This window comes from Protopterus annectens, chromosome 1.part0, assembly GCF_019279795.1.
Source record: "Protopterus annectens isolate FY-2018-M chromosome 1.part0, PAN1.0, whole genome shotgun sequence".
Taxonomy (NCBI): Eukaryota; Metazoa; Chordata; order Ceratodontiformes; family Protopteridae; genus Protopterus; species Protopterus annectens.
In genome coordinates, this window is record NC_056725.1 from 1,416,804,956 (window position 1) to 1,416,877,044 (window position 72,089).

Sequence of the window (72,089 nt, forward strand, 5' to 3'; positions counted from 1 at the left end):
CCCCTACCCAGCAGCAATGTATGGAAGATACAATAGCATTATTGAGATAATCAGCAGAACAGGGACATAAAGTAAGCAAGCATAAATTGCAACTACAGAGAATACAGGTCAATTACCTGGCATATCTGGTATCCAAGTAGGGTAGAACATCACATGACGATAGGAAGGTAGCAATATAATAAGCACCCAAGCCAACTAACAAGAAGGGAATGATGTCCTGTCTGGGCCGACTAACATTTGTCAAATCTGGATACCAAACAATGCTGTGGAATCCGCTGTATTGTTTGCCTTAACCTTTAATACACCTATGGCAGCACAACACATACTACACTGGATTACAGTAGCAGAAACAGCGCTCTGCAGACTAGAACGATTGATAGCCTCAACAGCTGTAGTAGGTCTCGTGAATAATCATAACACATGTTGTCAGACCGTAGATTGTAAGCGGAGATATATGACGTCAGTCTTGATGCAACAGCAGGGAAGTAAGCAACGCCACATAGCTGACTACTCATTGCAGTTGGACACTGTGGCATGGTCAGTGCCACATTGTGTACATGCAGTTGTTGTAGCACCCATGGCAGTACAGGCCCCGCCGTAATGTTACTAGACCACCCTCTCACTGTGAGAATGTCTCATGCAGTTGCGATCAGTCTGCTGCAAGAGAAGATAGCATTCCTGACCCGTGCTAGACATTTGTCATGTTTGACCATACCACTGAGTCAACCTCATATGGTGATTGAACGCTGTACAACATGAAACCTATCAACGCCACGTCCGACACCTGTGTATGGCACACCACACAGTTGCCTATACGAAATGGATTAAATAACTACACACAGACATGATATCACTGATATACCCTTAGATGATGCAGAGGTGACAGTTAATGTGTACGGATCATGTAGACAGAGTCCTACAGGAACGAATCAAGTAGTTTATGCAGTAGTTATTGATAATGACATTGTAGACGGCCAAACCCTGCAGCATAACGTGTCTGCTCAAGCAGCAGAATAGATAGCTTTAACACGTGCTTGTACTGTAGCGAAAACTGATGTGTGGACATATGTCCCGATAGTCAGTCTGTTGTCTGTGCAGTGCATGTTTATGAGCAGCAGTGGAAGAATAGGGAATGATAACATCCACCGTAAACCGATTAATCATGCGCATTCGATCTTGAATGCATTAGACTCCATGCAGTTACCCACTGAAGTAGGTAATTGTAAATGTGCAGGGCATAGAAAGCAACAGGATAACAGTAGGAAAGGTAAGGCATGAGCTCATGCACCTGCAAAACAAGCAGCCTCACAGTTGGAAAGTGTTTGTGTGAATGAGGAATGACAAACCTCAGACAGTTTAGATGTAGAAACTGTACAAACAATGCAAACAGCAACAACGAAAGAGAAAAGCCGACGTGGTTATGACGAGGAGCAATCCTTGAACACGGACTGCACATATCCACAGTGAGAAAGCCAATATTAATGCCTAATGTATTCAGATATGCGGCTTTGTGGAGCCATGGGTAGAGACATGTCTCAACAGGGGGATGGTACATTTGGTTAACAGAATACCCCTAACATACGGAATTACGAACCACATACAAACCTCATGAGCAGCGTGTCACGTTTGCAGTAGATATCATGCACAGGGAGTATTTAAACCGAAGGGAGTGAGTTTACCTACACCACCATAACTGCTCCGCATTATTTGTATGGAGTTCATACATCTGCATAAATGTGAAGGGAACAAATACTGTTTAGCGATTACACATATATATAATCAAAATGGGTAGAAGCATTCCCAACCATTAATCCAGATGCAGCAGCAGTGGCAAAGGTGCCAGTAAAATAAAGTATCCCTAGATCTGGCATGCTGTAAAGAAGCTACAGTGACAATAGAACACATGTAGTGAACCAGACAATCACGCTACCTGGGGATTACTTCAGATACCATGAATGTCAATTGCATGTACAACCCACACTCAGCACGATTGCTGGCGCCGTAGAATGGGATCCCGAGAAATAAGTAGAGGAGGTTGGTGGGTGACATCCAGACGAAGTTACATGAGCTGTCTACCTCTAGCATTGCTGAGCATGACAACAGTTCCAAATGTAAAGTGCTGCACCCACTTCGAAGTAGTATGTGGAATGGCATATCATGTGCCAGAGTGGAAAGCTGTCATGCCTGCAGAGCCGGAGGTCGATGACTCAGTAGTAGGTGACATGAGAGGATTGTTAACTAGTAACACTGTTCTTCAGTTAAAGTCTGTTACAGATAAGAGCAAACGAAGACGGACGATAGCTGACACCAGTATCCTGTGTGTATGTCACTGTTATCCAAAGAACATTATTGCCAAGTGGACATTGCGAATGTCTGTACCGGTACTGTTGGCAACGCCACCGCAGTAAAGTTTGCAGAGAGGTCGCCCTGGGTCCACCTCACATTTCTCAAACCGTAAAGGATATCAAGTCTGATTGACATCTTGTAGCTGATATACCAAAGAGCCTGAATCACCCGCCAAGACTGTATAACAATACAAAGCAACCCCAAAGACATTTATGTTTGCTGTCCTAATGATTATACACCTATTAACCATGTTTGTGTTTACTTTACATTTTCTGGGACCTTACCTGCATATAACTACACGGATACAAATACTGATACGTGATGAACTGGCCACAGAGTGTCTTCCACACTTCAACAGATACCTAGGCATGACGCGGTGCATATAGAGACTAGGAACACTTTAAATTGCTGTGTTTGTACTGCCATACCTACATCATATGGAGGACTTCCGATGCATGTTGTCCCCTTGGGGATAGATTGAGACTTGTGAATATCTACACTTTGATACAGGTTCTGTGAGATCACAGGACAACGTGGCAATGTACTTACCTGTTACACAAAAAGGAATTGTATGTTATCATAAACATGATACAGTTTCAGTTGGTGGGAGTATTTGTAACATAACTGTGTCTTCTTACGAATGTCATATAACAGCCAAAGATCACAGTACTACTTGTAGCACCATTCCTAATTTGTATTGAAACATCATGAGAACAATGTTGAAGGATGTGCAGAAACATCCTGAATTGTATAAACAGTCCTCTGTTAGAGACAGGAATATGTTACATGCAGAGGTAACCCGCATCAGTAGTAAAGTAGAATATTGTTATGTTGTTTGTGGGAAATAAGCATATCAATGGTTACCTGGGAATTGGTCCGGCAGTTGTTATCTGGGTTATCTGGCTCCAGTCACATGACATACTGTACAATTGCCTCTGGGTGCGAAACAAACTATAACACATATAGCTCAAGAACTGGGAACACAGTCGAGAAACCTACTAATCCAGTGGGTGAAATGGAAGCTGTTCTGACATTCCAGTCTTCTGCAAGAGATAAAGGAATATCGATTCATATGGACTTGAGTGACAGCGACACAATCTGGACTGGAACACTCCCAGCTTCTGGAGTAGTGAAAACAATCAAGGGACAGAGGAAGTTATCAAAACCTGTCGGAGGAAGGATGAATGTGACTTTCCGCCCCTGAACATGTGACTGATGAACTGGATGCAATGAGAACTGTTGTGTCACAAAATGTAATAGCGCACGACTGCACCGTGGCGCTGAGAATTGGTACGTGCGCGCTTACTGAAGAAGATCGCTGTGTCCAACTACCACATGAAGAGACCAAAAGCAACGCCCACCTACAGGTAATATAGCAGGTGTCATCCATGGCGGAACCAGGCCCAAACCCACTGACGAACCATTTCCACAAACCATTGGGTGGATGGGGTCAGTCATACTGAATATCATGATTGCCATTTGTGTTGTTCTGCTCATATTGGGAGCATGTGTCTAGTGCGGAATACTGTGCATGTAAGTATTAGTCAGGACTCTGGGACATACCTGTACCCGAGACTATGTATCAAGACCTGTAGTGGTATTTGTCAATAGAAAATGCAATCCTACTTGCAATGTACAACAAATTACTTGCCTAGTTAAACGCTCCACAGAGGAAGAGGCTAGGGAATGAAATAATGTTGTATATGTTTCTGGATAGAGTAGAAGCAATCAAAGGAGGGAGAATGTTAGCAAAATACATATTTAAACATAGATATGACGTGCAACTTTAGAAGCAAATAGTGTATAATGCATATTATTCTACCTGACAATATGGCAGTACAGCTTCTCATGCATGTAATTGCTTGTAGTGTAGCTGCAGTGTGATTGAACCCTGACCCTAGCAGTAACCAGTGCAGCAGGTGTATGTCAGTCAGCATTACTCATCTGCTCGGTTACAGAATAATACATGTATGTACAGGTATATCTGTCATCCTTCCACTGAGGAGGATAGGCTTGTGAGCTCTAACACAGAGTACAGCTGCTCAGCAGAGAGACACAGGAACCTAGTAGGACACGGAGTGAGGACTGGATATGAACAGTGTTGGAACCGTGACAGAGCAGAATTTATCCTCGTACAGTCTAAGTGAATATGTGGCTCGCAAGGTTGGGCTATCCTCATGGGAAAACATGTAATAAGCATTACCTGAGCACTGTTGTAGGAATACAATGTTCTGTACTCTAGCAATGTAAATGCCTTGTGACTGACCACATCATTAATGTGTGCAAAAGATGATAGTATACAGAATGCTCATACAGATGTAACATGTATAGAGTTGAACAAATGTCTAAACTTTTACTGCATACTCCTTTGCCTCCTGCTGCACAGTAGTAAAATGTTATTAATCCCAGCTTCCTGTGTTAATGAGTGTCATTTTGAAAATACGAATGAGTGTTACAGTTTGATTTAAAAGACTTAATTGACAGATGTTTACGCTCTAGCATGGGAATAGGTCAAGCCAAACATCACAATGTCCATGTGTACCACATACACACAGCCAGTAACACGCAGTAGTAGTGCATGAAGGCATACACGACTGTGGGAATAGTACAGGACATATGGCACGTGCCAAGTGCAGATGCATGACACAAACCCCAGGATGGGTGTCCCTGCAAAGAGGAACATGTGCCAACTACACCTCCCACAGATGTACCGCAATAAAACACATGGCAAACACACAGACACACTACTGTCCAACACATGACTGCAACGGAGCCTGGTCAAACACCAACATGAAGCATGCACAAACAGGGACTTGAGTAATGTTTGCCTTAACACCCCCATAGGCCAAAGAAGAATAGAATGGACATATGCATGTAATGCTGTGAAGGATGTGTGGTAGTCCTCAGTATCACAGTGTTAGGGACACAGATACACTGTCATCAACAGTGACGATGTGCAACGTACACAGCATACCTGCATGTAATACAGAGGACAATCATGTGCCACAGAAATATACAGTGGCGAAAGAGTATAGTGGATAGACAATTGTACATGTGACAAACTATGAATATAGGTTCACACGCCCATAGGTACAGGGTAGGCCATCGCCCCAGGCCCAGCCATAATACTACACCATAGTTAGGATGACTTTGCCAACCTTCTGTGCTTCAGATGAAATACCCATGATATTGCTGTATCTCCGCCAAGCACTGATAATGATGTAATCCCTGGCCTATACCTGCAATTCTCCATCCAATGGACAACATAGCTGCGAACAAGGCTAGGAAGGATGTCTGTCTCACATGTACTGTGATGTAGATCCACAGCATAATGAGTGTCTGGGTGATATATGTGTCACTCAAACACATCCCATTAATGACCGTGACAAGGTAAATGTCACCTGCCCTAGTGGTTCTGAGGGATGCGGATACAGTAGGTGAAGCATACACATGACATATGGGTTGACATGGCCTCGTATGTCAGGCACAGGTCAACACTAAACAGCAGGTATGTGACGGATGTGGCAGGGGTCCTACAAGTGGGGCAGCATTACACAAAATGGTGTCATCCTGCATCTGTACAACAATCAACCTATGTGGGCTTCCCAGCTGCTGTAGGTGTATGGTCAGATACAGTCTGAATGGGGCAATGTAGTAGATCATAGGTGTAACACGAATGGGTACAAGGAGACAATGACCTAGCCTGATGTAGATGTGAATCCCTGCACCAACAGGTGGGCAATGTAGAAGACCCACACAACCACGATAGCAACGTGTGTGGAATGAATGGTGACCGCCAAACACTGTCCCCTGATCCTGGTAATCACCCCTGTGCTGAGTGGACAGCCACCTATATGCTGGACAGGGTGACCTAGTAGTTCTCCACAGGTATGATGTTGCATTACGTCGCATTTAGCTGTGGGACATGTCCCTGACAGCAGATATGCATACCTGGGAGGCCCCTTCAAGGATATCTGTGTCAGATGTCTGTCCCACTATGGCACCTGTTTTGCAGTCATCTACAAACACTGTTGCCCATAGCACCCTGTGTGTGCCTGTACCGTGAAAATGTAGGTGTATGACAGGAGTGCAGACATGGAAGGGCCCCATGGGACACCACTTGTGACAGGCAGTAGGTCTGACATGCTGCCAGCAACTATGACCGTGTGGGTTGTGTCACATAGACAGTTTACAACACATTCTGTGATGTACGTGTTCACATCCCAGCCAATGGGTTTATCAACGATACCTGAGGGGGGTAATGTGATGAAGGGCTTTGCCAGGTCGAGGTAGGCTGTATGGACTGCAACACCCCATCAGTGGCCTCGGCGACTGTCTGGAAAATGTCAACCATGCTTTAAAGGCACGAACCGCCTCCTGAACAAGACAAACCGTGTGTGATGCAAAGTATGTATGTCCCCTATGCAGTCATGTACGAGCCGCAGTATGATCCCTCCCCATGTCTTTGCAGATAGGTCTCCTCAGGGTAATGGGACAGTAATAACCAGCCTCAGTGGAGGTATTGGCCTTGTGACGTGGGACTACAGTTGCCATGTGACACAACCTGGGTACCCTACCTGAGGTGAGGCTACAAAGAAATAGCTGTCCTAACTGTGGGTCCAATTCATAAATGAGATAGTGGAGTACACAGCGGGTCACCAGCTGGTCTCATGGATGCTATGTCCACTACCCTGGAGAGAGCATGTCCCACCTGTGTGTCACAGAACATTTGGTGACCACAAACCACTGGTACACACATCTCCTCATGTGTGGAGGAGGGTGTGGAGATGTCCTCACTGGACTTGTCAGCCTGTATGTTGGCAATGTGTGTATGTTGAGTAAACCCCACCTCTATGTGAACCCAGTCAGAGCATATGTGGGAGTGAGCTCCCAGGTGTCGAGCATAGCAACTGAAGGTGGTATGATTGTTAGCCAGGTCCATGTAGGTATATCTGTGGAATGTGCCCTGACAATTTCATGACAGTGTGTAACTCTACACATATGATGACCAAGGGTGTCATACCTCACAAGGTGTCTGCTCCACCTTGTAGTAGCCACCTCCTCGTGTTGTACATCCTGTGTATGGCTGGGGTACACCACACTGGATGCTTGGCATTGGTACAGTGAACCACAGTTGGGTAAGTGAATGACTGGCTCATGCAGTCCTGTAGGTACTGGTAGATGGCAAATGTGATTGATGCAGTGGCTGCCGTATTGTCGACCACTGGCTCAGGGTCCTTAAAGGAGACCACAGTAGTGTGCAGAATTGTGTAGTCTGCCTCTGAGCAAGCAATGTGTATGGTAACTGGCAACACTCACAGCAACGGATGCCAAAAGCAGAAGCCAATGTCCAAATAACATAGATCAACTTCTGCATGACAATATGTCTTATCATACATGTATTGACACGTGTCTGCTAATTACAATTGCAAATGGCCGGTAAGACTGGCCTAAAGTTCCCGTGATGTACACAGTCTGGGGTGTTGTTCCGATAATAAAGTGGCAATACCTCCCAATCGTGACCTCTGGGTATGGTATGAAAGTGGTTGTTAACCTGCAACATTGGATGTATAGCATTGGGTTCTGGTGTCGGAAGACATGGTTCCTGTAGCACAACACAGTATGGGTAGTCAAGCACACATCCGCGATTGCTGAACACACAGCATCAGTGAAACCCACTGCTCACAAGGACACAGTCCGACAAGCTCTACACTTTAAATATGCACAGTGGTGTCCATTGTCGGACCCAAAAATTGACATCACACCAGATTCACGTCTTCTTTCAATACGCATCTGAACTCATTGTCGACACAGGTACACATATGCACCGCAAGCGTGTTTAATGTTGATGATAGCTGTCCATGTAATGCAGCACAGATGCACAGAAATAACCAGGGTACTGGTCCATAGAACTGCGCCCACATCACACTCCCGCACACATGAAGGATGTGTAATGGGTACTCTCGATTGTTGCACTCAAGGCATTCTCCGTATGTAGACTCTGCTCCCGGTGTTGCTTCGCAGCCAATCCTTTGTCCCGCCTCGGGAGGGATGTGTGTGTAGCACCTGCCATACTATCCGCTAATGATGCAAACCATCCACTGGAGAATGCTAAATGCAGGTGTGAAATGTGTACAGCCCTATACTAGTGTCCAGTAGGCAATTGTCATGGATGGACAACCGTATGCCCAAGATGCCACCCACAACCGCAAACCCGGTAAATTACACAGCCGCTGTAAGGTATAAGACAGGAAATACACATAGGGACTGCAGTTGACATTCCACATACAAAGTCGGACCGCCGTGCCAACACCGGGCGCATACAGCACTCAATCTGCCAGCAACAGACTGAGGAGCACCCGCTACCATACAGCGGAACAGATGTGCGACCTGTGGAACACATACTAATGGCACACACACAACGCCACCTAGGATATGTAAACTATCGCATTCCCACCTATGAAGACAACATGGTTAAATGAATACATAGCTAATCAACATGTCCCCGTGGTGTTATATTGGAAATACAGTGACGGATATGTCCCATTGGGATGTCTGCGGTTTATATGAAGCAGTTGCTAACCAGCATCTTTGGATGTATGTCATTTGTCCACAGTACTAGATCACCTGGTTATGTAGCACCATGTGGAATGGGTAGTCTAACAGACATCCGCGATTGCTGAACACACAGTATCAGTGAAACCCACTGCTCACAAGGACACAGTCCGACAAGCTCTAAACTTTACATATGCACAGTGGTGTCCATTGTAGGACCCAAAAATTTGTCTAAAGACAGGAATGCCGCCTTCTTTCATCACCTAACTGAACTCATTGTCGACACAGGTACACATATGCACCGCAAGCGTGTTTAATGTTGCTGATAGCTGTCCATGTAATGCAGCACAGATGCACAGAAATACCCAGGGAACCGGTCCATAGAACTGCGCCCACATCACAGTCCCGCACACATGACGGATGTGTAATGGGTACTGTCAATTGTTGCAGTCAAGGGATTCTGGGTATGTAGACTCTGTGCTCGGTGTTGTTTCGCAGGCAATCCTTTCTCCCGCCTCATGGGAGGGATGTGTGCGTAGCACCTGCCTTACTCTCCGCTAATAATGCAAACCATACACCGGAGAATGCTAAATGTAGGTGTGGAATGTGTACAGCCCTATACTAGTGTCCAGTAGGCAATTGTCATGGATGGACACCGTATGGCCAGGATGGCACCCACAACTGCAAACCCGGGTAAATGACATAGCCGCGGTAAGGCATAACACAGGAAATACACATAGGGACTACAGTTGACATTCCACATACAAAGCCGGACCGCCGTGCCAACACCGGCGCATACAGCACTCAATCTGCCAGCAACAGACTGAGGAGCACCCGCCACCGTACAGCGGAACAGATGTGCGACCTGTGGAACACATACTAATGGCACACACACAACGCCAAGTAGGATATGTAAACTATGGCATTCCCACCTATGAAGACAACATGGTTAAATGAATACATAGGTAATCAACATGTTCCGTGGTGTTATATTGGAAATACAGTGACGGATATGTCCCATTGGGATGTCTGCGGTTTATATGAAGCAGTTGCTAACCAGCATCTTTGGATGTATGTCATTTGTCCACAGTACTAAATCACCTGGTTATGTAGCACCATGTGGAATGGGTAGTCAAACAGACATCCGCGATTGCTGAACACACAGTATCAGTGAAACCCACTGCTCACAAGGACACAGTCCGACAAGCTCTACACTTTACATATGCACAGTGGTGTCCATTGTAGGACCCAAAAATTTGTCTAAAGACAGGAATGCCGCCTTATTTAATCACCTAACTGAACTCATTGTCGTCACAGGTACACATATGCACCGCAAGCGTGTTTAATGTTGCTGATAGCTGTCCATGTAATGCAGCACAGATGCACAGAAATACCCAGGGTACCTTGTCCATAGAACTGCGCCCACATCACAGTCCCGCACACATGACGGATGTGTAATGGGTACTGTCAATTGTTGCAGTCAAGGGATTCTGGGTATGTAGACTCTGTGCTCGGTGTTGTTTCGCAGGCAATCCTTTCTCCCGCCTGGGAGGGATGTGTGCGTAGCACCTGCCTTACTCTCCGCTAATAATGCAAACCATACACCGGAGAATGCTAAATGTAGGTGTGGAATGTGTACAGCCCTATACTAGTGTCCAGTAGGCAATTGTCATGGATGGACACCCGTATGGCCAGGATGGCACCCACAACTGCAAACCCGGGTAAATGACATAGCCGCTGTAAGGCATAACACAGGAAATACACATAGGGACTACAGTTGACATTCCACATACAAAGCCGGACCGTCGTGCCAACACCGGGCGCATACAGCACTCAATCTGCCAGCAACAGAATGAGGAGCACCCGCCACCGCACAGCGGAACAGATGTGCGACCTGTGGAACACCTACTAATGGCACACACACAACGCCAGGTAGGATATGTAAACTATGGCATTCCCACCTATGAAGACAACATGGTTAAATGAATACATAGGTAATCAACATGTTCCGGTGGTGTTATATTGGAAATACAGTGACGGATATGTCCCATTGGGATGTCTGAGGTTTATATGAAGCAGTTGCTAACCAGCATCTTTGGATGTATGTCATTTGTTCACAGTACTAAATCACCTGGTTATGTAGCACCATGTGGAATGGGTAGTCAAACAGACATCCGCGATTGGGGAACATACACCAGCAGTGAAAAGCACTGGGCAGGTGGACACAGTCCAGCAACATCTAACTTGACATATGCACATCGGTGTCCATTGTAGGACCCAAAATTTCTATTCAGAGAATGCCCGCTAGCTTCCTGCATTACTCACGTGATCTCATTGTCGTCACCACGGCACAGGTACACATATGCACGCAAGCGTGTTCAATGTTGATGATAGCTGTCCATGAAATGCAGCACACATGCACAGAAATACCCAGGGTATCGGGTCCATTGAACTGCGTCCACATCACAGTCCCGCACACATGAAGGATGTGTAATGGGTACTGTCCACTGTTGCAGTCAAGGGAGTCTGGGTATGTAGAATCTGGCCTCAGTGTTGTTTCGCAGGCAATCCTTTGTCCCGCCCCGTGGGAGGGATGTGTGCGTAGCACATGCCTCACTCTCCGCTAATAATGCAAACCATCTACCGGAGAATGCAAAATGCAGGTGTGAAATGTGTACAGCCCTATACCAGTGTCCAGTAGGCAATTCACATGGATGGACAAGCGTATGACTAAGATGGCACCCATAACTGCAAACCCAGTGGAATTACACTGCCGTAGTAAGGCATTACACAAGTAATACACATAGGGACTACAGTTGACATTCCCCATACAACAAACACAGACAACCAGCCGATGAAGTCCAAAGCAAAGACGAGGTACTGTAGAGACCGTCAGTGACCACTCAGAGCACACCAAGAATTAAAGGCAGTCACCATAGTCTATTGAGCCCACTTCGCCTGCTTCATAAGCAGACTTATTCAGAATACATACAATGCAGTCCAACCTACTACATTTAAAAGCCTTAATTGGTCAGTAAATTAGATGTGCTAGGTACTAATTACATGCCTTAAAGGCAAGCGAGCAAACAAACCTTACTTGGGTTACAGATTCCACACAGTGAGGACATCAGACATTGCTTCAAAGGTACAGTCTTCATCGGAAAATAGAAATATATGTACATATATGAAAGATGAACCAACATAAAATGTTTTCCAAATGTCTGACTGTGTAAGATACATATATATGTCCTACGGATTGTGCCAATATATTAACAGAACTGCAGACACCTAGTAATATAAATGAACCATAATATATACACATAAACCGTATGATTATGACTAATGTAAAATAGACCAACGAAATGTAAAGATTCACAATGTGCTAATGTAAATATTCATTTAGAAGGTTACTTAAATAAATCAATTCAGACATCCATGTCTAAATACTAACACAAGGCCAGCGAGGTGCTTGCCCTCACATGTACTGGGATGTTGTTCCACAGCATAGTGAGTGTCTGGGTGATGAATCTGTCCCAACAACACGCTGGGTTAATGACAGTGTCAAGGTGTACGCCAGCTGCCCTTGTGGTTCTGAGGGATCTAACTTCTTTACGTGAAGCATAGTCATCAGATCTGGGTTCGACATAGCCTTGTATGCCAGGCACGGGTCACCTCTGGGCAAGTGGTATGCAACTGTATACAGCTGGAATTCTTTCAGTTGGTCAGTATAACACATATACCTGAGACCCTGCATCTGTTTGTCGATGAACTGTTGGTGCCTTTCCAGCTGCTGCAGGTGTTGGGTCAGATACATTCTGAACGGGCATTGTACCCAATCATAGGTCTAATGAATGATGAGTACAAGGGGACAATGACCTCCACTGATCTAGATGTGAATCCCTTCATGATGATGTGGGCAATGTGGAAGGTCTACCTAACTATGTTAGCAACATGTGTGTCTAACGAACGGTTAACAACAACCCGTGTCCCCAGATCACTGGTAACCCCTCTGTGCTCAGTGGATTGCCACCTATATGGTAGCTCAGGGTAACCTTGTTCTTCCCGAAGGGTATGACTATGCATTTCCTGGCATTTAGCTGTAGGACATGTCTCTGGTACCACTTATCCACATCTGTGAGGCACTCCTGAAGGATATCTGTGTCAGATGTGTGTCTGACTTTGGCACCGGTTTGCAGTCATCTGCAAACATTGTCACCCATAACCCCTGTGTATGCGTGTACATTGGAAACGAGATGCTGAGAAATAGTGGACCCAGGACTGAGCCCCATGGGACACCACCTGTGACTGGCTGTGAGTATGACATGGCGCCAGCAACTATGGCCATGTGTGTTCTGTGACTTAGCCAGTTTGCAAACCCATATGGCGATGTATGGATTTACATTCAAGATGACGGGTTTATCAATTATACCCGAGGGGGTATTGTGTCAAGGCCTTTGCCAGGTTGAGGTAGGCTGTATGGACTGCTTTACCCTCATCAATGGCCTTGGTGACTGATTCTACAAAGTGAAACACGGTAAAAGGCATGATCTGACTCTGACCAAGCTAAACTGGGTTGTATCCAAAGTATGCGAGTCCCCTATGTCTTTATCTATGTGTTCCATTATGATCCATCTCCATGGCTTTGCAGATAAGGCTTGTCAAACTAATGGTATGGTAATAACCAGGGTCAGTGGAGGCACCATCTATGTGGAGTGTGACTACAGTCGCCTGTGCTACTACTCGGCACGATCCTGAGGTGAGGCTAAGATTAAACAGCTGTCCTAAGTGTGGGTTTAATTCCCCATAGAGTTCCTGGAGTACACAGCTGGGACACCATCTGGACCCATGGATGCTGTGTTGACTGCCTTGGGGCTGGATGTGGGTAATGCTGGACATACCCACGGCAGACGTGGCGCTGCTCCCGAGTCCGATGCCCAAGGGACCACACACATAGCCGGCCTTAGGCATAGGCCAAGTAGGTAGCCGCCTAGGGCGTTGCTCTACCGGGCACCTTTCCAGACTCTATTTGGTGTAGGTAGACCAGGAGGGGGTAGCGGTGATGTATCGGTGGCAACTTCTGCCTAGGGCACCACTTAACCTAAGGCCACTCTTCCCGTGGGTAATACAGCAGTACCCACACCCAGACGCGGGTCATTGCTAGGGTCATTGCTAGTATGGCATATCATCTATGTCAAGAAACCATATATCCCCAGACATAATGGCACAGCATAATGCCTGTTCGCCGCCCAAAGGCAGACATACGCCACCCGCGGCGGTGCGGACGCATTCGCGCGAGATGTCCGCTAACAATGTCGACATTGTCTCGCTTTGTGAAACAAACTCCACATAGACATTCAATACTAAACAGCGACGGAGAACCCGATGTCCTCGTGGCTGAGCTGTTCAACCTGTTCCGCCATGTTAAATGTGTGTAGCACAGCGAACCGCCCAAACCAAGCAACGGACATGTCTGTGGCTCAGTGAAAGTCGCCACGCAATGGTAAACCCTTGTAATATTGCGACACAGGCCATACATACGGAGGGTTAGTAATGGAAATTGGTCCGTTCGACCAGACCGTGTGCAATTAGTATAACAAGATCTACAACGGGTACACCCGACAACCAGCGCACACGGTTCCGAATAATTGGGGGTGGGCCCTGACATGGTACCATGGACACGGACAAAACGTGCCCATGTGACTCATCTAACATTCAGACAGGGTCAGGGCAGTCCCGCACAGTGGGCGGACAAGACCAAACCCAAAGCACCACAGCAACACCCTGACAATCAAGGCCTGTATGCGTATGGGATATAAGCACCTGTCATCTGAACAGCCCTGCGGTGACGACATATGCATCCTGGGCCATGAGCGAGGGGAATTAGGAATGTTCAACATGCAGTACCGCACCTTTCCCAGCAGGAGAATGGATGCCTGTGACGCATGCGTGTGCGGGGATATGTAAATGTACATAGGTACCATGGGTATGCATATTAATGACAACGAACAGCTAACGGTACTGGTCACAGTAACCGCAAACGTGAATGCAGTCACGCTTGAATTACGACTATAGAACATATAGATGTGCACGCAGTACGTACGCGCCCATGCTGCAAAGACTGTTACATATATAAAGCTGTAAGTGCTTTCTGCACACGTCCGCCAACCGGATCAGACATATGTTACCGGAATAGTCGCAACTAACGCAAAACACCTAATCAGAGAGACACTGTAAACATATATAAACGGACTACGGATATGCATGTGCGCCCGCGCCAGAACCCACAATCCGGACATGCGAAAGTGTGCGCGTGTGTGATCCAGTGGAACCAGGGAAGGTTAAGGATGTCTCCTCCACACATTTACATTCATAATTGTAAAATATATGCTTAAATAGTACTTATTGATTCCATGCTTTGTTATCGTAATGCTACTATTATACACATTGATATACAATATCCTGATCAACACACTACATTCTAAGGTGCACTCACAACAATTATCAACTATGTGTCAGGATACTGATTGTATTTACCAATATTGTATATATATTAACACATTGTTGCCGTATTATTGTTTCCATGAAGTAAGGCATGCAACACTGATATGTATATGTCACGCTATAATCAAGACTTGGAGCACTGTCCACCTAACTATGAGCAGGTTTATTGATTATTTCGCTTTAAACCGACTCTGAAGGAAGTGTATAAGGGACGGCTATGTCATGCATTCCGCATCTCGACGATGCCCCATGTTAGTAGGTGAAAGAGCTCAGTATCCTTTCACTGTGGAGTCTATCGATTTGACAGTGTCTGTTTTGCCGATATATGTTCCATAATGTCGCTTATGAAGATGGGCAGGACGCAAGGTTTGCTGTATTTCCGCGATACTGGCACGTGGATATAGATAGGCCATGTAATACAAACGATGGGTAGTCAAGCAGACATCCACGATTGGGGAACATACAGCGGCAGTCAATACCACTGGCCAGATGGTGACAGTCCAACACGCTCTACACTTTACAAATGCACATCGGTGTCCATTGTAGGACTCCAAAATTACGGCGCTTGTCTGCTATCCATCGATCGCCAATCAGAGTACTAACCGTGACTACGGCACAGCTAGACATATGCACCACCAGCGTGTTTAAGGTTGATGATACCTGTCCATGACATGCAGGACATATGAACAGAGGTCCCCAGACTGCCGTGGTCCATACATGTGCGCCCATATCCCAGTTCCGCACACATGAAGGATGTGTCATGCGCATCGCGGGGGTTGCAGCCATGGTATCCTGGGTATGCAAAATGGGGCTCGTGTTGTTTGGCAGATAATCCGCTGTCCCGCCTGGGAGGGCTGCGGGTACAGGACGTGCCTTAGTCCTCACTAAGGATGCAAAGCATCCACTGGGTAATGCTAAAGGCAGGTGTGAAATGTGTTCAGCCCTACATCAGTGTCCAGTAGGCATTTCCCAAGGATGGACAAACGCACGGACAAGATGGCACCCATAATAGCAAACCTGGTGGAATCACACAGCCGTAGTAAGGCATAACGCAGGACATACAGATGGAAACAACAGTAGATACACCCGTAGACATCCATCCTGCCGCGTAATCCCAGCGCATACAGCAGCCAAGGTGCTATCAAGTATGTGGGGATCACCCGCCCACTCTGCGGAACATACGCGACCTGTGGAACACATATTAATGGCACACCAACAACGTCAACTAGGAAGGTCATACTATGGTTAAAATATGGCGTTCCCACACATAAATAACATACTGTCATGAATAAATAGGTTCTACATGTACCAGCTGTGTTATAATGACAATACAGTGGCGGATAGTTCACAATGGTACCTCTGAGGATTATCTAAAGCAGTTGCCAACCTGCAGTACTACAGTAACACCATATGGGTAAATTGTGGAAGGACACGGGTTCCGTAGCACTACATAATATGGGTAGGCGGACAGACATCCGGGACTGGGGAACATACGGCGGCAGTCAAACCCACTGGCCGAATGGACACAGTCCAACATGTTCTAAACTTTACATATGCACATCGGTGTCCATTGCAGGACCCAAAAATTACTCCTTAAGTAAGTGTGGGCAGCATAGTGTGAACCGGAAGAGGTGACAGCCGTGACTACGGCACAGGTAGATATATGCACCACAAGCGTCTTCAAGGGTGATGACAGCCGCCCATGAAATGCAGGACATATGAATAGGACTCCCCAGGCTGCTGCGCCCATACACGCACGTTCACAACCCATTTCCGCACACATGAAGGGTGTGCAAGGGGTACTGTCGAGGGTTGCAGACATGGGATCGTGGGTATGCAAAATGGGTGTCGGTGTGGATTGGCAGATGATTCGCTGTCCCGCCTGCAAAGCGGACGTGGCCATGGCATATGCGCATTCGCAATACTAATACCGATCATCCACCGGAAATGGAGAATGCAGCTGTGAAATGTTGACAGCCCGATACTAGTGTCCAGTAGGCAGTTCCCATGGATGGACAAACGACGGCCAAGATGGCACCCATAGCTGCAAACCTGGGGGAATCCCACAGCTGTTGCAAGGCATAACCCAGGGAATACAGATAGGGTCTACAGTAGACACTCCCCATTCAAAGCCAGACCGCTGGGCAGATACCGCGCATACAGCACTCAATCTGCCAGCACATCTATGGGGATCACACGCCCATACAGTGGAACAGATGGGTCACCTGTGTAAACATACCAATGGCACAATCTCCACGCCTGCTGGGAATGACATACGATGGTCAAACTATGGCGCTGCTAACAATGAAAGACATCCTTCGTGAATTAATAGGATTGATGTCAATAGACCATGGCGAACACCCAATGAACAGGGAAGACTTGCTGGCACCCTATGGCCACAAACCATGTCACACATAGGTAGATGGAACAGTCAACTTAAACATTTCGTCCACGACAGGTCGTGATATGGTATCCAAAGGTACTTCATAGACATGTATGCGCTTATCACCCGCTGGGTCCCTGCGGAGACTTACACATAACATGGAAGTATCCAGGCTTTAAATGTCCACCCTTACACTTCCATTTGTCACTGTCTATGCGAAAGCAATGGAGATGTAGCCACAGCATAGAAAGCAGAGACGCATTGCTAACGAAACACACACATGTCAACATCACAGAAAGCATACTATGAACACACGACACATGATATTGTACTATGAAACACAAACAAACCAGCAACCTGCAGCAAGAATAGTCCCCGTAGTTCGACACAACACAAGTCTTCGTAACATTTAAACAGTTCATTAAAACATGCAACGCTTTTGTTTCCACAACGGTGCAGAAAACAGCTATAGTTTAAGAATGTTCACAATCAACAATGTGAGTCTTAACATGATTTTAAATATCACACTGTTGATTGTGAACACTTTAACAATTTGCTTATTCAGTTGTATTTTTGAAAGCAACGGAAACACACACACACACACGGAAGGGACGGGAGATGAACCTACGCCTATTTACATGAACTCAGTACAGTATGAAGCATTTACAGAACGCGCTACCGAGTTAACTGACGTGAGCGCTGTCAGAGGCATACTTGTAGGCTGGTGACGTCACCCGCAAGACAATAGTTGGCAATAGCCAAGGCATGTGTTGCGGAGCGTCTAAAAGCATAATCAGTCGCAGAGGCAGCTGGAAACACACACACACAGAGACACACACACACGGAAGGGACGGGGGACGAACCTACGCCTATCTACATGAACACACTACAGTATGAAGCATTTACAGAACGCTGCCACCGACTTTACTGAACAGAGCGCTGTCACACGATACTTGTAGGCTGCTGACGCCACCCGAAGCCAATAGCTGGCAATAGCCAAGGCATGTGTTGCGGAGCGCCTAAAAGCATAATCAGTCGCAGAGGCAGCTGGAAACACACACACACAGAGACACACACACACGGAAGGGACGGGGACGAACCTACGCCTATCTACATGAACACACTACAGTATGAAGCATTTACAGAACGCGCCACCCACTTTACTGAACTGAGCGCTGTCACACGATACTTGTAGGCTGCTGACGCCACCCGAAGACAATAGTTGGCAATAGCCAAGGCATGTGTTGTGGAGCGTCTAAAAGCATAATCAGTCGCAGAGGCAGCTGGAAACACACACACACAGAGACACACACACACGGAAGGGACGGGGACGAACCTACGCCTATCTACATGAACACACTACAGTATGAAGCATTTACAGAACCCGCTACCCACTTTTCTGAACAGAGCACTGTCACACGCATACTTGTAGGCTGCTGACGCCACCAAGAAGACAATAGTTGGCAATAGCCAAGGCATGTGTTGCGGAGCGTCTAAAAGCATGATCAGTCGCAGAGGCAGCTGGAAACACACACACACACACACACACACACACACACACACACACACACACACACACACACACACACACACACGGAAGGGACGGGGACGAACCTACGCCTATCTACATGAACACACTACAGTATGAAGCATTTACAGAACGCTACCGAAGTTTACTGAGCAGAGCGCTGTCAGGAGGCATACCCACGTGAGTGGTATCATTTGCAGAGGCAATGCGCCCGATCGAGTTAGGACAGAGTGCGCAGTCACGCAGTCTGTTACCATCCCAAGGTCGCCAGACAGTAACACGTTAGTGCTGCAGTCGGGAATACCAAGTAACTACTGATCAGTACATCACTGCCTACTGGGCATGCTCAGACACTTAGACTCGCACAGAGCAGACATGCATACACATGGTGCGACGGCATGGGTGGCGGAATGTGGACCGCCGTGTGTGTCCAGCCACACAACAGAAACCTGGCCATGCCACAGACGTGGCCGCTGCGTAGGGGATACAGGCATGCACCCGGGTATAACTGCAGACGGGCGGGTGTGCACTGTGCTGTGTGTCTATCTACACAGCTGCCTACTGGGCATGCTCAGACACTTAGAGTCGGCACAGAGCAGACATGCATACACATGGTGCGACGGCATGGGTGGCGGAATGTGGACCGCCCTGTGTGTCCAGCCACACAACAGCAACCCGCCATGCCACAGACGTGGCCGCTGCTGCGGGAATATCTAGGTGCAATTAACCATGTGTAGGACTGGCCTACAGTTTGTTGCATGCTACAGACAACCCTCCCAAACACAGGATACCTTCACAGATGTCCTGAGGACACTGGTGAGTGGGCATGCTCTCACAACAGCACCGTATTGGGTGACATGAACCACCCATACATAGCCTGGGAACATTACCCATGGCACAACACACCACGCCAGCGGTCCCAGGTGTTCACACACCTGGCCACTGTTAAACAGCCATGCACCATACATACTAGGGGGGGATGTCTGACAGTTCTGCCCATCACACATGGTGAGGATATGCCCCACACAGGATGTACAGCCCTCAATGGTGATGCAAGACCGTATAGTGGATCCACTGGTCATCCACATCCTGTAACCAACACCAGCATGGGGGACCTCAGTGATGACCTCTCCACAGAAAACCACACACATCATACGACCGGTGTGGTACCCTACAAGTCCTCCATGCCAGTGTTGAACACAGGCCAGACCGGCAAACGCCTAACGAATGCCTTCTCTGAGCACTCACATGCATGTCTGCAACAGGCAAACATGATGACATCAGGACCTTGTCCACCACAGGTAGGCACATGGTGTGGTGGACCGCAGCCACTGACTACCTGTACATCAACAGTTGAGCTAATACATGGCAGAGCACTGCCAGTACCAGGGGAACCATCACCCATTCATACCGGCGCCACCATACGGCCCCAGATACCATCATCCACGGCCGCCAGGGAGTGGTACTGCAGAGGGCACATGAGACAACCATAGGGCCTTCCCTAACTGTGGTAAGGACATGGTTGGGGCACACAGACTTGGCTGGAAATGGTCCAGAATGGTACAACAGTCACTGCACCCACAGACATTGTCTGCAAACCAGCGGACATGTTCCATGCATACATCCCCCCCCCCAAGAGGGAACATATCCATCCCACCAGAGTGTATCCTCCCAGACATCTCATATGGCCTGGAGTGATCCCATATCTCTATGGCGGTTGACTCGCCACCATTGGGTACCGATAGTCTCCCTGGCTGTCTCCTACCCATCCTCATTGAGGCCCTCGGCCCACACATGCGCCACTGTGTCATGTTAGCCTTACTATGGGCTATGTCCCCAATGGATGCCATATGGCATCTGTGGTCCCACTATGCCAGGGTAGTGCTCTTATGGACTGTCGGCAGCCACACCCTATACGCTTGACAAGCCTTGTCTGCAAAGCTGTGGGAGGTCCATACAGGTGGCCATGGTTACAGATAGCGTGTACAGCCAATACCGAACATACCCACAACTACATAGTCAAGGGCGGATCCTGCCTCCCGAACCTGCTCGTCCTGTCTGGAGTGGTCACCAAGGCCATTGATGGGGATACGTGGGTTTGCACACAGTACCATGACCTGGTGGGAGCGCTCAGAGCACACTACACATGGGACCCATGGAAAGGCTCGCCAGCATACATGTGGGGACATATGTCACCCGATGCTTCTCAGACAGGTTGGAGGTCACACCACACAGGGTTGGTGCTCAAGGTGCCTTGTCACACTCATATCTGGACCCAGTGGAGGCCCACAGGGCTCACTCCTGGGACCCTGCCATATGGCATCCGACCTTCCAATGTGCATGCAATCATAGGGGGATTGTAGCAGACAAGGTATGCAGATGACTACGCACCGGCCAACATACCCAACACCCCACGCTACACGGACATCCACCTAGGGCGCCATAGACATGGATGACTGGTGCCAGAGCCATGGCCTGCTACTAAATGCCAGAGAAGGTGCAGCACTACCCAGTGTGAAGGACATGTTCGTCCCAATGTCACATGTAGGTGGTACGCCATTAAAGATGGTGGACAGGTTCAGGAAATGGCTACCACACCTGTCGGCAACCTCTGTCAACACACACAATGGCAATGTGGGTGTGAAGACATTCCATTGTGGCCTCCTGGTCTGGATGGAATCGCAACCACATCAGGGTGTTCATTGTACCCCTGTACACATCACACACCAGAGCAATGACTGCGCATAATGGCACATGTGGCCTGTAGCTAACCTGACGCCTGCAGCACTCGGAAGGACCGCAAACGCTCCACAAGACGGGATGACGGTGCTAGGACATGTGTCACAAGCTGCACGGCCAAGGGGACACATCTGCTCCGTGGTGATCTGTGCCTGGCATACACGGCCATGTCTGACCTGGGTGACATGGGCACATTCCACCTCCCAGGCTCCATGCAAACACGGGCACAGAAGCGACTGTCAAACACCTCAACACAAAGATGAGTGAGACGTGCTGGGGGAACAGGGTTAACGGCCAGACACCCCTACAACACGGGAGGAGTGCCAGGCCATGTGAAGGAAAGGCCCTGACTGCCTTCGCCCAGGACTGCTAATGACGGTGGATGTGTGACGATAGTTATGCGCCAGGCAACATCTGTGTGTCACTGCTAGACCAGGGACTGGGGACTGATGGATATGGCATCCCCATCCTGAGGGGTGTTAGACGCCACACACAGTCATGCTAGGTCCACACATGTCGAGGGCACATATCCTGTTACGCTCATGTGCGCCTATGTACCTATGTAGGGTCCATGCCGGATGCGGGTAACTGTGCTATGCTGATGTTGCCAGACATGCCTGTGGGTACCCCACGACTACACGTGGGGAACTAATTACAGTGCTCCCAGTAGGCACGCAAGTACACCATCAGTATCATACGGGTTAACTGCACCGACATGGTGCTACACATGTAACCACCACACATACTGTGTACACATATCAATGAATGCTGCACCTGTCCTGCATGGTATGTCTGCTGCATGATGTCCGTGCACAACCCACATCACATACACACCTGTCACCAGCCATACACACACACCACAACATACACATCACGCACTATGCGGACACAGGTATCACATACACCTCTCACTATCGTGTCCACCCTGTGCATCAGAATATGTTAGCTTAACCATGCAGTGATGGTGTAGCTCACAGTTATGCGGCAGAGACTTCATCATATGCACAGGGTGATATGTGTGCCACAGGCATGGGCTGTACCAATGGATGACATCATGTGTGTGTGTAAGGGCCTGTGCATTGAGTGGGCATGACTATGTAGATTGCATGTGGGTGTGGTGGAGCCCTACAGTTGTGTCTGCTGTGTGTGGGTGTGTGTGTACACAGTTCAGTCATCTGTGATGCCTACACGGGGTATGCTTGGCAGCCCCTGACTGTACAGTGCAGGTGTTACGGCTCACTGTGTCCGCCGGCGGCGACGTGACCCGCGCCTGCCTGGGGTCGCACGGGCACGACCAGGTGGAGGTACGGACTGTCCACTCTCCGATGTCACATGTCCGCTGGAAACGTGCCCACGACGGGGCCGACCAGGGCCACGCCCACGTGGCCTGCTCTGTCCTGGTGTGGATGGTGTAGTAGCAGCTGCACTGCTGCTGCTACCAGCACTGTCTGGGTGGGCATGGGAGGTGGCACGCACACGCTGACCTGCAGCAGGTGGTGTTGCTGGCACACGCCCACGTGCCCTATGCCTCACCCCTACCTGGGGTTCCTGCACGGACTGCGACGCCAAGGATGGCCATGCCTCGGTCGAGGATACCAGCCATGTCACCCAATCTCCTATCCAGAACATCGGCAAGATGCTGTTGTGCATTCGCCAATGCCTGGATGTTGTCATTCAAGGTACGGATTGCGGACCTCTGCAGCCTCTGCCCTTCCTGGTTCTGCCGTTCGGCACGTGCCTGCGCCGCCATTACAGGCTGGAACATGCGGCTGGTTATACCAGCTGCTGCACCCTGTACGGCAGGTGTATGTCTAGCGGTGCTCCCTACGAGCAGCACCTGCCACATGCCTGCGTGGCACTGCACCAGTCCTTACACTGGCAACATCGTGTGTACCCACACCTTCTGCAGCCACCACACATTCCTGCTCGGGCCAAGAGACGCTGACTGACCGTCATCTATGGGCAACGGTGTTGGGGTATGTGTCGGCATCTGAACCGTGAGCGGGTTGAAAGGGACGATGTGTGATGTTCTCCGTGGCACAGTGTCTGCCTGTGACGACCCTGCCTGTGCCTCATGCACATGGTCATCACCACTAGTATCTGTGGGGACACTAGCATCAGATTGACCGCAGGAGGGGAACTCACCTACAGCACCTGTCAATACAAAGACATACCATCGGTTACAATACAGACACACACACACACACACACACACACACACACACACACACACACACACACACACACACACACACACACACACAGCATGCATGTGATAATGCAGGTGGCATGCAGCATTCACACAACACAGACCAGTGAATGCAGACCAGACATTCATAGTGGCAGTATGTACACTGCCCTGGTGGGGACAGTACAACAGGCAGGTGTCATTTAGTAGGCATGCAGTACACACATTCATGGTAGTTCGCATGCATCAGCGTGATACACCGTGTGGCCACGGGCGAGTTGAGAGTACACATGGCTGCCGACACTATGTAATGTACACCGCAAACATGTGCGGTATCATGTGGACATGTGACGATGGTGTCCCACCGCATGCACCACATCACAACGGCTGTCACGGTGCAGTGTTATGTGTACAGTCTACAGATACAATGTATGGGTAACACTGATGTCTGTGCAGGTACGCTTGCTGTGAGCTGTGTACATAGCTGTACAGTGTGGAGTGCGGGCTCTGTGCCACTGCACAGTAGCAGGACACAGCTATGTGTCTGTGCGATGCGTGACCTGGACGCATTACATTGCCATGTCTGTAAGTCAGTTCAGCTGCTCAGCAGCACATATATGGTGGACATTGGAGGCACCTGTAGTAGCTGTGGAGAGGCATTCCATGTCACTGGTGTACTACATCGGATGTCCAGGGGTCCACTACAGTGATGAACCCACTATGTGTGTACAGGGTGCAACGGTGACTACCCACTGTGGATGTGCTGTGTGGCAACATGCCTGTAGGTATCGACCATGGCCTTGTCTGTCTGAGTCATTGACAATTGTGTGTGGTAGACATCGTGCACACGGCCCTGTGGTGGCCCATGTGACATACAACCATACTAGTGTGAGGTGTCACATTCTCTACGGATATGCTGACAGTGTGGATGTCTGCTATGTTGTGCATAGGTCATGTCATGGTGTGACAATGCTGCAGCCAGACATCCACGCAGCATGGGACATGGCATGTGTAAAGTCACAACGCGTGCACCCGATGCAGGGGCATGGGTCACATTGGTAACACCTGTGCTCTGGCCAGATCACAGCTCACTATGTGGTACTGTGTGCATACTGCACTGGCATACCAATGCATACTACACATGCAGCCATTGTGTAACACCTACACCATTGTATGCATAGCTGAATGCACGTAACACACCAATAGGTTGTGTGGTGTCATACCACTCTACGCTAACGGTTGTATCTACTGTACATGGGTGGTGTGTGTGTCGGTGGTGCGAGCTGTATACCGTGACTGGGGCACACACAGGTGAGCATGTCATGCCTAGACACATGGGGAATATCAATACAGCAGAACATGCCTTTGACTAGCAACAGACTTACCTGCAACAGACCCTTGTCCTTGCGACACGCCAGACGCATTCTGTAAAGACATTACACAAAGGTATACACATTAGCCATTACTATCTCCACGGTCAGCACTGTGCATGTCACATCATGCATGTGTGTGTTAGCATGTGCTATGCACATGTCTGCTAACACAACATAGCATACTATGGTTTGCATCTTGTGTGGCCATATACCTGGCATGTATTGCTATATCATGTGTTGTACTATGACACCCACACACACGCCGCCGCTATCATACAAACATGCAACACTGACTTACCAGTCGGCTCCAGGCTCATAGTTCGGGAGACACCCACCTCCACGATGGACGCAAGTGTTTCTGCGTGTTGTTCCGCGGGTGTCCCCAGACTGGCCAGGAGCTCCTCCGTGGCTGTGAGTGGGGCTGGGTTGGTGGCCCACCACCTGTCCCACGCTGTTGCCTGGCGATTGCAGCAGCACGCTGTCTTGCATGCCGGATCAGGTCTGTGCAGTGCCTGCGGATTTGCTGATAGCTGCGGTTGTATCCGCCCAGGCTGTTCACCCTCCTGCACATCTCCTCCCACATCTCCTGCCGCTCCTGTGCCTGCTGTGGCACATGGCTGAATAGCACGGCGTGATTACTATGGAGGTATGGAATTATCACCTCCTCCTCCTGTCGGATGAAAGGTGGAAGCCAGGAACGTGGCATTATCTGGAAGACATAATGATGGTGGCAGGTCACATTCACACTGCTGTGCTGGCATACTGTTGGAAATACATTGCTATGACATGTACGACATCTGCACAGTGATCTGTGAATGGCATCGTGGCAGTGCACAGCCGATGTTTTGGCTTCACACCATTGAGCACTGGGTGTCACATCATATCTGTGTGCCACCCCATCACACTGTACACGCACCATGTAGATGTTAGCCTGCCGTGGACATGTGTACCTGGCTGCACCTATGTCCATATCAGTTGGCATAGGTCCCCATGTGACGACTGTGCTACTGTTCACCTGGACGCTGTGTATATGTCAGTACACATCACATCTGTGACCATTGTGAACGTCAGCAGCGGCACTGTACACATACACATGGACACCTGCACATGCATGTGTTGTGCCATGTACTTCCACACAGCACTGTACGGGTGTTGGACAACTTGCCACAGCTCACCTGTGTTGCACATGTGATAGACATGGAGCAATGTGTAACCATGACACATTAGCAGGAAAGGCCATGCATAGCATGTACACACACACATTGTGCAGAGCATCACACAGCACCTGTAACATGACAGGGTGCATCACCGCCACATTACTGCTGTGTATGGTTGATAGTGAGAGTGCCTTTTGTCCATTGCACCATGTAGGACTGTGATAGCTCATGCAGCCTTGCTGGTCAGGTCTGCATGATATGGCAGGGTATGCCACATACATGGCACTGGGTGTGATCCACCTGGGGTTGACGGTATTGGCAGGGTGGCTGTCCATTGCATATGTCATAGCTGTGTGAATATGGACATTCAACATGTTTATCACCATGGTGTGGACACTGTCCTCAAGCGAGGTATGCTGTACGCTGCTTGTTGAGGGTGTGTCTGGTGCATGCAGGTATCACACATCCATGCATACACTGTAGCCCTGGCAGGTGCTATGTGCTGGGATATTGATCGACACAGTGCTGTATGTGGACACACACCGCTATCCCATGCACATGGATGGCTGCCTGCACTGATGTGGGTACCACATATGTGTACATCCAGTGGCCGCTGCCACCCACATGTCTGCTGCTGCACTACACACCGCCATCCCTCCCTCTGTGAATGTGGTGTTGGGCTCAGCAGAGGTATCCATGTATGGGGACAGGGATGTTCACATAGCAGGCCCACTGATGGTATCGCCGATCTGACCATACACATATGACGCACCCTCACACATACAACCCATTCATATTGTTGTTCACAACGGTGACACAGCTATATTGCTATGCCGGAGGCATTCACAGACATACATACACAGAGGCATGCACGACCATCTGTGGCAATGCCTGGACTATTGCTGTGGTTCGCACCTAACGTGTTTGACTGCAGCTGGCGAGACCTACTGTGCACATGTCTACACGGTAGGCCTGTTCTACGGTAGGCATCTGTGATGTGCTGTGCACATCTCATATCTGCACATTTGGTTGGTGTCCATCGTCCACGGGCCAGTGGTGGGACATACAGGGATGTTGCTGAACATATATGCATGCGACCCTGTACAGCTGTGACGCTTAGCCTCTCAGATGCTCATGTGTCGTGGACGTGAACACCGTACACACACATGTGGTTGTGGGCCGTCCGCACTCCATCTCCACCTGTGGGTTGCTATCATCCCACACACTCCTTGTACTGTATGTTCAGGCTATGCACCTATGTGGGGCTTGTGTGCATGCAATACGATACTATGTGCCTTTGCACCCATCACAGACAATGTCACACAGGTACACCAGCCGTCATACACATCGCAGCTTGTTGTCAGCACGCCACATGTGGTACACACCTAACACATCTCCTGTGGGACATGGTCATTTGTATGGGCATGTCCAGTAGTCACATACCACAGCTACCCCTACATGACGGCTATGCAGGACATGTGTGTGTACAGCTACTGTGACATGTACACGAGCAATGCCCCCTACCTACATCACATGGTACTACCTGTGGAGTATGTGTGTCTGCATCCATGCTATGGCCATAGATGACAATTGTACATCAATATGTGCAACATACCTCATTGGGGTTGTCATGTGCACATGTTCCATGTGTCAATGCATTGTTTGTGTCTGTTGGGCGGTCATTGTTGTGCATGGTTTACATGGCTGACATAGCGCACTGTGTCTGATTCCAGGTACTTCATTGGGCTACCAGCATTGTACATTTCTACAGCACATTCCAGCCATCATGTAGCCAGCTTAGATGACAGTGGGAGGTGTTCCGCCATGTGCACATATGTCACACAGTACGAGGGTGACTGACACACATTGTCAGGACTGGGTTCTGACTGCTGTGGCTGTGTGTACTGGTGTTGACAACCATGACTGCACCAGATGGTGTCTTCTGGATGTGTGACATTCACAACAAACACCTACATTCACATAGCAGCACATCGCCCACGACAATGGACATTCCTGCATGAACACTGTGTACGGTATGTCTGTATGACCACTGCATATATCACTGGTGGCCACCAGCATGGCTGCCTACAACAGCAGTGTGTATCCTGTGCAAACATGGGTTACACCAGTCACAACACACCTGTGTCAGATGGCCCTGTAGTGGGTGACAGTGCAGTTCCATTCATCATGTAACAGTATACATCCGCCACCAGTATGTTGCAGACATGTGAACGGCTGTGCTAGTCGACATATGCACACATGACACATCACCTGGTACACCGTGTCTGCCTTGCCACCTGCTATTGTGACCACCCTGTGATGACATTGTACGCCCACATGGACTGGGACATGTGATGGCTCAATGGTGAATTAACCCTCCAGGTGTGTGTCTAGCCAGGTGTCCAGTAGCCAGTGGTCTGCATGCAGGGATAGTGTACATTGGCCTACTCTGTCACTGGGACTGTTGACTATGGTCATACTGTAGTTATGCAGGCATGTGGTGTTTGTCCAGTCTGATAGTCGTGTTCAACCACACTACCGTGGCACACATGACCTGTGGACATCTGCCTAAGGTGTGCAGCCCACATGTACATCTTCACATGCTATGCTGCCTGTGCAGCGGTGTCACATGTCTGTCTCCGCAGGGCTGTCACAGGTAGGCACAGCATGCAGTGATGTGTGACAATGCTTACACCCTCCACTGTGCTGTACACTAGCACTGCACACACAGTACAGCACACATGTCATTTATCTGCAGTGCCTGGGACCTGCCTCCATGCCCTACACGGCACACCTGCCAGTCCAGATTGTACACAGATCATACCTCCCAGGCACATACCTGACTGTAACACACACGGGTGGGTGGTTCCCACACCACACCGTGATTTACACACATACTGTATATTCCCATGACACATTGCATCATAGGTAATCCATGTTCAGATACCCATGTTCGTGACCGCTACGCACATTGTGACACGCGACAGTGAATACACTGTACACCACAGGTTACATGCCGGTCGGGTTGGCATACTGTACATTGCACCTAGGACAGTTGCTACTGCTATGTATTGCCAGCAACACGCCCTTCCCTAGTATGGACTCCCATGTACCCACACATGCTTGGCCATGCAGTACGCATAGCTGGGTGACACATTACACGACACATACCATACCTACACTACCCTCGGCATGCACCAAACCTCCATGTGTCTGTGTGCTAGGCCTACACACATCCCCCCTCTGTTTGCTGAACATCCATGCTTCTCATCCCTGCTAGCCACACCCTAAACACACAACCATAGCAGCATGCATGGTACATACACTCTACAGCCGGTATTACTGACATCCACTGACAGAGGTAGTTGATGGCATGGCACCCGCACGATGGACAGTCTACGTGCCTATGCCAACACTGATCACAGTGCACTTCTGCTACATTTACACACTGGTAGGGACCATGCTATTCCACACTGAGACATGGTGGTACTGGCCTTTTCACAGACGCCACAGTGGTATTCCTGTTCCATGCACACGTGCTGTATGGGCACATGTGCAGGCTGTTGCACGGTAGTTATGTTCACCTGTGTGTGGTGTGTCACTTGACAGTCATGGTGTGTCCTCATGGTGCATGACATAGCCCACAGCTAGCTACCTACACATGACTGCCAGACATTGCAGTGTGGGCCCTCACGCAGTGTGGTGGTATGTCTCTGCTGTTTGACTACATCCACATTCAATGCGGCATACCACAGTCATGCAGGCATTGCCAACACAGATGTTGCTGGCATCGTGCCTGCCAATGGGGTACCTACCAACAATACACACTCTCACTCACTACAGGGTTCCAATCCTTGGCTGGACATTGTATTAACCCTGTGGACACATACATAGTACTGCCATGCACATGTTATGTCCGGGAACACAGTCCCAATGTCACCTCAAATCGCCATAGTTGTTGTATCCCGCCAACCTGGCTGTTACATGTCTCTGCAGCAGCACACTGCAGTGACTGCTAGCCCATTCATGTACGCTGTGTACCCTGACCACCACACTACCACATCTATCACACTACACATGGATGGTACTGCATTGCACGTATGGGGCTGCATCTCTACACCCATGACTGGGCCATTCAGTATGGCACTGGGCCACATCTTGACATACATGCTTCACACACTCATTGACTACCTGCATGCCTTTACTGGCACCCTTGTTGGGCTTCTGTGCGCCACAGCACACCACATCCCATGCTGGCCACCTGTCATACTATTGCATGGGTGGTTGGGGTGGTACAGAGGGTATCACATCAGACATGATCCGCTCTTTGCCCTTCAGCACCATTCCACTTTATGCTATTGCCAATGTACACATCCAGCATCACATCGCACTTATGTCTCGGATGTTACGCCATGTGCCTCCTGTACAGTTCACACAGTGGTGCAGGCATATCATGCTAACTACAACAAGTCAGGGACGTGTGACATTGCACAGTCCTCAGACATGTGGCCCCTCATGCTCAGTATTTGCATACGTACACTACCTGCTGTCACACAGTACTGTACATGCCTACATATACCACTTCTACATACCTGGCAGCATTCTAGCTCATCCTACTATGTTGCTGACACCCATACAGGTGTCAGTGTGGCAGATATATCATGTAGATATCATTGCATCAGTTACATCACACATAGTGCATACACATCACCTTTGCATACTGACAGTCATGCGGTGTGTATCACATGGATACTGTCCCTATACAGGCATATCACGCTGTACATGGTTGATGTACACACACATGCCCCACATGGTGCTGTGGTTGCCATATTCCACCATGGAGTGGGTACACATGTGCAGGACCACGATTTCTGGACCGTATGTCTAGCTGATACCTTGGGTGCCCTTGTACCTGTGCCATACACACATGTACACGCAGGCCGTGTTACAATAACACATGTGTGGTGTACCTTACACAATGGATACAACGTTACATGTCTCAGTATAGTCATGCTGTGATCTCTACCCGGCTCAGACAGTTTACATATGCAAATGACAGTCATGTAACACATCTGTACTCACCTGCATGCCACTAACACAGGGGTGTAATCTACTCTGCCATGGGCCATGTTCTCCACAGTACTGATGCATGTAGTACTCCTACATGGCGGTTGCAGTGGGCAGGGGGGGAGGAGCAGTCCTGCATGTGTGCACACATGCCACATTGCTCGCCCGGCGCCTGTGTGACATCCACAGACTGGACACACACCGTGCTGTGGGACATAGGTCCTGTGCACATCCCACAGGGGCACACTGTGTCACTAGTCATGTGATAGCTCCCTTGCTGGTAGGGTGACACAGACCCATGGTACCACCACAGCGGACGCACTGTATAGACATACCAGTTGACACCCACTTCTGCCGGTCAGTGGACACTACCATGGGGGGGTGTCACTACTGTGTACATTGCACATGTGTTTACACACGGCCCTGCTGGACATCATTGTGGCACACATTGCACCTGCTACGGAACGCTTGGACATGGTTACTTGCTGTTCCCTCCATTTCGGTACCTATTCTGCTACTACATTGTCCCATATGTGCAGGCCATACATATCTTGTGTATGTACATAACATTAGGCCATCCCTCCATCATGCATGCTATGCCTGTGATACTGTCTATGATTTCTGAACATATCCATCATGACAGCTTTGCATTACACATAATTGACATAGTCACCCCTACTGCGTGGGATACGTGCACGCCGTATACATTCCGTATGACATCGACGGTATATGCCCATGCACATGTGTGCTGTGACACTATACATACATGTCCTATCCCCTGCTGTGGCACTTCATTGTTGGATATCCACTGCCAGCATCAGCGTGGGTGGTGGCATTGTTCTGTGTTTGCAACCCCTATGGCAGACCTGGGGTAGGGTTACCACCTGTGCCACTTTGCAAGGGACAGTCCCTCTTGGGCAGTTGTGTCCTGACAAAACATATTACAAATGGCAAATGTCCTGAGATTGTAGGACATAATTATGTCCCATTTTTATGTAAGAGTTGCATAACATAGTTATTTATGTATGTAAATTCCTAAATGTTACAAGACACACAATAAGCAACTAAACTGCTACAAGACTACGCTTTTATTTAGGCAAAAGAGTACAGTTCTACCCTTTGTACTGACCATGGGTATGTGTCCACCTGTAACATCTGATGTGTGTCCCAAGATGTCCCACTTTGGCCATTTGAAAAGGTGGCAAGCCTAACCTGGGGTTATCCCGGTGTGTACATGTTGTCCCACTGCTGTGCACACGCTGTCCACAGTCGCTGGTATGCTGCGCGGCTTAGCATTACATAACCAACCTTCACCTCTCTCTGCCTGATGGACAGGTATCTTTACCTACACACACCGCTCACATACTGTACAGATTCGCCATACGTATCGCGGCGTTACACAACAGTACATGTCGTGGGTTCGACATACCTTTCCGCCTTTGGTTCTGCATTCGCCTGTATTTGCTTGGTACTCCTTTTGTATTCCGCCTTTGTTCGGTATGAACATACGGTTTGAATATCCAGGAGTCTTCCTTATATTCGCCGTCACCTGAGGCATGTGGGTTAATCAGGCCAATAGCTGTTCCTCGGTGTGTACTTATGCGCATATCACCGTGATCCCTCCTTTCGCTCGCTACGCCGGCACTAGGCCATGGTTCTTTCCTCGTGTGGCCGTTGGTTATTTGCAATACCTTCGTGAGGATGGTATGTATTGTATCATGTTTGTGTGACTGCATCCGCTATGTGTGGTGTCGGGTACATTTCGCTGTGGTGTTAGCCGTGGATTGTGTGTGTTGGGTATGGTATTCTGTTCGACATGTGGGTGTCCGTGTCCTGGCGGCGCCTGTCGATGGCGCTGTGCATTCAGATGTGTAACATAGCTGTTATATTCCTGTACACAACGGATGCAAGGATGCATCAGCCGCTGCTAGTGTTTCCCACGAGCTTGTTGTGGGTATGCCGCTGTCATTGACTGCCTGTATGTTTTTGCTACGGTTTTAGCTGTTATCCCTTTGATATGTGCGATGGGGTATATCTGCGGATGTGGGTGACGGTACGGGTGTGAGTCTTGCATTTATACATACGGGATATGCTTGTGTGTGTGCTCCATCCCTGCTTGGGGAGCTGCAGGTTACCTGTCTGTTGTTCCGGAATGTTTGTTTTGTTGATGTCGTGGTGCTGTCGGTATCGCCTGCATGTGTGCTTCCTGCACGATTCCTCCTTCACATGGGTTATATATCTGCGGATGTTCGTCCGCGCCTACTATCCATTGGCATTTTGTCGCTGATAGTTACGGTGAATGTGGTCCTATACTTGGGACGGCCTGTATGCTACCGTAGCCTCCTATTCGTGGTGCCGCTTGCTTACTTCACGGTCGTGTTACACACAGCGGTATTTACGGACCGTAAGTGTTCACGATCGTGCCGGATAGCACATTCAGATTTTCGCCGCACATGCCTGATGCTGTGTAACGCTGCCGACGGACCGTGTTGAGTGTACCTTATGGCCGCCATACATACGGTCATGGTTTGTACATGCGACCTTTGCATCTCCTGTTGGCTATGGCCCTGTGGTACATTCTGGGACATTTCCGCTTTGCATCGCTTTTACGCCGCCACGGCATAGCCACTGAGGAGATGTCAGTACTACTTTGTGGGTACTGCTGTACATACGCCTATGGTTCCTGTACTGTATGCCTACGCATGTTATTACACTCCGCCTGTGACATGTCATCTACATACACATTTTACAGTGGCACACACATTACACAAACACAGCGGAACACACGACAACCTCACCTCACACATACACATATTGCCGCCATGGCTCTCAACCTTCTATTTCCAAAGTGAGGAACACACACATTAGTAATGTGAAACAAATGGGCATAATGTGGAACACATAGTAATGGCATAGTGACAACTTCAGCTAAGTAGGTCATAGGTTGATTATAATATGCTGATTTACTTACAGTGAAGAACCTTTAATGACTTACTATGATTAAATTCTATTTACCAGGATGTCATTTATATACATTCCTAACAATGGATGTTTGACAGACATTTTCAATGTGGAACTTTGAGGAACTGCGAGGAACATGAACTGTTTTACACCCCAAATGAGGTACGCTCCTCATAATGTCGTGACACTTCACTGGTATGCTTGCCGATTCGCACCGACGGTTGAACACAATACCTACGCTATGGTCGCCGGGCGGCGCGTGTATCTCCGCACTCATATCCTATGGATATGACACGCACATATCCCGCTAATGTACCGTGGACTGGTGACCATCCCGACACGCGGATATGTATTGATGCAGGTTGACATTTCCATGGCTGGCGTTACCTGCTCTGCCCACCCTCCAGGATGATCGGGTTGTCGGTCACTATGTTTTCTATGTGGTGATTTCGCCTTACTTATCTGTGAACTTGCATCCCTGGGTTCCATATTACCCTGTTGTACTTTATATCTGTGTATGCGCATATATTTCTACATGTGTACTGATATCTATTTCCGTATCTGTGTATGCACATGAGTACATATGTGGTCGACTTGCGGCGATAGTGGCAGCATACGGCCACGCCTGTGCTGTAGAACCGGCGCATGTGAGGTGTTGGCGCTCCATGCTCTGCTGGCTATTGGGTGTGCAGTGTTTGGGCGGTGCCTTTGTTGAGTCACACATACGTCCGCACATACGGTACACATTACGGGCGGACATGTTTGTGTGGCGCCCATTTTACTGTGTGTGCAGGTCAGGAGGTGTCAGTCCATGGGGCCTACACTGTCAAAGTATGTGCTATGCGCTCCTCTTTGCCAGGGCGTAGGCATATTGGGTACGCCTCTGTCTACCTACTGGGGCTGGCTCAGTGTGTCCATGGCGCTGAACGCCCTGTGCCTGTGCTTGCCCTGGCAGTTGTGGCGGGCTTGGTGGCCCTCCGCATCATGTCCCTGCAGCAGCTGTTTCCGCAGAATCATATTGTGTAGCATACAACATACTATGAATATGTGGGCAGTTGTGCCTGGAGAGTACTGCAAGGCTCCACCGGATGTATCCAAGCACCGTAACCGTGATTTCAACATCCCGAACACACGCTCTATGATTATTCTAGTTTGTGCGTGTGCCTCATTATGGCGCTCTTGCATGTGTGTGTGTGCATTTCTGATGGGTGTCATCAACCACGGCTCCAGTGCGTAGCCAGCATCCCCCACAAGGTGACCTTGTGTGATGTCCCCTCTGGCGAATACCTGATACAGCTGTGAGGCATGCCAGATATGGGAGTCGTGGTAGCTTCCAGGGCTGCCAGCACACACATCCATGATAATGCCCTGCGCATTGCACACGACCTGGCAATTGATGGAGGGGTATCCCTTGCGGTTTATGTAGCGCCTACCCTGCTCCCGGTGGTGACTTAATTTCTATGTGCGCATAGTCTATCGCACCCAGGACCTCCGGTATTGTGCCACACGGTGGAAGCGGCGATATTGCTAGCCAACTCCTCCTGAGATGTGGGGAAATTTATGTGCTCATGGGCATGTGGAACATGGCATCCAGGAACTGGTGTAGTACCCTGGATGCTGATGCCTGTGAGATGCCCATTATGTCCCCGGGTTGGCCTTTGAAAGGTACCTGTAGCCAGTATTCGCAAGCTCACACATACCTTTGTGTCCACTGGGATGGGCTCCCTCTGTTGTCTCTTGTTCTCAGGCGGCCGCACAGCTCCACTATTTGCTGTAACGTGTCCCTGTCCACCCTGTAGCGCCTACTATCTCCAGGTCTCGCAGCCCCTGGTAGGTCACCCTTGGTCTGAACACTCTCCTTCTCCTGTGAGGCCTACGGTAGTTGTCGGCACCACCCTCCGCAACTCCGCCTCTCTCTGCCACATACCTATGCATCACGGCCACGGCGGCACCCACCATATACATATTAAAAGTTCCCGCCTGTTTACACCCTACGGTGCGGCGCTTGGGAAATCAAGGCTGTGTGTTGTGTGCATTCACACTTAATACTGTTGTGCTGTATACCCGGTGATGTCATTGGGTGTGTCTGTGCAGCCGTATCCATGGATTATTTCCGTGGTTTTACGGTTGCAACTGCAACGGTACTGCCTGTAGTGTTACATTACAGTTGCCTGCATTGCCTTGGCCTTGCATCTTACATTACTGCATCCTGCAGGCACATGGCATATGATGCATTTTATCTGCAGCCGCAGTTATGCTACCTCTGTACTTGGCTGTGCTATTTCGGTTCTTTGCTCTTTGCATTTCTACTACATCCCCTACTATCTTTGCATTCATATGCCTCCCCTTTCCCGTTATGCAGGAGTCTGCATGCAGAGTTATCAGCTGCCGGCTGCCCTTCCTGGATTGATTGGTGTTGATTGCTCATTACGGCTCCATTTACACTGCTTCCGCATTTCCTCGTATTCTCCGCATTACCTTCCTATATCCGTGGTTGTTGACGGGAGGCCGCCACATGACTGGTTTAGGGAACGAGTCATCCTCGCGGCACATGCATCTGTGCGCGCATTATGTACTCTCAGCGCATCTATTTCCTCACACGCCAGTCCTGATGCTGTGATGTGCATTGTACAGCCCAGATTTGCTGACCTCCAATATCCTTCCTCCTACAGTGGCACACCCTCTGTGGTTGACATGTATCTCGTAGGCCACTCCTCGGTGTAGTACCGCCACGCCGCTTGCTCCATCCTTACACCGCGCCGCTTTTGCGATTCACTATTATCTGCCTCATTTGCATGGAATTGACTACTAATACATGGTTACGGCGCCAACACCGCCACTACTCCTTGACAACCATTGCGCTGGGGTTGAAGCTTTACATACATACTATGGTGTGTGGTGGCTGTGCAGCTGATGTGTGTTATACTGCTCTTTTAGGACATTGTCATATTATTTCATTGCTTTGCAACTTCTGTGCACATATCCCGGGGTCTGCTGTTCTTTCTACGCACGCGCCATTTATGTCATTTTTACATTTTGTGCATATTTTCTTTGGACATTCTCGGTGCCTTTCCACATTGGCATATTGCACCTGTATGATACCTGACTTTGACAGCCTTCCGCTACTCCTCGGTCATGTTTGGGTAAATGTAAACCGCTTTTTTGGTTTACATTGCCGCGTTCTTACGCTTACGCCTGCGCCACTTCGTGGATCGCTATTTGCCCTCATTTGCATGGTGCAATACCGCACACAGTGTGTTTTGCATACCTACGCCGGGGGCGGAGACGGTCCGGCGCACGCCGGTAGTGCACGTGGAATTCATTCATACCTGAATCGCTCAGCAGCCATATTTGGCGTTATAACGCCGACGCTATGCTGGCGCCTGGCGCAAGGTTCATGAATCCCGGGGAATGTCTGTCATTATTTAGTGACTTCATTCCTAAATGATTTGGCAGAAAACCACAAATTTTATGAGGAAAAAACACAAATAAGAAGCAAAAATCTATTCATTCTGCAAAATTCTGGACAGTTGAGAGGTATAGTTCAGCCAGGGCTGTCTGAGTTTGCTGCCCTTCCCCCCTCACAAAATCATGGTCGAATGGAGCGTCCGCCCTGCAGCCATTCCAATGTCCCATTCCTTGGTTATTTCGCCCCATTTGCCATAAACACTGTAATGTGCATACTGTTTTACTTCTGCGATGATGTGGATTTCATTTGAAAGTTTTATTTTATATTTTACAGTATAAACCCTAATAGATATCTGCTAAACAAAGCAATGCAGTCTCACAATGAAAATAGACTTAGCATTAAAACTTCTCTGCCCTTGGAACTCACATTCATTGAAACAGCATTGAAACTCACATTCAAAGAAAATACATTTTGCCAGTGGCAGATAAAGATTAATTTTGGGCTGTTTTCAAATCATAGGTCCCTTGAACATGAAACATACACATGCTCTTTGATACACCTTCCTGACTGTATTAAATTATATTCCTTGTACAATACATTACAGTTGTTAGAGGGCATTTTAAATTTATTATTTTGAACATTTTTTCCCAGTAAACAATGAAACAAAATGCATGCACCAATAATGGCAAAACTGCCCAATTCAGAACATTTCCATCATAAAAGTCTACTCAAACTTCAACAGTCCACCAGTATCAGTAAATATGCACGATCTCTGAAGAAGTAAAAGTCCTTTAAATAATTCCACATTAAAGAAATATGTTAACTAATGAAGAGGTTACTGCTAGCAAACAACTTTATATGTCATTGTTTCATCTACAAATAAAGTGCCTGTTTCCCTTGAGAAATAAATTGCTTATGTTGGATTAAAAAAATTCTAATGCTAGTAATATTGCAATAGGGAATGGATGGCAAACTGATAACAGGTTCATAGTTACTAGGTATCTTTGCCAAAGAGGACTGTAGCATCCATCCCCTTTTACAACAGATTACAGTATCAGCAATGGATCTACCTACTGTGGGAGTAGAACCCACAACCTTCTGCATCAAAAGCACGTATATTACTTTTTGTGCTATTTACAATGTAAGCAGACTTGGCATAAGCAGCACTAAACCTTTGTTCCCCTCCAGCTCTCAGCTCCTTGTAAAATTACTCGACACTCAGCTGTCTCTCTGAACTTTGCAGCACAAGAAATCTGGATAAAGCCAAAATTTATTTGGGGGGGGGGGGCAAAAACCAGGGAAGCATTTTAAACATTGCTTGTATAATGTTGGAAAGTTGCTAGAATAAAATGCTATGTTGCCACCATACATTTCACTGCCAAGTATTGAACCCAGGTCCCTGTGCAAAACAGCCAGAGTAACATACCACTATACCAAATCATCGATTTTTATGAAAGAAAGGAAGACTGAAACTTAAATGGCTACCATTTAGTGAATTCAGTTCTCACCATAGCTGTCAACATCTTAGCACAAAACACCTGAACAAAGCCAATAATGGGGGAATACAGCCCCCAAACATATTCAGTGAGTTCAGTTATCACCATTGCTCTCAACTATGGCACAAAAAACTTGGATGAAGCCATAAATGGGGGAATACAGTCCAAAAAATAGGGACACATATCCACTGAGGACACCAGAGCAAACCTACACAAACACAGGGAGGACATGCAGACTCCACACAGAAGGCACCCCAGCCAAGAATCAAACCAGACAACCCATAGCTGTCAGGCAATGCTGCTACCACTGCACTACTGTCTGTTTTAAATAGCAAAAATGCAGAAACCACAGATTTTATGAGGAACAGAACAGATATGAGGAAAAATCTGCAAATGTTTTAGAAATGGTGGTGGGTAGGGAATTCAGGCTCTTGTCACTTGGGCCCAAGGTTCAGGGTTCAAGCCTTATTCTCTACCTACCACCATGAAGCAACTGGGGCATTACACACACACGCCACCATTGCAGTAAGCACCTCACCACCTACCTGTCTCATGCAATCCTGTAGTCTGCAACACACTCCTTTGCAGCAATCATTTCCAGAAATCCAATCTGTCCTGCATACTGTGGTCTCTGCAATCCTGTGCCCACCTGCCCGATCAGTCCTCCATACTGGTCCGCACATGCTGTGGTCTCCTGTGAGATGTGAGGAGGCTGGAGCCTCCTGCTATTGGTCCAGCCTGTGGGCGATGCAGTCCGATGACCTTCCGGTTTGTGCAGTACAGATCTCTGGGTTGGAAGGGCGGAGTTTCCTGCCTTCCCTATCTGGACTGCCTAACTAAGCAGTCTGGAGCTCAAGAATGCCTGTGCATGCGTGCTTGGAGTTCTGGTCTGCCTAACACGCATGTGCGGAGTCCAGGAGATATTTTTTTATTTTTATATGTTGTACGGTGGGGGACCCATTTTACAGGTGGGAGGGCTACAGTCCCGCAGTCCTATAGCATGAGCCGCCCCTGGTCAGACCACTACATACACACCCTGGACAGGCCCTCAACATCATGCAGTGCAGCCCTTTCCACTTAATGTTACTACGTATATACACCTCTATGATATGTGAGTAGTGTTAGTAGGTGATGGGCCTTCAAGAAGCACACACTGCACCCATGTACACATAATTGCTGTTCACCTGTATAGCACAGTGGCAACTCTTACAGAACATACCTCTCAGCTCTGCAGAGTGTCACTGAATGTCTGCATGTGTGGGTCACATTTCTGGTCTGTTTGTCATAAAACTTGTGTTTGTCTGACACATTACTGGGATGATATGAAGACTGGTGTCACTATTTAATGACATATTTTGAGCCTCACACTTCAAAACCTGCAGTACATGTATGTTACAACAGAACCGGTTACACTAACAACATTCTAAGCTTACAATGGATATTATAAATGTAGACACCCCTGTTAACATGCCAGGTTTGTCTGATCTATAACATGAGACCACAGAAATCATGTGATGACATTTCCCACCTTTAATGTGGCCTATAACCTCTACAATCCAGTTGAAGAACAAACACATCAGTTAGGGGTAACATGTAGAAATTGAAATATGTACAATAGTTTGGTTGCGTGACTGCACACCCTTAAACTAATACTTTGTTAAAGCACCTTTTGATTTCATAACAGCAGTCAGTCCTCTTGGGAAGGTGTATATCAGCATGGCACATCTTGACTTAGCAATATTTGTGCATGCTCCCTTGCAGAAGCCCTCTAACTCTGTCAGATTGCAAGGGCATCACATCTGCACAGGCTTTTTTCAGGGCACCCACAGATTCTCTATTGGATGTATGTGTCAACTGTCACTGGGCCATTCCAAAACATTGATTGTCTTCTGGTGAAGACATTCTTTTATGGAGTTTGATCTATGGTGTGGGTCATTGCTGTGTGGAAAGGTGTAAGTTCTCTCCATCCACAGCTTTCTAGCAGACACATGAAGATTTTGGGCCAAAAGGGACTGGTATTTTGAACTGTTCCTACTCCCCTCCACCTTGGTTAAAGGCCCAAAACAGCACACTGCCATCACCATGCTTCACCTTGGGGATGGTGTTCTTTTGGTGATGCACAGTGTTGTTCTTGTGCCAAACAAACCTTTTGGTATTGTGGCCAAATAGTACAACCTTGGTCTCATTATACCATAAGGACCTGATGTATTTTTCTTGAGAAATTTGCCAGACCTAGATGTTCTGTGTGTGAGAAGGCTTCCATCTTCCAACCCTACCCCATAGGCCAGACATGTGGAGAATGCGGGAGATTGTTGTGACATGTAGTAAACAACCTGTACTTGCCAGTGATTCCTGCAACTCCTGTAGTGTTCCTGTAGGTCTCCTGGCAGCCTCCCTGACCAGTTTGGGACTTGTATTTTCCACACATTTGGAGGGATGTCCAGTTCTTTGAAATATCACTGTTGCCCCATATTTCCGCCACCATTTGATAACTGTCTTCGCTGTGTTCCATGGTATATGCAATGCTGTGGAAATGTGTGTGTGCCTTCTCTGGGCTGATACCTTTCACAAATGAGATCCCTTTGCTGCTTCATAAGCTGCATGCAAACTATGGCTGTTGCTGTAGCAGGCAACTGAGTAAATTTAGGATAATCCTGGTCAAACAGCTGACTGTTATTGCTGTTAATCAAAGGCTCTGTAATTGATGGCAGATGTGTACCCAAGAAGACGTAATGCTGTAATAATATCGAAAGCTGCTTCAGCACAGTATTAGCTTTAGCCTGTGCACACATATGCATGTAGCTTCTTGTAAGTTTTTGATGTCATAATTGTTCTCATAACAGATTTGTTTGTTTTACAATTGAATTGTACAGGTTATAGGTAACCCTGAAAGGTTGGATGGGTTCAGAAATGTTTTATTGTGCTCTCATTTTAGTATATCACAAATACCTGGCATTCATGTTCCCACCATTTATATGTACTGTATAACACTAATTTTAAAAATAAATGTCCATAGTTTTTGGCCTTCATCCCCCCATTTTGTCAGTCTTTGTCCATATTTCTTGCAATTACAGGTTGTGAGGTATGCTACAGATATGTGATCTCTCCTGCAAATAGGCCCCTGTGATGACCACTGTGATGCAATGCTGTTAACCCCACCACAAGTGAACATGCAGATATTGCAAAATGGCTGAGAGTAACAGTTGTGTGCATGGTCACATGCATGACTTTAACACACCTAGGGTACTAATGTGCCACAACAGGAAAATCCCATACTCACTGGCTTCAGGCTGCTGTCCCACATTCAGACCAGAGGGCCTATGTGGTTGTGGGGGAGTATTGTCAGCAGACTCACATTTGGCATTGATACAAGATGAATACTATGTTTCTGCACAGATACAGTACAAGCTATGATAGTACACAAGTCAGTTGCCCAATGCCTGACCTGATCATATGTGCAGCCATGGTGGCCCAAAGTATTCACTCTGTGGAACAAGGTCATCCCACAGGGCAGTCCACTCCCGCAGATGTTGTTGGCTCCGGCAGAAGAGCACAGCATGGTGCTGTATTATTGCATCAGTGATAGCTGCATTCTCCTCTGCAGTGTATGCTGGCTGACACTGCATGTCACCTGGAAGACATAAACAGGGAAAGACATCACAGGACCTCAGACATTGCCCAGAGTTATTTACAAAGCCAACACATCAGTATTGCCTATCATTAGCCACCACTTACAACCACATCATACCCCTGTCATCTGTCAGCACAGTATGACCCTGCATTGCACTAATGGTCCTGATGTGTCATGTTCCCCCCAGTGAGGGCCAGTACATTGCGTAAACCACCATTCATCATTCATGTTTGTGTAGAGGGATGACAGTGGCCATCGTCCTTACAGATGGGATGTCAGTGGTGCTCAGGCTTTACTTGCATACAGTGTGTAATGGAGATGGAAGCATATACCTGAGTTCATGTAGGATGCAGACATGAATGTTATCAGGCCCCATGGAGACTTGCTTTTGTTGACTTTGATTAGGCAGTATGCACCTCCTCCTTGATGATGAGGTGAGTGGTGTAGGTGCTGTGCATATCCCCCTATACCGATAATGAGGCAGGGGGGTGATGTTTGCCCTAAACCTGTCTACAACAACTTGGCTATAGCTATGGTGTGTGTGAATGTGGTGTGATTGACCACCATTACAGGGTGGGTTGGGTTGTTGCCTCTGAGATTGAAGACATATGTGAAGACGGCCTTGTGACTGCCCTTGGTGGATGTGTCCAATTTGTAGTCATAGTTAGCTTTACAGTAATCCACCTGTGACCTTTTATGCTCGTTCAGACAAAGGTCGACTTGCTATTAAATTGGTACCTGCTCCTACTTTGCCCTGTACAGCCAATATAGCAACCAATTATGTGGTTTGTGTATTGCTGCTGTCCAGCAAAGGGGATTACTCTATTTTCATGGAGACAGGTTTTACAGGTAAGGTATTGTTGAGTCCATACAGCTATGTCAGTGGTCATATAGCTGTTTGTAGTAGGCATGGACACAAGGTCATAATACAGTTGGACACCTCTCCAATTTCAACCTGATAATTATGCTTATTCTAGTACCCATGTCTGTGTCAGGGCAATGCAACACCAGTAGCTGTAGAAATCTAACTCTGTTGGATGCACAGAAACTGAGATTACACGTGTGCAACATGTACAGCTTATTTACCTGGCATTTTGCATTCCACATCTGTTATTAGGAGGCAGCCAGGTACTCCTACTCATACATACGTGTGCACAGGTAATACGTGATATACATTTCTGTTCTATGTCAGTATGGCACACTGTATTTACACTCTTGCTGCTCAGTCATTCCTGTCAACCTGTTAGAGCAGGACATCTGGAGGAAACCATACATACATGGGAGGCGATGGGCCAAAATTAGTGACACTTTTTAATATTGCTGTAACACAACTTAAGCCATTTGGTAGCACAGTAGCCTTTGCATTCACAGACATACTCTGGAGGATGTCTGACACTCATATGGCAGGAAGAGAGGAGCAAGGCTAAGAGTGTGGTAGTGAGAATAGGGACTTTTACTGTTGGTAGTATGACTGGTCTGGGGACAGAGCTACCTAATATGATGGACAGAAGGAAGGTTGATATATTGTGTGTGCAAGAGACCAGATGGAAGGGGAGTAAGGCTAGGTGTATCAGAGTGGGGTCCAAATAGTTCTATCATGGTGTGGGTGGGAGGAGAAATGGTGTAGGGGTTATCTGAAGGAACAGTATGCCAAGAGTGTTTTTGGAGGTGAAAAGAGTGTCAGATAGAGTGATGTTTATGAAGCTGGAAATTGATGGTGTAATGATAACTGTTGTTAGTGCGTATGCTCCGCTAGTTGTGTGTGCAATGGATGAGACAGAAAAATGTTGGAGTGAGTTGGATGAAGTGGTGATGATTGTACCCAAGGGTGAGAGAGTGGTGATTGGAGCAGATTTCAATGGGCATGTTGGTGAAGGGAACAGAGGGGATGCAGAAGTGATGGGTAGGTATGGTGTTAAGCAAAGGAATGCAGAAGGTGAGATGGTGGTGAAGTTTGCAAAAAGGATGGACATGTCTGTGGTGACTACATATTTTAACAAGACAGGAGAGCATAGGGTGACATACAAGAGTGGAGGAAGATGCATACAGGTGGATTATCTCCTATACAGGAGGGCCTGTTTGAAGGAGATTGAAGACTGTAAAGTGGTGGCAGGGGAAAGTGTAGTTAGGCAGCATGGAATGTTGTTCTGTGGGATGATATTGGTGATCAAGAAGAGGAGGAGGAGTGTGAGGGCAGCACCCAGGATCAAATGGTGGAAACTGAAAAAGGGTGATTGTGATGTGGAGTTCAGGGAAGAGTTAAGACAGGCAGTGGGTGGCAGTGCAGAGTTACTGGATATATGGGTAACTACAGCAGAGCTAGTAAGGGAGATGATTAGAAGGGTGCTTGTTGTGACATCTGGACAGAGGGAGGAGGACAAGGAGACCTGGTGGTAGAAAGAGTAAGTATAGGGGAATATACAGAGAAAGAGGTTGGTGAAGAAGAAGTGGGATTGTCATAGAGATGAAGAAAGTAGACAGGAGTATAAGGAGATGAGGTGCATGGCAAACAGAGAGGTGGCAAAGGCTAAGGATGAGGCGTATGAAGGGTTGCATGAAAGGTTGGACACTAAGGATGGAGAATAGGACCTGTACTGATTGGCTAGATAGAGGGACTGAGCTAGGAAGGATGTGCAGCAGATAAGGGTGATAAAGGATAATGAGGGAAATGTACTCACATGCGAGGAGAGTGTGTTGGGCAGATGGAAAGCGTATTTTGAGGGGCTGTTGAATGAAGAGAATGAGAACGAGTGAAGGTTGGATGATGTGGGTATGATGAATCAGGATTTGCAATGGATTAGCATGGATGAAGTAAGGATAGCTATGTAGAGGATTAAGAATGGAAAGGCTGTTGGTCCAGATGACATACCTGTGGAAGCATGGAGGTGTTTAGGAGAAATGGCAGTGTTATTTTTAACCAGATTATTTAATGTAATCTTGGAAAGTGAGAGGATGTATGAGGAGTGGAGAAAAAGTGTTTGGGTACCGATTATAAGAATAAGGGTGTTGTGCAGTACTGTAGTAACTACAGAGGGATAACACTGATCAGTCACTGCATGAAGTTATGGGAAAGAGTTGTGGAAGCCAGGTTAAGAAGGGAGGTGAGGATTAGTGATCAGCAGTATGGTTTCATGCCAGGAAAGAGCAGTACAGATGCAATGTTTGCTCTGAGAATGTTGCTGGAGAAGTACGGAGAAGGTTGGAAGGAATTGCGTTATGTCTTTGTGGACTTAAAGAAAGCATATGACAGGGTGCCTAGAGAGGAGTTGCGGTATTGTATGAGGAAGTCAGGAGTGGCAGAGGAATCTGTAAGAGTGCTACCGGATATGTATAAGGGTAGTGTGACAGCGGTGAGTTCTGTGGTGGGAGTGACAGGTGCATTTAAGGTGGAGGTGGGATTACATCAGGGATCAGCTCTGAGCCTTTTTTTATTTGCAGTGGTGATGGACAGGTTGACAGACAAGATTAGACAGGAGTCTCCATTGACTGTGATGTTTGCAGATGACATTGTGATATGTAGTGAGATTAGGAAACAGCTTGAGGAGACCCTGGAGATGTGGAGATATGCTCTAGAGAGGGGAGGAATGATGGTCAGCAGGACTAAGAATATATGTGTGTGAATGGAAGGGAGGATAGAGGAATTTGAGGATGCAGGGAGTAGAGTTTCCAAAGGTGGACAAGTTTAAATACTTGGGATCAACAGTTCAGAGTAATAATGAGTGTGGGGGAGAGGTGAAGAAGAGAGTACAGGCAGGATGGGGAGGGTGGAGAAGAGTGTCAGGAGTGATTTGTGACAGACGAGTACCATTAAGAGTGAGAGGGAAGGTCTACAAGATGTTAGTGAGATCAACTATGTTATGTGGTTTGGAGACAGTGCCATTGACAAAAAGGCAGGAGTCAGAGCTGGACGTGGCAGAGTTAAAGATGTTAAGATTTGCACTGGGTGTGACGAGGGTGGACAGGATTAGGAATATGTATGATAGAGGGTCAGTGCAGGTTGGACGGTTTGGAGACAAAGCCAGAGAATAGCGGGATTAAGTTGGTTTGGACATGTGCTGAGGAGGGATGCTGAGTATATTGGGAAAAGGATGGTAAGGATGAAGCTGCCAGGTAAGAGGAAAAGAGGAAGGCCTAAGACAAGGTGTATGGATGTGGTGATAGAGGACATGCAGGTGGTTGGTGTGACAGAGCAAGATGTAGAGGACAGGAAGAAATGGAGACAGATGATCTGCTGTGGCGACCTCTAATGGGAACAGCCAAAAGAAAGAGAAGGAAATATTGTGCCTCACAGTAAGACGCTGTCCGGTTCGATTCTCAGCTAGAGCGTCTTCTGCATGGAGACATGCATGAACAGGCGTACCTTCGTTGAAGGTTGTGCATCAGGGCTGGCAACTCAGTACGTAAAAATCAACTGCCAATCATTAGCGGACTGGAGTTCCGCTGTGGCGACCCCTAACCGGGAAAACAAGACAAGTCTTCACAGGTTGCCAATGATTTGCCAGACATAACACAACTCTATGAGTAAGCAAATGACTACAAATATGAGGCACACATATGGTCAGTGTGCATAACACTGGACAGTTGAATGGTATGAACTCAGTATATCACATGCAGTTCAACACACACATCTGCAACAGTATTTCACTATGCAAATTCCCTGTATAGGTCTCTCACATTTCTGAGACAAACATGTATATCATAGTTGTATTCACAATTAACCTATGGATATCTACGACATCCCAGTAGCTGGCCTAGCAGTGTCACAGTCAGTATTGTTCAACACACACTCCAGTAGTAGTAGTCATATGTGAACCATCCTTTCCTGGGGTGACTCAGGGGCCTGAGCTGTGATCTGTGTCACTGCAGACAGACCCATATGCTATGGCCATAGGTCCTCATCAGCAGTATATCAGTAAAGTAAGTCTTGTTGAGATATATTTGTTGAACTTCCTATTTTCCATTATTACATACCCCCTACTGCATTCCATTACATGCTTACTTGTTTGACATACTTTTTTTTCCAAGTATGGTTGGTTTAATTCCAATATGTCTTGTTTGGTTTCTTTGTCTGTCTGTCTGTCTGTCTCTCTCTCTCTCTCTCCCAGATATAGGGTATACATCTGTTTTGTATAGGCAGCAGCTTGCCTTTTGTAGGTAATGCTCATGAACAGCTGATGGCCTGTGCACCATTTGGTGTGCCCCGCTTGCTAATTGCATGCAGAACAGCTGTGGTGTTATTCCTATAGTCAGTGGTATGGCAACATATTCATATAATTGAGTACTTCATGTGGGCATTACCCCTTTTCCTTGCCTGTGAGGAGAACTTCATGGAGGTGTGTGAACAACAGCATCACAAAGGGTAGTTGGAAATACCCATTACAATGAAAACTGTGGAGACAGCTCAACAAACTAGGGGAGAATGTTCCAGGCATAGGGACATAATGTAAGTATTGCTGTTATACAGTTGAATTAATGCTAGTTTAGCAGGGCTTGTCTGGACATGGCTGACAGTGTTATGTGGTTGATATAACTCTCAACTGTAAGGCTATCCACAGAATGGCCATATTTTGGACTCTTATGTTTGGTGTATTCCTCAGATATATATATATATATATATATATATATATATATATATATATATATATATATATATATATATTTTTGTCTTTGGAAGCTCAGTAGCATACTGAGGGGATTGCAGTCAGTAAATGGTACCATCCATTTGTGTTTCTGACTTCATATCCATCAGAAAAGATATGTTACAACAATCCCTGTTACACCAGCAACTGTCTCAGTTTATAACAGCAATATTTCACATGTGCTCCTGTTTTTGGGCCTTTGTCCCCCAAGTATGTCAGGCTTTGTCCAGATGTCACACAGTAAGAGGTTTATAGGGTAGGGTATATCATTATTTAGTGCCTTCATTCCTGATACCATCCCAGTAATGCATCAGAATGCCAGACATGTTATGTGTAAGAGGCATTATATATGAGGACAAAGCCTGGACATTCTGTAGGACTCTGAACAGTTGAGAGGTCTGTGTATTTCTGACGATTGTTGACAGACTGTCAGGATTGTGTAGCAGTGTAGTGTATCAACGTTATTTGGCCTGTGTAGGTAGGGGGTAGATGTATGTGTTATGGCTCCCTTTTTATCTGCCTGTGCATGCTGCTCCAGTTTCTGGTGGTCTTTCGGCTGTATATGTTTGTAGGGGCAGACTGAGACATGTCCCATACCATGGTCAGGTGTCATACTACACTGTGAATTGGGCCAGTATATGTAGGGGTAGTGTGTGAGTGGCAAAAATGTTGAGATGTTTTTGTTCACACAGTTCTTATATTGTACTGTTCATTTGGCTTACCAATATGTCACTGTGACTGTGGTGAAATTGGTTGTGGATATGCACTTTCACACTGCTGTCTGTTTTTCAGTGCTGTTACATCCATGTAGTGCCTGATATATTTGCCAATATATGTGTAATTCCCCATAGCAGATTTGGGTTAGTGTTGTGTCAGTCTGACTTTAGTTTGGACGGTGCTTCATGACATGCTTAGCAGCTGAGTGTAGTTTACCTAATGTGATGTTATGTCCAGATATTTGTAGGATGTACTGTTGCCTGGCCCCCATAAGTGTTATGTATTGATGATGTGAGGATTTAAGTCACTAACTAGTGATAAGTAATTGAGTGTTGGACTTGTGTTATTTCAGTCAATATATGTTAGGACAGACAGGAGGGTGTTACTGCAGCAACTATGTCAGCTTATCTACTACAGTATTTCAGATATGTCCCTATTTTCATGGCTTCCTTCTCCCACTTTGTCAGGCTTGGTCCAGATTTGTTGCACTAAGGGGTTCTGATCCTACCTCTCGACTGGCCAGATTGTTTAAGAATGTCTGTGTTTATTGCTCATATTTCTGGTCTGTCCACAGATTCATTATTTTTATTTCCCTTGTAAATCCCTGTGATGATCTGAGGATTTCTGTCAGTAAATGATGACATACATTCCAGTTTCAGAACTCACATCTTTCAGAACATGTATGCTGAAACAAACCCTGTCACTCTGGCAACATTCTACATTTATAAAAGCAATATTTAAAATGTGTCCCTGGTTTTGGCCCATTGTCCCTCCAGTTGGACAGCCTTTGGCCAAACTTGTTGCACTAAGAGGTTGAGAGGTATGGTTCTGAGGTATGACTCCACTACATGTTATGAGTATATATATATATATATATATATATATATATATATATATATATATATATATATATATATATTCTTTATATATTCTTTATATACATATATATATATATATATATATATATATATATATATATATATATATATATTATTTGTATATATATATATATATATATATATATATGTGTGTGTGTGTGTGTGTGTATATATATATATATATATATATATATATATATATATATATACATTTTATATGTATATCTCTGTTTATATTATGTATATATTTCCCATATATATGTATCGCCATACATCTATATATGTGTATATGTATATATACAAAACCTGACTGATTCTACAGAATCTTTTCCCTACTGTTGAATGACTCTACTGCATAACATGTTTGAAAAAGCATCGGCAGTACTTGCAACTCAAATGGTGTAGTAGTGCATTGCTCTGACTATGGTGTACAGGGCCCTGGGTTCAATACTTGGCAGGCTGATTATTTTGTTGCAAGGCAGAACAGTGGCTGATGGAAACAGAGTGATTAAAGCAGTTTTAAGCAGTTGTAAGTGGGTTTTATCGGGTTTGTGTGACGCAAAGCAATGCCAACCCATGGTTAAACATACAGATGCTTAATCTATGTTGGCTTCACTTAGCATTGTGCAAACTCACTTACTCACCCTTACTTATGCTTACACCCATGCTAATTTCTTTAAAAGAAAAGAAAAAGGGGTGATAAGAATGGTGAAAAAGGGGCACACAGAGGAAAAAACAATATGAAAGATAGCTAGGGATGTGCAGGACAAGTGTAAGGAAGGTCAATTTCTTATACAGCAACAGCTGTGCATTTGTACAGAATGTGGAGGTGAATTTGGACACTCATACCCCAGAGAGAGGGGGTGAGGACAACAGAAATGTGTTGTCAAGCCAGTTGGACCAGAGTACCTGTCCAGTGGACATGTGTGCAAAGTGGACAGCTATGTATGGGGTGATATTATTTTTGGGGGGGATGCCCTTTTCTTTTTTTTAAGGTAAGAGTGGGATGTTGCAGAAGATTGTAGGTATATCTGGGGAGGTAAGTTGAGCAGGGAGACAGACAAGACAGCAGACAGGAGTGGTATATGACACATGAGGGGGTAGACACATTTGACAGGGAGTGTGGTTGGGAATCCAAAGCCCATGGGCCCCCATATGGTTACAGTGGGACTGTGATCCCACCCATGGGCAGCCACCACTGCACCTTCACAACCCCAAAGGTGGCTGTGCTGGGGGCTGGACAGCAGGGGTGGCATGTCCTCAAGGTGCACCAGGCAGCCCTCAATCTGACACAGCTGGTCTCCAAACTTGGATCGAAGGGTGTTGTGCACCAAACCCAAGACCTGACTGTGAGTGACAGCCTCCTGTCCACACTCGCTCCCGGGGGGGCAGGCCCCATCCCCTGCAGTGGTTCCACCCAAAGATGGTGCAGGATCAGCAGACAAGGGAGATCTGAGTTGGGTCCTAGACGTGCTGGGGCCCGGTGCCATGGCCAGATGCCCAAACACGCTATGGTGTTGAGATTTTACAAAATATGTTGGTTAGTCATGAACAACACATTTCAAGATTAGTTATAACAGCATGCATGGGTGTTTCAATTAATCCCATAAAACAGATTTGAAACAGTTACATAGCAAATAGAACACATGCATAAATGGAACAACAGTATGCATTGTAACAGCATGCCAGTAATACTGACGGCAACAGGCCACCAACAACGGTATTTGAACAAGATATGTTAACATGCAAGCAGTCAAACATATTAACAATAATATAATACAAGTCCCAACTGTGGGTTGGAGCACAACATACCCATAGTATATGAGTAATAATTATTGATGCAGAAGGGGGAGGGGGGGAGAGACAGAAAATCCATTAACAACTGTTTATGCTTCTATTTTCCACAACAATACTCAATACTCTGTGGGTCTGCCCTCACTTTACATCTACCTATGGGCATAGCTTCTGTAGTACAAACATACCTATTAAACTGTCAGCCTGGAATGGTATGAGGCAAACTGTGACAACTCTGGGTACATGACTAGAGGGGACTCGTACATGTCAGGGTTACATATCTGGCACAGGAAGGGTACCCTGAACTGCTCTTATGTGAGTATGCTACAGGCATACATCAGCTGGTTTCCTATCTGTGTCCAGGATTATTTGCAGCAGTGACCACTAGCCATGACAGCATGTCACTTGAGAGACATGTATTGGAAACATACCTCTCAACCTCTTAGAGCATGACATCTGGGCATAGCCATACATAAGACTGGGACAAAGTCCCATAAATATGGACAATTTTTAGATATTGCTCTTGCAAACTTAGAAAGTTGATAACATAACAGGTTTTGCATTTGCATGGCTTTTCTGATGGATATGACATCTGACACTTGTATGTCTATCATTATTTTCTAACTTCAGTCTGTAATGGTTTACCACTGATTTGCAATGACACCACTACTTTATGTAAAATGGACTGCAAATATGAGACAGATATCTGGACATTCAGTGAATATCTGTACTGTTGAGAGGTATGATTCGGGAAGAGTGTATTTTGTATGTACCTCCCCTGCTGTCATTTGCAGGCATGTGATGGGACAATTGAACATTTGTAGACAATTTATTAGTATACCATTCATACAGTTACTGGTAACATTTACTTACCTGTAAAACCTGTGGGGAAAATATTTAACACTCCCTGACTGTTTTTACATTTATTCCTAATTCTTTGTGTGTAGATATGCACACATCTTAGTACCATTCCCTGGATTTGAACCATGTCTGGGTGTGCAAAAGTAACAACTAAACTATTTCTCTTCACACTGAGCTACTGGGGAACTGCTGTTTCTTGTTTTCATGGTTTCTGCCTAATAGTCTCTTGGTTAGACAGTCTGAACTTGTAATTCTGTGATGCATGCATGACAGATAGTTATTGTACTGTGCATTACTTGTTTGGATTACTACAACCTGGAAAGCAAAGTTTAACACAAGGCAAAGCTGCATGGTACACACATTGATACTTGACATATTACTATTCAGGGTTCAAAGCTTAGTGCAGTATATATTTCACATTTCATTTATATCTCGTTTTACAGCTACACCATCTACAGTTTCTCCTAACAGTTTGTTCACAGATGCACCTCAGTTAATGTATGCTGCCACAGCAATATTTGCTGTGAAGAACCTGTATATATTCTATATATGTCTACAATAACATACCAGAATAAATGCAACTTTTTTTTAAAGGTCTTTATTGTACTTCAGTATTCGTCAGTCATACTTTTTTATTTATCCAGTTCACACAGTAACAGTATACCTACTAGCAGTAAGCAATGTACTCCTCCTTAGCTATTTTAACAAAATACTACAAAATAGATTTGTACTCACCAGCCTGTTGGCACAGCCTCAGCAGTCTGTCACCGTGGGCTTCCATGTTACTAGCCCTCTCTGCTGCAGCTGTAGGGGAGAAAAATACACATTATGCATATCTGTCTATCACATTCTCTGGGTAGTATTTGCTACAAATAACTTGATAGTGATACTTACACACTACTGGAGCATTCTGAGCCCATCCATCTTGGATCCACTGGTCCAAGAACACCCCTTCCTATGATTTAGGATGGCATAGTGGTGCCATACCTGCTAACCAGTCTGGGGGATGCCAGTAGCACTGGTGAGGTCATGTGCGTTCGGTCTCAGGCCTCCGCTATGTATTGGGAGCACTTTTACTGGCCTAGCAGCAGTCTCTCCTCATGATATTTAACTAGATCAGCCATAATCCTGGACTCCTGAATGCTCCAGCATTGTGCCCAAAAGCGCACTCCCTCTCCTACACCAACCATTGTATCTGAACAGATGGACTACAACAGATTATGGCTGTATTCCTGCCTGTGCCATTTAAATAGTGTGATATTCCCACCCTTTGCTGTGATTGGACCACTTTGAAAAGGTTAAGCTCCACTAACCAGTGCGCAGATCCGCTAAGCTGGTTTTAACACTGCTTAAAGGGGAAGTTGTTGAGCAGTGTTTAACTGTGTGCAAATCCATTTAGCGGAGCTAACTGCTGCTTAGCATTCTCATCTTTTCAATGGTTACACTTGCTAATCATAGCTGAGCATTGCTAACCATTACTCACTTTTAATTTTTTTTAAATATATCAGTGGGCTGATTTCATTTATTAAGTGTATATGATATACTTTACATGACAGCCCTCTGTGTGCTTTCCTTACATTGGCAAGGGGTGTGACTATAATGTATGGGGCACTTGTGTGTACATGGGTGATTTCACATGTTATATGCATTCACACTTACATTGTACACCAACTACACTACCCTGGTTGACAAAAAACAGATGCTACTTAATTTAAGTTTACAAAAATAATTTTACCACTGCTTTCCCATATAAAAATAAGTTGCCTGTCTTGGTACTCAAACCATGAACACCTGCATGTAAAGCCAGGACTCTAACCACTATACTATATCAGCTTGGCAGTTTCACCTTAATATTTGTATTTATCTCCTATGGGATGTTTAAGCTATGGTAAGCAGAGGGCCATAACGCACAGACTCGTTTAGCTACGCTTAAACATTCCTTAGCCTAGAAAAAAAAATTATGATATTATTATATTATTATGTTATTTGCATGTGTATTGTGATGTTCTGACAAGTCATTGAGGACAGCAATCGGGAAATAATGGCATACATTTGGCTTTCAGGTTCTATCCTTCAGAGATTCCTGCTAATACATATCCTGTTTTCCACCAACTTTTTAAGTATGAGGGCAATTTTTCATAGTTGTCCCTATTTTATTGCTTTTCTCCCCCATTATTTGTGCATTTGTCCACATGGGCTGCTATCAGGGAATATTGGCATACATTTGCTTTCAGACCTCTATCCTTTGGTAATTCATGCTAATGCACGACATGTTTTCTATCAATTTTCTAAGTTTGTGAGGGAAATAATTATGATGTGCCCCTTTTCAGGGATTTATCCCCATTATTTGTGCATTTGGACTAGGGTTACCACCTGTTCCACTTTGCGAGGGACAGTCCCTCTTTGGGCAGTTGTGCCCTGCAAAAACATGTAAAAATGGCGAATGTCCTGAGATTTTGTGACAAAATTATTTCCTATATTTTATGTAATAGTTGCATAAAACAGTATTCTGTATCTGAAACACCTAAATGTTATAAGAAACAGAATAAGCAACTAAAATCCTACACAAATAAGCTTTTATTTAGGCAACAAAGTGAAGTTCTGTCCTTTGTACTGGCAGTGGGTATGTTTTGGCCTGCAAAATCTGACGTTTGTACCAAAAATGTCCCACTCTGGGTATTTAAAAAGGTGGCAATCCTAATTTGGATACCTTTCCTGCTTTAGCATGTTGTGAAGGTGTCATACAGCACTTTTACAATACAGGGGGTGTGTCACAGAACCTGTCACACACTCCCTGCATTGCTTTCCCGATGCCGTGTATATTTCAGTGTCCATGGACACTGAAATGATCATTTATTTCATTTCAGTGTCCGCAGACACAGAAATACTGGCATAATATTAGAGTAATTCTTTAATATTATGCCAGATCCTAATAGAAAGTGCCGTATAGTGCAGGGGGGGTGTTCAATGTTCATGCACTACTTAAACACGCCCCCTGCACTCGTTCATGGTTCGTGTCCGTGTAGGTTCAACAGCAGCGCACCTTCATGAATATGCAAGGTGCGCTGCTGTGCTATATGGACATGAACCACTCTGTGCAGCAATAGTGCTATTCCTGCATGGAATTTATTGAATCCCACGGCTTGTCTGTGTATTTTCACAGGTAGATGCTAAATGCTACCAGCTGGCATCAGTGGTTGTTCAGATGGCAAGAAATTATGTAATTCTGCAAGTATCCCAGCAGTGATATTTGAGATATTAATTTGGGAAGTCACTGTGAGAGAGAGAGAGAGAGAGAGAGAGAGAGAGAATGTTCTGCATTTTGACTTTGACCTGACAACATCAAGATACACTCACCACATCTGCCTTGCTTGCTCTGAAGTAAGTGTACTAGGGTACAGTATAATTCTTTTAGATATAGTCAGGAATATAGAAAAGTTTAGCTTAAATATTTTTATTTATTTATTTGAGACTTTTCTACAATGTTGTTTTAAATATTTCCTGTGATTTTGAACTCTGGTATCACTGTACATATATATTTAGTATTGTTTTGCTCTTTTATTATTTATTATTAAATATATTTAAACATTTCTTTGTGGCTGTTCTTTGTGAGACATATTTAAGTTCTGAGAGTACTTGCATATTTATTTGGTGACACTGCATAGGCCACTCCTAATAGCGTTGCTCTTGGTCAAACTACCATTTGTATCGATAGTAACATTACACAGTAAGATTGGACACCCTTTGTTAAGGGCCTTAAAGTAGCTGATAAGGAGTGACTGGTGGCAGGGGAAACTACCTTATAGCCTGGCCAAATGGGGGCCCAGCTAGTAAACCTGTGCCAGCCTTACCCAGGTCTGTGTGTGTGTTTATAACTTGAACCTCAAAGAGTGTGCTACTTGGGCAGGGACACAAAGCACTGTTTGGACAGAGAGGGTGCTGGAGGTCTTGGCTTGGTCACTCAATTGAGATCTCAACTCTATAGCTGTGCCAGTGGGGAGTCTTACTGAGGATCTGGAGAGAGAAGGAGAAACCTGCCCTGGACCTATTGTGGTCTCTGTGTGCTCTTAAAGGAAATTACACATGATGCAGAGAGCTGCATCTGGAAATACTGTATGTATTTGTCATCCTCCTAGTGTACGTACCCCTCTGGTGCTAGTGGTGAGGATTGAGGCTCCTTGATTACTGGGCCAGAGCTGGGGTGTCACACATATTGGTTGTCAGTGGTGGGATATCCAAATATTGGGATTCAGTGGTGTGGATGTTGAATTCCTGCAGCCTGTAAACATTTATCACTGAAGAAGGTGTTTGTACTCTCAATCAGCCACACAGTAAGCATTCAGAGTTTCCCATCACAATAGTTTTATTTATTTTTGTTAGCTTAGGTAGTCAGGGAGAGCAGGCAAGGATATCAGCAGAGAAGTATGGCAAGCTGTCAAGGAGCCAGTTGGCTGAGATGTGCCAGGCTAAAGGACTTGTGCATGCCAACCTGACTAAAGCAAAAATGATTGCAGCCTTGGTCACTGCTGCATCACAGACCAGCAACCAGGAGGACAACCAGACTGGTCTTGAGGACATACAACTCTCAGAAAATGGACAGTTCAACCTTTCCACAGAGGACATAAAATCTGTTGGGAGTTAAAGAGACTTAAACTGGAGGCCAAATGCTTAGAACTAGAACCAGGAGAGAGACTGCAGCATTTGGAGGCTGAAGAAAAGGAGAAACAGATGGCATTATCTTCTGCAGAAAGACTGAGATGTCTGGAAGCTGAAGAGAATGAGAGGCAGAGGCAACATGAAAATGAGATGCTGACTCTTCGCCAGGGTCATGTGGGTAATGTGGAAGGGAGTAACCAAATCCCAGAAGCAACAAAGATCAGTAAATTTATTTCACAATTTACAGAGGATGATAATTTTGATAGTTTTATTCATATGTTTGAAAGGGTGTATAAACAGTATAATGTTGATCAAGGGCTGTGGGTACGGTTCCTGACCTCCTTACTCCATGGTATAACTGTAACTGCTATTTCTAAATTGTCTGATACTGATTGCTTAAATTATAATACTGTTAAAATTGTTTATTAGAGTGTTTTAAGTTAACACCTGAAGCTTATAGGAAAAAGGTTTGTGAGCACAGACACAAGGCAGATGAAAGTATGTGTGAATATATTGCTGGGTTAAACACTTGTTTCATAGATGGGTCAGTGGGTGTCAGGTCACCACATTTGAAGGGCTGGCAGACATTTTGGTGAGGGAACAAGCCCTTAGCACTTTGCCTGAGGATAAGAGAATCTGGTTAGCAGATAGAGAATATAATACAGCAGATGAATTGGGGGAAAAAAGGGAGACCTATACCTAGTAAGTAGGGCATCACTGCACAGAAAAGGAATATCCAGTGCTGCACATGCATCTAAGGGAACCCATGGTGGGCAAACTAAACCATACCAACAGAGTCTGACAGCAGGGGATGCCACTAGTTCAGGTACACAGCCAGGACCAAGGGTTAAATGTTTTAAATGTAACCAGTGGGACCATGTAGCATATAGATGTCCATGGAGGGAAGGTGGGGAACAAAAGGTGGCAGAACCAGTAAGTGAGAATGACATAATGCAATTAGTAAGTTGTCTGGAGGCAAAGGGGACTAAACTACCACAAGAGGTTATATCCTATCTTAGTAGATGGGAAACAGGCCACTGCTAAGAGAGAGACACAGTCCCTGACCTAACCATTGTGAAGCCTGCAATGGTTAAAGAGGAGCACTACTTGCTTGGGCAGTCTACTTCAGTCAGAGCTTTAGGAGGGACCCCATTCTAAATAGTTTTGGCTAGGATTCACCTTGACTGGGAGGGTGGAAAAGAAAGCAAGCAAACAGGTGTGTTTGAGGATATCCTTGCAGATGTCCTGATAGGGAATGATTTTGATAATGCAGTACCTTGTGTGCATGTAGTTACATGCAGTCAGGCTTGGAGACAAGCATGTGGGTCTGGTAGCCTGGGGGGACCCAGACGGACTACACACTTGAAGCCAGAACTGGTGAGGTGGTTACTTCAGGGAGGGAACTACCCTGTAGCAGTGAGACTGAAGATGAGCCACAGCTGCTTGTGGGTACTGATGTCCCCTTGGACAGAGTTACTGCAAGGGCAGAGGTGAGTAATAGTACCCAGGCTGACAGTGAGGCACCCCTGTCAGAGAATACTACACTTCCTGTGGAAGGGGAGCTGGGAAGGGTTAGAAAGAGAGAGTTGAGACAGGCTCAGCTCTCAGACCCTACATTACTAAGTCTGAGGGAGGTAGCCAGTGAGGCACCTGCTTGTCAAGGAAAAGGGGAATCTGCATACTGGGACAAAGGATTACTGTATAGAGAGTGGACCCCTGAGGGAGGGCTAGTGGGTGAGAGAATACAGCAGTTGGTAGTGCCCAGAGCTTACCGTTTGCAGTTCTAGCCATAGCCCATGACATTCTCTTTGCAGGTCATATGGACATAAAGTGTACAAAGAGATGTATTATGCAGAACTTTTATTGGCCTCAAATTTCCAAAGATGTAACAGGGTACTGCAAGACCTGTGAGCAGTGTCAAAAAGTAGGCAAGGTAGGAGACAAGGTTAAGGCTCCTTTGATGCCTTTGCCTGTGATTGAGGAACCATTTCAGAGGGTATATATGGATATTGTGGGGCCTCTGAGTACCCCAAGTTCCACAGGGAAAAAGTATATCCTAATGGTAGTAGATTATGCTACCACATACGCTGAAGTGGTGGCTTTGTCCTCCTTTGAGGCAGAAAATGTGAGAAAAGCTTTGTTAGAGATTTTCAGCATGGTAGCTCTCCCAAAAGAATTGCTGACTGATAAAGGTGCCAATTTCATGTCAGACCTGCTCGCTTGTCTGTGGAAGCACTGTGAGGTAAAGCACCTAAAGACCATCCTCTACCATTCCCAAACTAATGCTCTTGTTGAGAGGTTAAATTCTACACTCAAGACCATGCTATGGGCATTTGCAGACCAGTTTAAGAGGGGAGTGGGACAAATATTTGCCTCATCTGTTTGCTTACAGAGAAGTGCCCCAGGAATCCACGTTTTTCTCCCTTTGAGTTGCTGTATCAGCATAGGGTGAGGGGACCTCTGTATTTGATTCGTGATGAGTGGAAGGGTGAGTGTGAATCCCACAAGGAGTCTGTTGGGGAACTCATGGGCTTAGCGCAGGAGAACCTGGCAGAAGCCCAACAGCAGAAAAAGGTCTGGTATGACAGGAATGCTTGAGCTAGAGAGTATGCTGTGGGCAGCAGGTTATGGTTCTCATTCCTGTCAGACACAGTAAGCTGCAGGCAGCCTGGGAGGGATCCTTCAAAGTGGTAAGGAGGGTCAGTTATGTTAATTACATGGTAGAACTGCTAGGCAGGAGACAGGGGCACAAACTGCACCATGTTAACACCATGAAACCATACCATGATAGGGAGGCCCTAGTGCTAAGTATTTGCAGTAAGAGGCAGGAGGAGTCTGAAGGGGATCTATGGCTACAGGGAGCCAGCCAGCAAAATACCAAGCTACTAAGGTGGAACCAAGGGTTGCAAGCATATGATATGACAGTGCAGTACCTCAGTGGGATTCGTGATGCCAATGCAGATTTTCTCTCAAGACAGGGAATGGGGTAATATATTCCTAGATAGGCTCATCCCTCTCAAGCAGCATTTCTCAAGGGTCACTTGAAAAACTAGTTTGAGTCTTCGGTGGGGGGGGTTGAGAAATGTCATGAAAGGAGATACTGCCAGCCCAGTTATCTGGAATTTTTTAAATAATTAGATGTCATTTGTGAATATCAACATGATTCATATGTTTTTGTTACAAATGTATTAGAACTGTATGCCATATAAGATGGTTTGTACAGACGTGTGCTTAAGAGGTATTTTACAAAGTGCTCTTTAAAGGTGTATCCACAGTGTACTCTGCAGGAAAAGGACAGAAATGTATATACTCTATTATAACCGTTAAAATGTATATATTTTAACATGGAACACAGAAACTCAGGAGGTTAACTTGCAAAACTTCAGAAAAATAGTTGAAATTAAATTGCTTTATGGCTGGGCCATAAAAAGATGTTATCTTTCAGTTTCTGTGCAGTAACAGACACAATGTCTACACTAGGGTGCTTTCTCTATTGTGAAATAATTACTAGTTTTGAAATGTGTAGGAAAAGCCCTTGTCTGTGTATTTTCACAGGTAGATGGTAAATGCTACCAGCTGGCATCAGTAGTTGTTTTGAGCCTGGGAACTGAAGTCAGATGACAAGAAATGATGTCATTCTCCAAGTGTCCCAGCAGGAATATTTGAGATATTAATTTGGAAAGTCTCTGAGAGAGCGAGAGTATTCTGTATTTTGACTTTGACCTGATAACATCAAGATCCACTCATCACATCTGCCATGCTTGCTCTGATGTAAGTGTACTAGGGTACAGTATAATTATTTTAGATATAGTCAGGAATATAGCAAAGCTTGGCTTAAATGTTTTAATTTATTTATTTGAGACTGTCCTGCAATTTTTTTTTTAATATTTCCTGTGATTTTGAACTCTGATATCACTATACATATATATTTAGTATTGTCTTGTCGTTTTATTATTTATTATTAAATATATTTAAACATTTCATTGTGGCTGATCTTTGTGAGACATATTTAAGTTCTGAGAATATTTGTATATTTATTTGGTTACACTGTGTAGGTTGCTCCTAATAGCCTTGTTCTTGGTCAAACTACCATTTGTATTGATAGTAACATTACACAGTAAGATTGGACACCCTTTGTTAAGGGCCTTAAAGCAGCTGATAAGTAGTGACAGGTAGCAGGAGAAACTACCTTATAGTCTGGGTAGACGTGGGCATAGCTAGTAAATCTGTGCCAGCCTTTCCCAAGTGTGTGTGCGTGTGTGTGTGTGTGTGTGTGTGTGTGTGTGTGTGTGTGTGTGTGTGTGTGTGTGTGTGTATGTGTGTAACTCAAACCTCAAAGAGTATGTGTGTGTGTGTGTGTGTGTGTGTGTGTGTGTGTGTGTGTGTGTGTGTGTGTGTGTGTGTGTGTGTCAGCTGCTTGGGCAGGGTCATGAAGAAATGGTTGGACAGAGAGGGTGCTGGAGGTCCTGACTTGGTCATTCAGATGAGATCTCAACTCTATAGCTGTGCCAGTGGGGAGTCTTACTGGGGATCTGGAGAAAGAGGGAGAAACCAGCCCCTGACTAAATGTGGTCTCTGTGTGCTCTTAAGGGAAATTACACATGATGCAGAGAGCTGCATCTGGAAATACTGTGTGTGTGTACTTGTCATCTTCCCAATATATGTCCCCCATTGGTGCTAGTGGTGAGGACTGAGGCTCCTTGAATAGTGGACCAGAGGTGGGATGTCAGATTGTCAAACCAGCAAAAGCAAGGACAGTGATCTTTTATACTTAATAAACCAGGTGAGTGGCAATGACTGTTAGGATAAAGATTCTTAAAACTGGTAACACTTCTTCAAAATTCTAAGATATTCCATCCCTGGTTGTATTAACAGCATTTTGTCAAATAGAAGGCTTCATAATTTCATTAAATGTTTTACCAGTGACATAGTGCCCTTGACTTAGTTAAATCCTGCTGGTGGGCATTCTCTTCACTAAAACTAACATCATAGTGAGGCACAATTATCCTTGACTTGGAGGGCATCACAAAATCAACAGCTCATTAAAGAAAAATTAGGAGAAATAAGCATCCATTCTCTGACTACAGTGTTAGATAAGGTCGATAATCAGTGAATGAACATGACCAAAGTGCACACTACAAGTCGGCAGCCCACAGTGACTGACCTTGGTGTTTAGCAAGGATTTTAAGATCAGCAGACATTCCCAATCTTCACAGATTTTTTTCCCTCTTTCAAGGAGTTTTATAAATATTGGCAGGACACCAGATATAACTCACTTCTTTACTCAAGAATTCTGTGCAAAGCTAAAAACAAAGGCTGAAAGTTAGGAACACTTTTAAAGTATCACCCTAATTCACTTAAAAAGTTAACCCATTTTGCATCAGTATACATTTTTTGATGATACAAAGTATGAACCCCTAATGTCTGTCATTGCTGACTGCAATCCTGAATGATTTACCAGTAAATCAAAATTTTTAGTGAGGCAGAGCAAAAATGAGGCAAAATCATGAACATTCTATGAATTGAGAGACAGTGGCAGATGTGCATTATTCACAATTACTGCTAAACAACAGTCACTGATCTGGGGTGGCAGTACTAGTGACACACAATGTACTGCTACTTGTTGAAATCTGTATAAAAGTTGTATTGCTATGGCCTTTGCTTTTGTGTGTAGAGGGTGCAGTAAGCTGGCTATTATTTCTTTCGCCTTCTGTCACAAATATCATCAGTAGTGCCATTATGTTTGTGTATGTGGGCCGTGGTGCACTGTATTTAAAAGTAATACATTTTCTATGATTACATTCACTTAAAATCACAAATGTATACTTTGCACATTATATGTGGCAATCTTTGGCTTGATAGGAAGATGATGTGTTTGAAAGCAGTTGTTTACTGCCAACAATAGCACAGCAAGTAGCATTGGCATTTCACGCTGCTTTATTCTGGTTAAGTTCTTGGCTTTGGTGTTTTCTTTGTGGGGTCTGTATGCCCTCCCTGTCTTTGTGTGTGTCTACCATATATTCTGGTTTTCTTCACTACCTCAAGACATGCAGAAGATTGAATATGCAGTGAGATAGAGTGTGTGTGTGTGCATCTGTGTGTGTGTGTAAAACATCACCAATTTTTATCCTTGCACAAACAATAAAACCAGGTATATACATAACTCTTTATGGTAGCAGTAAAAGACAAATGAAATTAAGTAATTATATTTCAAAAATAAGTCATAAAATACATTGCAAAACATTCAGACTTTTAGAACTTCTAGAAGGCTGGTCACCCCCACATCCCTGGTTGTATACATGGATTTTGGCACGGGCTTAGTGGTGATCTCTGTCTTCAACCTCACCTATTTTAAAACTAGTGCTGCTCAGAGGTATGGGGGGGGGGGTTGGGGATGGTGTGATCATTACTTTAACTTTCCTCACAATAAAACCTCATATGTGTGCAGAGGAGGCCAGTAGAGCTTATAGTGGGTATAGAGGCAGTGTAGTCATTGTTTCTTTTACTTTTCTCACAAACTTCAGAGGTATGCAAAGAATGTAACTACAGTTTATGTAGGGGCAGAGTATTGTCTAAGAGCAAGTGGGACTATGTTATTGTGGTCATTATTTTTTCCACTTTCCTCACAAATACACTTCAGGCAACTATGCTTTTGGCTGCCTTTGTGGGATAGGGGTGAGGAGGCATGCTTATGTATGTGTAAGACAACAGTCACTTGAAATACATGACTGTGACCATTTGAACCTCTGCTTTCATCCCAGTCTAACACTAGAGGGATGCACAAAAAATTACTGTCTTTTTTGGGTGGAGGTTAGGGAGGCAAGCAGTATTTCCAGAGAGAATTTATGTATCATTGCAAACATTTGTCTTGGTTTAGTGTGAGGTACTGTTTTGTGAGTTTTTAACATTAAGCCTTTGGCAAAACTTATGTCTTCCACGAAAGAAAAACATAAGACTGACATTCCTTTCTTACTCGATTTTTTGTTTGGGATTTTTTGTTGTTTCTTACTCAAGATTATTTTTGTGTTTGTAAATGTCTCTGCTCTTTCTTGCATGTATTTGGAGTAGTATAGTGTTTGATAGTTATGTTTATCCCTCTACTTGTATGTGTTGTTTCACTTTCCTTTGTAATCTCAAGAATTGAGCTGATACATGCAATTTTGATTAGGCTATACATGTGCAGTTCTAAATGACAATAAAGTTTACTTTGACTGTGACTAAAAGGTTGGAAAAATGCACTTCAGAGCATCTATAACCAGGCCGGTGGCCCCTCTCCAGCTTAATTGTGTTATTTGGTACACAATATTACATTGCTCTATTAGACAGTTAAGGTGTTTTGAAAGGATGCAAGGAGTTGAACAACAATACTAAATTTCTTCCCTTCATCATAATTTTTGTTCAAGCCATCAGTGGATGAAAACATTGTGAAAAATATAAAATACACTTCAGGGCATATAAAAAGACTTGTCTTCTTGAAAAATCTGATCAGTAAGGTAAAATGTGAGAAAAAGAAGAAAAAAGTAATTTGCATAGTGTGGGGATCCTGGGATTTGGGCAGTAGAGAGAAGTATTGGTGAATGTGTGTGTAGGTGTGGGGGGTGCAATAGGCAGTGGGGAGGCACCATAGAGCCCTTTGCTTAGGGCACCATTTCACATAAGGCCAAGCCATATACATGTAGTTGTTGTAATGTATCATCATTGCAACTAAATGTTAGTCACTGTGAATGCCTGTTTGTAAGATATACCAGCATAGTGTAGTGTACATAACTGTCATAATGTAAGAATATTACTTCTACTAATATTCTGCAGCATGAACTAAAAGGTTGTTGAGAAGGGGTGGCAGTGACACAGTAATATTTGGACTGGAAGAGTCCAGAGGACCCCAACTTTTAACACTTGATGGCGGCCCCCAAAATGCTAAATCTGGCCCTTCATGCAAGAAAAACAGATATAGTAGTCTAAGAAAGCATACAAAGTAGCATTAATCATTGAAATTGTTACATGCTGCTATTATAGTGTCCTACATGCTGAAGGACACAAAATAATAAAAGCCCACAATTTGCAAGTAGAAATGAGAGAAACATGGGAGAAAGAAACACATTCAGTTTGAATAGTGGTGTTAGGAGCAACAGGACTAATAAAAAAGCATTTACTGTCATACTTAAATATGCTACCAGTACATGTGACTTCATATGAACTATAGAAGGAGGCAAATATTGGTACATTACAGGTGCTGAGAAGAGCATTGTAAGCTAACATTAAAGACTGAAGCAATGATAATTTCAAGAACTCTAATTGGATCCTGCCTTGGGAATTGGGTCCATTCCTGTTGCTGTATTAAAAACCCAAACCATTTGGAGAAATTAAAGCAAAAATAAAGAAATAAATGGACATGTTAATGGAGACCAAAGCTCCTATTCTTGTCCTGCCACACACCAGAGGGTCTTCAAAATTGCCTATATCAACCTTATGCAGTCTATAAATAAGTAAAAGGAAAGGAACACTGAAATAAAAAAAAAATCAGAACTCTTGTAAAATATTCCAAATAGGTTGCTTCCATAGCACTTGTATTGAAACCTGATGGGACTATTTTGATATGTACAAATTATGAACTGTTAACCAAGCAGTGTCTGTGGAACAATAAAACATATCCAGAACATTTACCCTGTTAGCAAAGGGTACACATTTTTCTGAATTAGATAATAGCCATATTTCTTAAATAGTTTTGGATGAACAATACTCTTAAATGAGTGTTCACATGCAGCCAGTTACATTTTAGAGTGCCAATAGGTTTCACTCAATGGGGAAAGGACAGCTTTTAGGGAAATAGGGAGTTAGGATGGTTAAGAGGTTAGAGAGCTGAGGGAAACCAGATTTTACAAAGGTACACATTAAACAATGACTATTGCTGCATGATGTAAGGGTACAGAAGATGACAAGCTGCACTGGGTAGAATGGGAAAAGTAAGCTTTTGTACTTAAATATGGTAACACTTCTTCCTTCTTTACTTGCAAAAATATCTTTGCCTATGTAATAACTCTTTAATTTTCATTTGATTTTTGAAAAATTTCTTCTTCTTTCCTAAAATAATCTTTTTCATTTCTATCTAAACTGCTTAAAATATTATCTTGAATTTGCCCATATTCTTTTATGTTTTCATCTTCTCTCATTCTCCCATATTAAAGAGATCTTCTTATATTTTTCTTTTAATACTATCCACCACTCTGACCAGTTCTTATAAAAATTTTCATTGTTAAATGATTTATCTGTAATGTTATTATTTCCTTTTGATTATTCTTATTCTATTCTTTTTTATTTATTCTCTTAATACCTTTTTCTAGTCTAATAAATTCTTTATTTTCATCTATCTCAATCCATATAGCCAAATGATGTGAAAAAAAGTCTCTACTACTTGTTCTATTATAACTTTTATAGTTCCTTACAAAATAAAATAATATATTTCTGTTTGAAATCTCCCTCTTCTATATGTGTCCTTACTTAAGTTCCATAATCTTAAATTTCCGTGTTTTAATATCTCCTCAATTGCCTTTTTATCTATTCTACATTTTTGTTTAAATCTTAAATTACATTTAATTCTCCTGTTACTGTGATGTCCATATTCACTGCAACATAATTGAATATGTTTAAAAATATTTTTTCTCTTTTTTTATATAACAAATGAGCATATATTACTTTTAGTCTATACACGTATCCATCCAATTTAAAGTCCACTACCATTAATCTTCCTAAGATGACCAATGTGTAATCTAGACTTTAAGTTCCGTTCCTATACAATATAGCAATACCTGAAAATTTTTCATGTCCCAAATTCCATATTATACCACCTGGCCATAATATCTCTGTTCTTTTTTTATTTTAATGCCTAATATCTTCTAATATAATCAAATCCATGTCACAAACCTTGCACAATTCCATTATTCCAATTCTCCTAACTATATTTTGACACTATTAACATTAATCAACAAAATTATAAGGTTATTTACCACTCTTTTAAATTTATAAGAAATTGCTTCAATTACCAATTTCCTTTCTTTTTTAATTTTATTCCTAATTCTTGAAATTTTCTTTTTTCTATCTTTAAAAATATTCTCTATCATATTTTTCTTCTTAACTACTTTCCCATTTATATCCTTTTCATCACTCATTTCTATTCAACTCTCTTCCCCCCTTTCCCTTTTTGTGTATTATTTATTTATTTATTTATATGAAGCTTGTTTGCCAGGATGGTCCATTGGGCTGAAGGAGCCCATTTTCAATGGAGTCCTGGGGAGAAAAGCTCCATAGATACAATATATAAAATAACATGTTGTTAAAGTATAAGAAGAGTACATGAAAACAAAAAAGTATATGATAATACAATTTAGAAGATAAAAACAGAAATTATATAACAATTAGTAAATGTTTACAAATATTTAGTCCCTATCATTGCTAACATAGATATTAAGTCTATAAACAATAATAAGTAGGTATTTACAAGTCAATAAAACTAAGGAGTTATTTACAATATGTATATTCCCACAGGGGAAGTATGATCAGTGGGGGGAATATGTAGGTTAAATGAGGCAAGGGAGAGATGAGTTAGGGGAAGTAGGGACAGAGAGGAAAATGGGGAAGTAGATATTTGAGTTAGAATAAAAGGAGAGAGGGAGAAGGGGTATGGAGGAAGGTAGCTGCTGGGGACGTTATGCAGGATGGGAACATGAGCATTCCCAGAGAGATGTTAGGTGTGAGTGGAGTAGAGTTTTAAAGGTGGAGGGGCCACTGGTGTATTATCTAGACTCTCTTCCTGAGAAAAAATATTTCTCCCTTTTCTTTTTGTTGAGCTTTCACTTGTACTATATCTTTATTAATTACATTTTGTTGTTCAGCTTCACATTCTAAATTCTTCTCTTTATCACAATCCATACATACATGTCCTGTTTGCTTATGCTTATATCATGCTACTTTACAATTTTTTGCATTATGACCAGTTTCCCCCATGAATAACATTTTTTCAATTACAGTTATGCATAAAATATCCCTCTCACCCACAGAACAATCAGGTTTTCAGTTGACCCAATACTTAATAACAGCTCAATGTCAATTAACATTATTCATACTTGGAATATGTACAATTTTGCCATTCTTCATTTTCAAAATCACGTTACAGTCCCAAGCTCCTGTCCAAAGTCTTCTATTATCAAACACTTTTGAATTGTGTTTAACTTCATTACAATAAGTTTTCAATAAATATTGTTACAGTGTCTCTTTCAATGTCTGTTCGAAACTGTGTATTAACTTTTTCTGTCTCTATAAAGAAAGTATTTATAACATAATTATTCTAAAGAAAAATGTCTTTTTTTCTTGCCATATTTCTTTAAGAAAGTTTCTAGAATGTCAGCAGTCTCAAAAAAAAGTCACACTATGTTTCTTTTTTTATTAGACTGAAAGGTCTTAACTCCTGTGCCTGTATGCCTAAAGGCACAATTTTGTCCAAAATATTATACCTGTCCAACTCCACCTCTTCTTTGCTTTGAATTCGTAACAAATTTCTTCTTCTTCTCAATATCTTCCAATTTCTCCTTCTCCTTTTCCTTAACTTTATTTGTGTCCATTACCTCTGCAAATGATTTATTCTGCTTTTCTTCTTTTCTATAGAATTTTTCTACTATTTCACCCCATGAAGTTTCTTTCCCTTTCTCTGGTTCAATCTCCGCCAACAAGGACTCCAGTATATGATCTCGCAACCCTTCCGACTGGACAGTTGTAATTATACCTCCTTCTTCACTCCTCAATCCTTCAAACAACTCTCTCTCTCTCTCTCTCTCTCTCTCTCTGGAAAATTTCTTATGAATCTTCCACTTAATCCTCTTTTCTGACTTGTTTAACTAACTTTTTTTCTCTTCCAAGTCTGAAAACATTACAACAGAGTCAGCATTCACCTCAACTCCTTCCTCAGCAGTCTCATTCTTTACATTCCATTCTTCCAGCTGCCTCCATGATATGAATGAAAAGGATGCATGCACTTATTAGCTGCACACACTATGAGTACCGTAACAAATAGGGGAAGTTCCTCAATACCCTGGCCAAATCCACCTCTGGTCCACTGAAAAATGGCCACAAACCTATTGGGACTGACTTGGCCAACAAGAGGAGAAATAAATAAATAGATAGATAAATAAAGTATCACATAATGCACTGCATCTTGGGGGTAAGGCCAGTGTGTTTGAAATGACTGAGATGTTGACATAATTTCTAAAGACCTACCATTTTGCACAGAATAAGTTACCTGGTTAACAAAAATGTTGGTGTATCCTGACATTTCTGATACTGGTATCCATTGTTACTGGATAAACATTAGAGCACATCATAACATGGTCTCAGCACCATGATGTTTTTTTGAGCGAGCCCAAAATGCAATACTAGTTATAAAACTATAACATATGACCCGAAGTTTATCTGCCAAGCTCAGAGTAAGATGTCTTACTGAGAATACACCATTCTACCTCTCAATCATAATAATTTTACCCAAATTAAGAATTTTAACACAAGAATGCAACATTTTCCTGAAAATGATTAAGTTTAATCTATCAAAACCATTTGACATCGCAAAGCCATTTGTCTGATTTGCCTGGAGATAAAGGTGTGCATAATTTAGAGAGGCAACAAACAAAATTAGATAAAGGAATGAAAGGCATTCTAAATCAAAACTTTGTTATACTTGATGGTAATGGATACCATATGGAGTTTTTTTTTCATTCTTAGAGTGAGCAGGGTGTTACATTTGAGTCAGTTATTAACAAACTCAATAAAGGTTTGTGCAAAAAATAAATATAATACATGAAAGGGTGTCTTTCCAAAGATGCGTACAAGTGAAAGGCAAATGTTTTGAAGCTTATTGATGGTTGTGTGAACTGACTAATAATTATAGATTTAATGCCTCAAAACAAAATGTGAACAAATCAGAGATGGAGTTATTATTGAGCTGGCTGGTTTAAAAGTGGCTCAGAAATTATAACTTGGAGTAAATTTGACTTTAGAAAAGGCAGCACAAATCACCCGAGAGGTAGAATTACTTAGGAAGCAAAATGTTAATGTGAATATATGAAATGATAATGACACATTTAAAAAGTGGGATAAGTCTGGGCAAACTAAGTGAATGCAGAAGAACCAGAGTGAGCTGGAGCTTGAAAAATGCACAAGGTGTGGATTTTATCATGCTCAGACTTAGCAGTGTGCTGTACATGACAGAAGATGTAACAGATGATAACATTGGGCCATTTTGCTGTTGTTTGTAAAACAAAGCTAATTAAAGAAACTGCTTCTGAAAATAACACCAAAACTAATGTGCAGAAATATTTTTTTCCTGGGTTCAGTTACTACTATGTCTGATGTTGAATCAGACTGGCAAGTAAAACTTTCTATTCATGGAACTTGAGTGAGTTTCAAGATTGATACAGGGGCAGATATTACTGCAATATTACACAATACCTATAGAAGTTTCTCAAAGTATCCACAGTTGCATGAAGGTGAGACAGAAATTCATAGCCCCACTGGCAAACTCAAGTTCATTGGTAGATTTCTAGCCATGTCCAACTGGAATGGGCACAAGTCTGAGTTTTGGGTTTATGTGCTGGTTACTTTGAACGATTGGCTGGTTGGTTTCTCATTAGAGCATTTTTCACTCATGTTTTGTAGTGTAATGTGATGCATTGTGATTTAAAGTATATGTACTTGATTTTTTGAAAGATTGTGATTGTGGAACTTTTCTCCCTGGGCCTCAGTTGAAAATGGGCACTTTCTGGCCCAGTTGGACTTTCCCAGGAAAGAAATGTCAACTAAGATATAAAAAATCTACTCAGCAAAGCTGTGTGATGTGAAATTAACATATTTGCCAGATTCAATCAAGTTAGTGTTGATATGTTTTGTAAAACTGGGCTACCTAACTGTGAAATAGTTAACATTAAGTTAAAACCAAATGCTTTTCTATATGCTTCGACCAGACCTAGAAGAGTGCTATTTTATGTTGTCTAATGTAGAGGCGGAACTAAAAAATACAGAGCCTTTGCAAAATAAAAAATGTAACTGAACAGACTGAGTAGCATTTCCTGTAAATAAAATTGTCATGTGTGAATATGTGTTGATTTAAAGAGGCCTAATGTTGCACTTGTGTGAGAAAGGTTCATTTTAGCTACAGTCAAAGATGTACT